This window comes from Periplaneta americana, chromosome 9 (genome assembly GCF_040183065.1).
Source record: "Periplaneta americana isolate PAMFEO1 chromosome 9, P.americana_PAMFEO1_priV1, whole genome shotgun sequence".
Taxonomy (NCBI): domain Eukaryota; kingdom Metazoa; phylum Arthropoda; class Insecta; order Blattodea; family Blattidae; genus Periplaneta; species Periplaneta americana.
The window spans coordinates 120045737-120117825 of NC_091125.1; the positions used below are offsets into that span (position 1 = coordinate 120045737).

Below are 72089 nucleotides of genomic sequence, written 5' to 3' on the forward strand. Positions count from 1 at the left end.
TTGAATGACTGATTATTTGAATGAGTAAACGTTTGGCTGTCTATCATTTGAGTGAAAGATTGGCTGACTCCCGATTTGTCTGACTGGTTCTGTGAGTGACTAAATGGTTGGCTAGCTTTCTGACCGGCCGGCTAGGCTAATTGACTGGTTGATTGGAAAGTCGAAAAATCTTTGCTGAAAGTTGGAACACCCGATATAAAGATTATGTATATATAAGCTAATATTCGATTCAATTGATGTATCCACCAAATATGATACACGCATTACAGCTTTAATATGACTCTTATGAACAGGATGTAACCTTACCTGGGATTTGCATAATTTAACAAAAGGTTCGGACATATTTCTAAGCGTTATGTTATTGCTAGTTATGTAATATCGAAAGGTCCGGTTCTGTGTTGCACAGGTCATGTCACACCACATGTGGGCGAGTTCAGTGTAATTGCTATTGACGTTTCCAAGAAAACTGAATGGACGGAATTGGTATCTAATACCTCCGGAGATAGATCGGACATCCAGGGCCACCCAGTCAAGTGTACGAAGCATGGTATGTTGCAGGCCATCCTGGAAGAAGCACTGACGCTTGTGAGATGTCACGTTGACAGTGTTAACACAATTTATATTTATCAGGTTGCAAATATTACTCCAAGAAATGTAGGCTTCTCGTTGCGTGTTAATGAACTACAGTAAAATGATTATTTTTTGAGTGAAAAGATTGTTAAATTTATTTAGTGCGTCGAAATATGAAAAAACAAGCTTCCTCCTGTGACTAGTTGATTACCGCTGTGCTGGAGTAATACGGCGCCATTGAAACGGCCACGAAAAACGTGTTTCACATTCGTATGTTGTGGGTGACCTAGCATTATCGGTTATCACTATATAGACTACTGATGTAGTAACACAGTGTTTTTAGCAGTAGAACTGAATTTTGCTGGTATTTATTGTAATGCGTGTTTTCTTTTGTATTATTATTATTATTATTATTATTACTATATGTATTATTTATTCTATGTGCGTAAGTTAAACTCTTCACTGTCATGGACGTAAAATTTACGCAGCTGACAGTTCATATCGTAATATGAATAATAGGCCTATGTAATCCAAAGAGAGTAGGTCTTACAAATTACTTACTTACTTACTTCTTCACCTGACATACTGGGTGTTCATTTCAAAGTGTGTCATGACGTCACTGTTGTTGGGTCACCGATTTGAAGCGAGTTTCAGCTTGTATGTTAGAGAAGTTGCCTATTATTTAAGGCGTTCTTCAATCTGAACTTGAGAACGTGTACGGTATAACTTGAACGTCGTAGCAACAGATGGCTGTCTGTACGGTCTGTGTGCTACCATAACCTCTTTCGAACTGTGTTTTGCGCCGGCAAGTCGTACGCAGGGTATTTGTTATCATCGGTTGCGTACGGTAACATTCCACAACACAAATCAAATGCTCCGTGTCCATGTTGACCGTCGAAGTTAATGTCAACAAATACGTAAGTAATCGTCTTAACCCTTTCCCCATATCCCGACAGTACGTATTTCCAAACAGTTCACATTCCTGCCACTACCGGCGTTACCGTACGTATCGGCACGTACTCTTCAGAATGAACGCCGTACTTGCTAGCCAACTTCTCTGCCTCTTAGATTATACACCTGAGCTGCGGAAGTGTAGGAAGATTGAATTCTCTAGGCTCATCAGCTAGCCACATGACGGCATACAGCGAGCCAAGACACATTTTTAACTGAACACCCAGTAGTTAGGAACATTAAATCCAGACGTTTGAGATGGGCAGGGCATGTAGCACGTATGGGCGAATCCAGACATGCTTATACAGTGTTAATTGAGAAGCCGGAGGGAAAAAGACCTTTGGGGAAGCTGAGACGTAGATAGGAGAGTGATATAAAATGGATTTGAGAGAGGTGGGGTATGATGGTAGAGACTGGATTAATCTTGCTCAGGAAAGTGACCAATGGCGGGCTTATGTGAGAGCGCCAATGAACCTGCGGGTTCCTTAAAAGCCATTAAAATTTTGTATAAAATCTACGTACAAATTTTGTAAGTAAGTAATAGATGTTTCACTCATCATTGGCATTTCCTTAAATCACCTGTTAATATGTATACTTCGTACATTGAGAAAATAAATTGGTGGTGGTGGTGGTGATACGGTAAATTAATTAACGTTACAAAGATAGTCAGAGAACACGAGAACCGTAAGAATATCAATCTACATGCTTGCAGACCCCTACATCTCTTACACACTTCATTTGAAGTCTCCAAGATTTGAGCCCGGGTCTAGTGAGTCGAAAGTCAACATTCTGGGCTGTCGGCTAATGCTGCTTTGTTATACAATATAACATAAATTAATTTGTTAACATATATGGTTTTTGTGTACGTTATCAACTCTTTTAAAGCTTAGTGTTTGGGAATGAGCCGCCACTGAACGTCATACTCGTACATATCTGTAGAACGCGGTGCATTTTCATTCATTACACACAACACGACTTTTATAAGATATAATTCTTTAATTTCAGTAAAGGCTCAGATAGAGTTGTCTGCTTCGCAACTGACTGACTGGGCGTCCAATGGTTGACAATTGAGAGATAACATCTGGGGAAAGAAAAGCGTTAAAATTCAAACAAGGCACACCCAAGATGTACCTAACATTTTGAACAAGGATTCAGCACCTATCTCCAACTTAATTGAAAGGAAAGCATCGCGAAGACTTGAAATTGGTTTATAAAAGTAAATGATCTGACAGAAAGCTTTCCTGAAGGAAAACACCCACGGATTACGCCCACGTTTAAAGCCTATACATCCAGTATTTTCTCCTCTCCTTTACATAAGTAATTTAGCCTAGTCTCTATATAGTTATATGGAAGATTTGGAATGAAGTCCTATTGATAACAACAACGTCCAAGCTTAATGGAATGTCTTAATACAGAAATAATTTTCGAATGAGTCTTTTTTTGGTTATAACCCAAGGTCTAAGATTTCAGTGTCTCTCCTGCCATTATATTTATAGGATGCATTAACAGGACGAATGGGATAGCTCCGACATGGTCTCAATTACACCTCGTAACAGAGAACGACATAGCCAGGTCTGAATTATCTTGCAAACTTGTTTGAGCGCGTGTTGTCTTCCTAGACCCCCCTTCCTTGTATTACAGTCGATTGTCGAGTTTTCAAGCTTGTTCTCATCTCAAAACGGGGATTTAGATGTTCTCTAGCCAGACCCCTATCTTTTTATGTACAGTTAGCAAACTTGTTTCCTAATTGAGATTTTTATGTCTTTTGTCTTGCTGATGTATTTCGTGTACGTGCGAATGTCGAACAAGAGATTTCACAGCTGATTATTTTCACTTCCAAATTGAAAGAATTTACAAGTTGAGTAGTTAACGGGAAATTGGGAATAACAAGTGTGTGCTTGTTGTACGTTGCATTTCAAGATACAGAATTACTGTATTGTAGGTGCTATAGTTTTCCCTGAATCACTGGTGGTGATGATGATGATGATGATGATGGTGGTGATGATGATTGAAACTATGATAGTGATGATAAATAATTCTCTGAATAATTCTAAGGAAATAATAATAATAATAATAATAATAATAATAATAATAATTATTATTATTATTATTATTTTTATTTATTTATTTATTTATTTATTTATTTATTTATTTAAGCTGGCAGAGCTAAGGCCAGTAGGCCTTCTCTTCCGTCCAGCCAGACTCTAATTCTAATAGAATACAATTGGTTACATAGTTATTACATTAATATCTAGACCATAAAACAACATGAAAGTAAATAATGAGAGTTGGATAAGTAATGTTAGTATGACAATAAAAAAACACTGGTAAGAAATAGTGATAATAATAATAATAATAATAATAATAATAATAATAATAATAATCATAATGAGATAATTTACATATTTATTCTGTGATATATATAACCATTAAACATTGAGAAACCTGAAAGAGCTATTATTGTTAACAAGAATTGTTAGAAAAATATTTCGTTAGTCTATTCTTAAATTGGTTTGATGTCTGATAGTCCCTGACATTACTCGGTAGGGAATTCCAAAGCCGAGGAACAGCCACAGTGAAAGAAGATGAATATGAGGATGTTCAGTGGGAGGGAATGGATAATATTGAGGAGTGTTGTGATCGTGTGTCTAGGTATGATTTTGAAAACGAGACGCAAGATAGACAGGAGTGGAGAAATGCAATATGTGAAAGAGAAGGGAAAGACAGTGGATTTTTCTACGATCTTCTAGACGGAGCCAGGACAACATTTCGAGGGATGGTGTTACGTGATCAGCCCGGCGAATATTGCAGACGAAACGGACGCACATATTATGAACACGTTGTAGTCTCTGCGCCGAAGTAACGCTTAGGTCAGTAAGCAGAATATCGCAGTAATCGAAGTGGGCATCACGAGTGTTTGCACTAACATTTTTTTCATGGAAAAGAGTAGAAAATTCTTCAATTGCCTGAGTGGGTTAATGAGAATAATTTTTTGCAGGTTTCTGCAACTTGAAGTTTCCAAAAATGAGAGTTCCCTGGAAGAAACTGATCTAACACAGGTTTATTTTCTATAACAAATTGAAATCGACTGGCCAGAATTTAAATCATAGCCTCCGGGGTGGAAAGACGACGCTCCACCTTTCGGGAGAATTCAGTGAATCAATCAATTAATCATAGTTTTCTGTCCTAGGCCAGGTCTTTTACTACAAACCCAGCATTCTCCATTCTTCCCTATTTTCCTCCTTCCTCTTAGTCTCCGCGTACGATCCATGTATCTTAATGTTGTCTTATCTATATCTCCTTCTGTCACGAACTTTTCTCCCACTCACTATTCCTTCCAGTGCATCCTTCAGTAGGCAGTTTCTTCTTAGCCAGTGACCCAGCCAATTTATTTTTTCTCTTCCTCATCAGTTTCACCATTATTTTTTCTTCGCCCACTGTTTCTAGCAGAGATTCATTTCTTGTCTGTCCATTCCACACGCTCCATTCTTCTTCATATCCACATTTCAAATACTTCTATTAGCTTGTTTTCACTTTTTTGTAATGTCAGTGTTTCTGCTCCATACAATTCAACACTTCACACAAAGCACTTCACCAGTTTCTTACTTAGGCCTAGTTGCTTTTGTAAAGTTCCGCAAAAGATGCTGCTTTTTCTATTAAAAGTTTCCTTTGCCATTGCTATCCTTCTTTCGACCTCGTGACAGCAGTTCATGTAATTGAAGCTGTTCACTTGTTCTACTGCCTCTTTTCTAATACGCTCTTTCACCTTCCTTCTTTCTCTTTTGATATCTATGATCTTTGTCTTTGTTTGCACTTATCGTCATCCATATTGCTAACAACTGTCATTTAGATCCAGTATCATATCTCTTAATATCATATCCTCTTCTACCATTTCCCGAATGTAACACTAAAATGTAAATAAAATTAAGAGAGCTTGATAAAAATTACTTACATTATTTTATATGCAATTAAAATATAAGGACGCATGCATACTGGATAATAATGAAATGATAGTAATTATAATTATTTCTTCTCTCTGTATTTGTTTTTATATATTCCTATTTGTATTCTGATGGTGTGTTAGAGAAGGTCTGATGGCCTTAACTCCACCAGATTAAATAAATAAATAAATAAATATTTTGACATGCAACTTCTGAAAACAAAATACACTCAAAGTTTGAATAATGTAGCGATCTACTTGATCGGCACATGGTTACATAAAGTTACCTATTTGTGATGAAAAGAGACTGACATAACAAACGACTTTATGAATTAAATTTACATTTTAATTTTGCAAACTCCAAAAGTGTTTTCATCACACAAACCAGTCATCAACTGATATCATTTTCATTTTATTACTAAATCACTCACCTTCCTTTTCTCTAGCATGTTCTGTATTGTTTCCTTTTGACTTTCCATGCATCTTTAACACATATTATAAATTCTTTATCTATAAATGAGTTGAAATTTCCACGTTAATATCCCTTAAAATATTTCTTTTGTAACATTTTTTCCGTCACATTGCACGTATATTCTTTATATATTTATGAACACTTGATTTTCTCATGTTAATACCCCAAACTTTTAAATTGTTTGCAATCTGTTGATTTGGTATTTCTCTTTAATGAAGCACTTGCAAAACTGATTAAACTGACTCCACACATATTTTCAGTATTTTTCTGTGTTTTGTGGCTTTGCATTCTGAATTTTGAATTATTGAAACGATTTTATAATTTGACGCTTGCTTAAAACAATTTGTAATGTTCGTAATTCTTGTCATATTACAACTGTTCAGCGAAGAAGGAAAGTTGGAGCTGATAAAACCCAAAACTATGAAGGTGAACTTGAGGTTGCGATAATTTTCTGAAAAAATCAAGGCTGGGTTGGTTCATGTCTAAGGCATTCTTTACAATTATTGTTAGAAAGTTGGGTGACGTAAGATAAGTGAAATAATAATATTTAATTACTCCATGTATCCTTCAAATGGTTTCTATCTCGTGTATCGGTACTCTGTAATATTTCTTTTTGAACAATAAACGTAAGCTTCTCGGTTATCATCCTCCATTCTACACTGTAGGATCTTTATGTACATTCACAGCCTTATTATTTTATGTATAGACTTCTATACGAATTACAAAGTTGTCATTCAGTAATAACTTCTGTTTTATTCCCCAATTCTTTTGTTTTTCATAAAGGCCTATCTATAAATTATATAAATAGTTTTTCTTTAACTTTCTAGTTACAGTATCTTCAACCTTCCAATAAGACAAATTTTGGTTTCATGGAGACTTAAAAAGTTCCTTCGTAAAAATAATACAGTAGATTTTTAGTGTGTGTGTTTTACTATGCATAAATATTCATAAATATTCTCTTCCGATTAATTTATGGCTTCGTACATGACAGAAAATTTATATGTCCCTTCCGCAAGAGGTGAAAAGGCTGCAATGAAACATTTCTGCAGTAAGAATTTATTGTCAAATGACCCGCCTCGTGATCTTACATCATTTTTGCTACTTACTGCTGAATTGGCTATATACATGTTTCCTATTATACGCAGTATATAATAAAGAGCGCCTATTATGTGTAGCGTTTAGGTTCGGTCTCGGAGAATGCTTCTGTCAGAGTATCTTTTTATCACTCTAACCAAATTCAGCGCCAGTACAAGTTCGTATTCATCATTGTAGAATGACTTCAGAACTCCACAGTGACCTTAAATTTAGGATGTATACAGGGTGAAAGGTTACTTATGGTTTGCCTCTTATGGAGTGATTCTATATGATAAATGGAACACAGAATGTTTGTTTTATTTTGTTTTTTATTAGCAGGTATTAAGAAATTTCAGGTTATTTGTTTCTGTTTCAGTACGTCTTTTATGGAATGTATCGCATATTATTTTTTCACTATTGCTTTGTGACGTAAATAGCTCTATGTCAAAATATTAAAACGCATTTTTTTATCACGAGTTTTATTTTTAATTTTCTTTTTAATTAATTTATTTTATGTCGCTTTAACTTAGGAAGTCATATCGCGACAATACATAAACAATCTTACAGTTTACATAGAGTTTACTGTATTACAATAATCATTTTAGATGCATTTGTAAATGTTGATAGCTTTCAGAAATTTAATTAAGTTTGAACTAAATGATGGGTTGTTTAGAACTGTTAATAAGTGTGTTGGTATGTGGAATTGATCTCGATGAAAGTGATATAGTGGACATTCAGAAATTAAATGGCGTACAGAGATCCTAATATGGCAATTGGTGCACGTTGGAGGAAGAGTTTTGTCTAGTAGATAAAAATGTGTAATTTTGGTGTGGTCAACTCGCAAACTGGTGATTATAACTTGATCTTGACGTTTAAAATTCTGTAGTGGATATTTCATTCTGGAATGCTGTACTATTTCGTGAAGTTTGCTGGATGATGATGACTCTGTCCATGATGTTTGCCAATGGTTGTGCAGTTTTCTGGATATGTATTTAATGGTTTCTGTGTGAGGAATAGATGGAAGTCATGTATCTTCTTTTGCTGCAGCATCTGCAATTTCATTACCAGGAATGCCCTGATGAGGAGTGATCCATATTAGAGTTATTTTTCCGTCCTTGTTTCATCAGGTCAGTGAGGAGCTGGTGTATTTCTTGAATTAGTGTGTTGGTAGAGAATATATCTAGAAGAGCTTATAAACTTGATTGAGAATCAGTGTGAAGAAGATAAGATTTATGAGTCTGTGTTTCCAAATATATTCTGAAGCTTTTTTAATGGCGTATAACTCACATGTGGAGTTTCATTATTTTCAGGTTAAGCGCGAAAAAGCCCTTCGCTTTTTGCACGTAAAATGAACGAAAAAGTATGGTGAAGCTGCTGTTATGGTGAGTGCCGCTAGGTTGAGGTTCAGTGACCAGACATGTCAACAACGAACTATTTTACCATGTATCATAAAGCAACCGTGAAATATGCGATAAATTTGATAAAATATCTATTCAAAGTTGTGAAAATATACTGAAATTTTGAAAAAATTTCTCCAAAAAGAAAAACAAAATGACACAAACTTTTCTTGTTCCTTTCATCAGTTTTAGGGAAAGTCGTAGGTTATCTTCGGTCACTAATTGGGAAATTGTCAAATATTCAGCTGAAAATTATTAGGCCTACTCGTTATTCGTACAGTAATAGTTATTTACGTAACTAGGACAAAGTGATACTTTTGTGTAAGAGTGAGGTGATTACGGACGAGGCGTTAGCCGAGTCCGGAATTTAGAAACGAGTGTGTGAAAGACACTTTCGGTCTAGTTACGTACAATATTTTTTTGGAAATTATGTGAATTAAGTTTTTAAATAAATCATAGACTATTGAGATTTTTTAGGCTAGAAGCCACGACCTACTAGTACTACATTGTTTTTATTGTAGATGTAGTTATAACATCATGATTGTTTTGTAACTATAGTGTAACAGTGGCGTGCCGTACATGAAAGGCAAAGAAAGCGTTCCTTCCCCTGTTAATAAAGCGGAAAAAAATCATACAAAATAAAATAAAACATAAAATAATAATAAGTGAAATTCTTTGTATCATCAAATTTTAAAGCTGTTAATTTGAAATTTTTAAGGCATTAAGGAAACGCTGGTTAATATAAACTGTAAATTTTATTATTCTAGTGAACATAAAAAATTAATAAAACTTTCAACAGTCACTTTACAGCTACAGTTTATGGACGCCAGAAATGGCGAAGTCACAATGACGACAATAGCTGATGGACTACGATCCGAGACCATCAGCGACAGGGATTTAGTGAAGGTAATAAGAAGTCTTTGGAAAATTAGAAGTATTCTCAATAGGTAGAAGAATGACAAAGCAGTGTATACAGGACGACCTCTATATTGAAAGCTAACAGCGAAGTAAAAGCAGCGCCGACTAATAGCAGGAGAGCATACATGTTATTACTCTGGTTAATAGTTCTTGATTGCTCTAGTTAGTAGGAAATCATTTGATATCTAGTTAGTTATTGATTATTACAACGCAAACAATGGTAAGATGTCCGTATGAAGTGCACGTTAAACTCGTATAATTTTTACAATACGTAAGAGCAAAGTCAATGTAATTATATGTCATGGGGTTCAGACAATTAGTAGCCAACATAAAGCTGGGCTTGATGGTTGCCGGTAATGTAATTACGACTATATTGTGTATCTATTACTTAAGCGCACTGCTCTTAATGTACCGGGCACAGCTGTAGCTCAGGCAGCTAATGAATTCTCACCGAAGGAAACAGCAATTCGATCCGGATAGGTCCTATTATTGTGGTATGTGTACAAACCGCCACAAAAAAACGAAAGCATTTAGAAATGTCATAAAGTTTTAATAACACTAATTTACATAAGTCATATCCAAACTATTGTACACACAACTCAATTGATTGATAAAAATATCTAGGTAAATTTAGTAAAAAACTGTTTTGAGAACAAGGGAGGGGCGATAGTATGAGGAAGAATAATAAAGTTCATAAGATTTGCTGATATAGCGTTGTTAGCAGAAGAAAAGATGATAACAAGGAATAGGCTATGATACTGGAGCTAAATGACAGCTGTGAGCAGTACGGGATGAAGATAAATGCAAAGAAAACGAAGACCATGGTTATCGAAGGAAAAATGAAGAAGGTAAACATGAGTATTCTAATGAGACAGTAGAGCAAATGGATAACTTCAGATACTTTGGATGTATTATAACCAGTAATATGAGCTGCTGCCAGGAAGTTAAAAGGAGGATAGCAATGGCAAAGAAAGCTTTTAATAAAAAAAATTAGCATCTCTTTCGGATCTCTGGAAAAAAAGAACTAAAGAAGAACTAGTGAAGTGCTTTGTGTAGAGTATGGTATTCCTTGGGCAAAAAAAAAAAAAAAAAACATGGACATTACGACGAAGTGAAGAGAAACGACTAGAAGCATTGGACAATCAGAATAAGAAAGGGAGCTGTGCTGAAAATGGTGGGCGAAGAAAGAATAATGCTGAAACTGATCAGAAAGAGAAAAATAAATTGGCTGGGTCACTGGCTGAGAAGAAACTGGCTAATGAAGGATGCACTGGAAGGAATGGTGAACGGAAGTAAAAGTTCGTGACGGAGGAAGATATCAGATGATAGACGACATTAAGATATATGGATCATAAGCTGAGGCAAGGAGGAAGGCAGAAAATAGAAAAGACTGGAGAATGCTGGGTGTGCAGTGAAAGACCTGCCATTAGCAGAAAACTATGAATGTAGGCCTAGTTATGAAAATAAACTCTGTTGAAGGCAATGTAATCTCATTCATACGAACCAAACACCATTCACGAAACCCAAGGCACCGATTTCTGAACTCGTAATTTGGAAAAGGCCGAAAATTTATATCGGGAAAGTATTACATTTATATGTTATATTTTATATTCTTGAATTTGTAAATTTCAATGTTGCCTCCAGAAATCCGTACTCGTTTCAATCTCTGCTGGAAGCTATAATTTAGTGTCACATTCTCGTCTATATACCTAATAATACACTTTAGACCGTGCTTTTGTACATGCTTTTATTTTTCTGTAAAATATATTTAGGCCTACTACAAACTAATCATATTTACGGTTAATTTCCCTTTTTCATTATTGCATAATGTGTTCACAAAATAAAAATTAATAATAATAATAATAATAATAATAATAATAATAATAATAATAATAATAATAATAATAATAAGGGTGATAATCAGACATCGGATTCTAGGGCAAATGCCTATTTTGTTTCTTTAGGAGAAAAGTAAAAATAATTATTAATATTTGTGTTTCATGGAAATTGAAAGGTATTCAAAGAGTTTTATAGTGCCCTAAAATGCCCTGAAACGGTTATTAGAGCCTAATTTGTTAATATTCGCCTAAAAATGCCTAACTCACTGTAAAGTTTCGCATTTTACTCTTACTTTTTATAATTTATACATGCATTCACTGCGAAATTTAAGGCATTTAAAAAGTGGAAAGTTTGCTTCACACCGGCCATGAAACCATTGATAAAGGAAACAAAATGTTTTGAATCTCACGACACTCGCAATAGATTTCACCGAATTTAACATGTTTGGAGGCATAAATGCCGACAAAGAACCAACCTTAGTTTTGAAGCAGGCAACAATCACAACATGTGCTGCTACCGATTCAGAGATATACTATACTATAAAAATGACTGTTTTCGGTCTGAAACCGATTAGCTGTACTGCCCTTCAGAGTGTCATAAAATCACAATTTTTGGAGAAAGAGTGTTTTTGAAATATTTATGAAAAGTCGTAAAACTGCGAATTAGTAGGGTAAACCGTTACAAAATATTTAAAAGAATGGCCCTCCTAGTGTTAACACTACCAGGAAATGCAACAATAAGTGGAACTTTGTATTTTTGTCCAATTGAATCTCAATAACAACGGTTCATTTGAATGCTCGTTAACAGTTGCTCTTTCCCTCACCTTATTTGTGTTGAGAAGTTTTGAGCGGTAGGACGTTTTCCTGTGAAGTTTAACGCGATAATGCCGAAAAATATAAGTGCAAAATCTACATTGATCCGGCAAAGGCTAACAGAATATTCAGAATTCACTTATGATGGAAAAATAATATTCTGCAAGATTTGTAGCAAACAGGTATGTAACAATAGTTGAAATATATAAATTCTATTAATTTTAATGAGTAGGCCTATAATATTTATACATTGACTGAGCTATCCTGAGGTATAATTCTTTTTAAGACCATTACACTTTAACCTTTTAAATTCCGATAGTTAAAGTATTTGCAGGTCATTAAAATTTTGATTGTTCGAACCCACTAACTTTGTGATAGAAATACGGCAATACAACAATTAGGATTTTATTTTAATTCAGTTTACTTTACATTTTTAGATTTCGCAAGAAAAGAAGTGCCACCTAAAGCAGCATGTGCAAGGAGCGGCTCATAAGGCTAAAGCTCAGCAGAAAAATCAACTGCAACAAACTTTACTAACACAGCCTACTTCATCCAATCTCAGCAGCAATTTCTATGCTGATTTAACCAGAGCGTTTGTTGCTGCTAACATTCCCTGGAATGCAATTGAAAATCCGGTTTTAAGACAGTTTTTACAAAAATACTGCAAACAAAATATCCCATCTGAGTCGACCCTAAGAAAAAATTACTTAGACAGAATATACAATGAAACTTTAGCTTCCATTCGGGAGGATATAGGTGATTCTTACATATGGGTCTCTGTGGATGAAACCTCAGATCCTATGAATAGGTATATAGCAAATATGGTAGTAGGAAAACTTAGTCCTGATGGACCTTCGATTCCACACCTCGTATGTGTTAAGGAACTTTCGAAAGTGAATAGCCAAGCCATTGCTTATTTTGTAAATAAAGGCCTACAGTCTTTATACTCAGGTAATATAGACGATTCTAAAGTTCTGTTGTTTTGTACTGATGCTGCCTCATACATGGTTGCTGCAGCTCCACTTCTTAAAACATTTTATCCTAACCTCACGCATGTAACCTGTCTAGCACATGGCCTTCACAGGGTTTCTGAAACAATCCGGAATGAATTTCCTCTTGTCAATTCGTTTATTTCTAACACAAAAAAATGTTTTTGTAAAGCCCCATCCAGGATTTCAATATTCAGAGAGAACTTTCCAGATATCCCACTCCCACCTCAGCCGGTTGTTACACGATGGGGAACCTGGATTCAGTGAGTGGTGTATTATTCTAAGTATTTTAAAGAAGTGGTCACAGTTATTGATAAATTACCTGAAACTGATAGTGCAGCGTGTGTGAAAGCAGTGAAAGATTGTCTGAATGACTCACGAGTGAAAAACGATATTGCCTGCATAAAATCAAACTTTTCTTTCATACCTGCAAGCATTGAACAATTAGAACGTGAAAAACAATCTCTTTGTAGCCAAATAGCAATAGTAAAGGAAGCTCAAGTAAACATACATTCTGCTTTGGGCGAAACTGGGAAAAAAGTAAAAAATAAGTGGGACAACGTATTAAATAAGAATGTAGGATTTTCATTGTTGGAAAAAGTATCACGAGTGATATCGCGGGAAAGTGTAAATGTTCCAGTAAGTATTGATGTTTCTATTGTACCTAATTTAAAATTTGCGCCTCTCACATCAGTTTCGGTTGAAAGAAGTTTTTCTGCTTTCAAAATGATTCTCAGTGACAAAAGGCAAAGGTTAACTGTGGAGAATTTAGAAAAAATTCTGGTGGTGTACTGTGCAGATAATTATAATAAAGTCTGAGCATGGAACTGAATTTCAATAACTTAAAATGAGTAATCTTGATATCAATAATCATTATTTCATTAGTTTCATTATATTAAATTTGTGCAGCTCTGTTTATAAATATAATATAGTATTCTTTTTTAATGTTTAAACATACTTTTTTGTGCGTATTTTAGTGTATAACTAAAAATTTCAGTGAAAGAAATAAGTATGATACCTTGATGTGCCTAAAATGCCTATTTTCATTAAAATAGAGCCTAATTTTACAAATTTTGAGCTTATTTTAGGCGCCTAAAACTGCAATTTTTAGTGCCTAAAAATCCGATGTCTAGTGATAATACAATAATACAGTAAATTACCAAACTTGTCACTCAGTTCGGGTTCGCGGGTTCAGACCCTGCTAACGACGAGAAAAATTCTTCCTCCATGTCACAAAACGTTAGCCGTGCATATTTAAAGAGAATACTGTCACAAATACATATGTCTACATAGCCTATTTCACCTACAAGCGCACCTTCCAGTACTTTAACAATATTGGAGGATGCTCTTTTAAGTAAAATTGACAATGTATGCGTTTGTGACATTCTTCTCTTTAAATATGCACGTCTGACGTTCTGTGAATGTGGAAAGATCGTTTTTACAGTATAAGTTGTTGTTCAGAGATTATCGATATGCATTTGTGATGGAGAATTTAAAGATGACATTTGTTGTTCACTGCAATTCTCGGATAACTACTAACAACTGATACTCAAGTGCGATTGGTGAGTAGCTAGTATCATTTTTTTCAATACTTGAGAATCTTTACACACTTTCTTATAACCTCTGTTTCTCCCCAGTACATTTTGAAATATGTCCCTTAGTATTTGTACTTCTGAACCTGGTAGCGAGTCTAATGTCCACGGGACGCACCTCCCTGTCTGTTTCGACAAGATGTTTGTATAGCCAGATTTGTATAGGTTTATAGACGTTTCAGAATTTTTATAGTGTCACACAAAAGACTTAGATTTGCTGATAAGAAGTCCAAATCGTTTTTAAACAACCACCTCTCAGTAAATATTGAAGGACGAAGCGACGTTTACGGCACGCAAACTAACTCTGGATGAAAGGACTCCAGGCAAATTATATCGGTCATTTCTCGTTTACGTTCGAATTTGGTGGTAGCACAATCAGCTCATTTCAGTGTCCTAGATACGTGTGGGCTTATTTCATCCTCCCACGCGTGCGATCTATCCAACAACAGTAACAATGCCAATAATAGGAAATAAGATCAGTTTAATGGAGAGTATGCTTTTGCGTCAGTCTTATTTAGAAATCGAGTTGCGCAAGCTCAGAGGCCGCTGCCCGAACCCGTTGACAGTCATTGTGTTACGACAGAACATCTCCAGTCCAGTTGACTGTATCGCACTTTTAATTGCCCAGATCTTGACCAGCTGATCGGAACTGTAGCGCCCTTATCTTGGAGATCAGAAAGTCCAGGTGACTTATGGCAGTAATGAAGGCGAGACAGCGAGCCAATAAACACAACAGACAATGCTTTTTGTTTTCCTCATTTCAATCGCATTGCAAAAGATACGAGATCAAAGGCGTGCCAATCGCTGTTGAGCAAATACTAATAAAAGCCGGTGAGAACAAATCGCTTCTTTGTTTCCGTCGTATATGTACTGTAAATTATTGACTGAAGGCGGGGATGTCATAAATTCCTTTTACTTCCTTAGAAACGCAAAAAATTGATTAAAAAAAAGAGAAAAAGTCATATTAATACATGAATTAAAATGTTGACAGGCGCGAAGCTTTACATTGCTACATCTTTTTTATGTATAACTACTTGTAGGGAGTACGAGAAATGAAACAAGAAGAACAAGGGGAATATAAGGAGAAAAAGACAAAAGCAAGGAGAACAAGAGAAATACAAGTAGAACAGGGGAATACAAGGAGAACAAGAACAACACAAGGAGAACAAGGCAAAGACAAGGAGAAGGAGGGGGAAAACAAGGAGAAATAAATTAAAACAAGATAAATAGGCCTACAAGTAGAACAAGGGGAATACAAAGAGAACAAGAACAACACAAGGAGAACAAGGCAAAGACAAGGAGAAGAAGGGGAAAACAAGGAGAAAAAAATAAAAACAAGAGAAATACAAGTAGAACAAGGGGAATACAAGGAGAACAAGAACAACACAAGGAGAACAAGGCAAAGACAAGGAGAAGAAGGGGAAAACAAGGAGAAAAAAATAAAAACAAGAGAAATACAAGTAGAACAAGGGGAATACAAGGAGAACAAGAACAACACAAGGAAAACAAGGCAAAGACAAGGAGGAGAAGGGGAAAACAAGGAGAAAAAAATAAAAACAAGAGAAATACAAGTAGAACAAGGGGAATACAAGGAGAACAAGAACAACACTAGGAGAAGAAGGGGAAAACAAGGAGAACTAGTGGAATATAAGGAAAGCAAAGGGGACACAATGAGAAGAGGAATAGACTATAAGGAGAACAAGGGACAAAAAAGGAGAAAAAGAGGAATACAAGGAGAACAAGGCAAAGACAAGGAGAACGAGAAATACAAGGATAACAAGGAGAATAGGAGAACAATGAAAATACAAGAAGAACAAGGGAAATACAAAGAAAAGAAGGAGAAACCAAAGAGAAAAAGGGAAAGAGAAGGAGAACAAGGGAAAGAGATGAAGAGAAGTACAAGTGGAATACAAGGAGAACGAGAGAATACAAGGAGAACAAGGGAAATACAAGAAGAACAAGGGAAAGAGATGAAGGGGAGTACAAGCGGAGTACGAGGAGAAGGAGGGTATACAAGGAGAACAAGAGAAATGCGAGAAGAACAAGGGAAATATAAAGAGAACAATGTAAAACAAGGGGAATAAAAGGAGAACAAGGTGAATACATGGAGAACGAAGGAATACAAGGAAAACAAGGAGAATAGAGGGAGAACAAGGGAAATACAAGGAGAACAAGGGAAATACAAAGAGAATAAGGATAAACAAAAATAAAAAGAGAAATAGAAGGAGAACAAGGGAAAGAGATGAATACAAGGAGAACGAGGGAATACAAGGAGAACAAGAGAAATACAAGAAGGACAGGAGAAATATAAAGGGAACAATGTGAAACAAGGGGAATACAAGGAGAACGAGGTAAATACATGAAGAACAAAGGAATACAAGGAGAACAAGGAGAATAGAGGGAGAACAAGGAAAATACAGAGAGAACAAGGGAATACAAAGAAAAGGAGAAACCAAAGAGAAAAAGGGAAAGAGAAGGAGAACAAGGGAAAGAGATGAAGGGGAGTACAAGCGAAATACAAGGAGACCGAGGGAATACAAGGAAAACAAGGGAAATATAAAGGGAACAATGTGAAACAAGGGGAATACAAGGAGAACAAGGTGAATACATGAAGAACAAGGTGAATACATGAAGAACAAGGTGAATAAAAGGAGAATAGTAGGGAAATTCAAGAAAAACAAGGAGTATCCAAGTTGAACACAGAAAATACAAGGAGAACTTACAGAAGGGGCGACAAGGAGAACAAAGGACACAAGGAAAAAAAAAAATAGGAATACAAAGAGAAAAGGGGAATACAACGAGACTACAGAGAATACAAGGGAAATATAAGACAAAAAGTAGAATACAAGAGGAACTAGGAGAACACAAGATAAACATTGGAATCCAAAGAGAACAAGGGGAATACAAGGACAACGATGGGAATACAAAGAGAACGAAAGAAAATGAGGACAAGGGAAAAAGGATTGCATTTCTACGTGACGGTCCACTCGTAAGTTATCTCTATACGTCCTACCTAGTGAGGAGAAAGGCGTAGTTCCGCGTCAAAGGTACTAGAAATAAAATTAATTCTACACATAAAACAGTCTTCTGCTCTGCGATAAATGACAGTTTCTGATTACAAATCCAATGGTTTCGGGTTCTATTTCGACAGGGAAGTGGAGATTTGTAATCTTGCCGTATAGAATGAATCTGGTCCTATGTTGTCTTGTTCTTGTTCTTCTTCCTTTTCTTCTCTGTACTTGACAAAATTGGTATACTGTATTGTCGGTTTTTGACTTCACAGTGAATGTTTCAATATTATAAATTCAACAGTTAAATAACTGAGAAAAATAGTGTATTATGTAAAAGTAATGAAAGAGGATGGGAAGGACGGAGATTTGTAAAGGTGAGGCAACTTAGAAAGCGGACATGAACCTGGGCAGCGGCAAGGTTACTCCTTGCTTTAGATTTGACTTAAGATGTCATAAATAAAAATGGCTCGCGTTTCGGATATGACCCTCGCTTATGAGCTGCCCACCTCCGTGTGGGAGGGCCCCTTGTTCTAGCCCCAGCAGTAGTAACCAGTCAGATCAAATTTCAATCCGATAAAATACACGGTGCATGATGATAATGCATCATGGGCTCGTTGCCTGGCATAACAAGCGTTACAGTACTATATTGTGTCGGCCGCACCCTCCCGGCCAGCGACCAATTTCAAGCGGGCTCCCACGCAAGTCCAGTTCCAGATGAAACGGTCCGGATCTGGACTCATCGCGGACTGCTTTCTAAATATCCGTCACTTCAGGAATGTCTCTTAAGTCAGTGGATATGTGTGTATTACCTGTGTTTGTAATTCTTTATTGTATGCCCGCATTAAACTGAGGTTATGCAGTTGCTGATTGCTTAGGGAGGAGGATCAGTGGATTTAGATCCCTAAAAAATTCTGGGCCATTTCAGGAGAACGGAAACTGAACATTTGTATTTATGTTTTATGCAAATAGTTTAACCTCTCCCTTTTATGTTCATTTACACGACCCACGCCACACGGGTCTTACAGGGCCGCGACCTGTCGGGAGAGGAGTTAAGTTATTGGATCACATACAAACTTTTTTGACCACACAAGACATGGAGGGCCTCCCCGGACAAGGGATCAGCTCAATGCCAGGGCCACCTCCGATACAACACAAACATTTAAGACATTACACAGCATTCACTCACACATATGAAAGGATTAAGGGAAGGATCGCCACCCATGGCCGGACTTTCAAGAGGTGCAATCCCGGCATTTGCCTGGAAATAACTGAGGAAACCATGAAAAACCTCAGTTAGGATTGCCGGCCACTGGGATCGAACCCCGGACCTCCCGAATGCAAGGCCAGCCCTCTACCACTCCGCTCGGTAATAATAACCACTATTAATAAAAAATACAATTAATAATAATAATAATAACAGGGAGCATCCTAAATTAAATGAAGCATGATCACTTAAAATAATATTTAAAGTAAATCTAATTTGTATCTTAACCCTAAGTTCAAACTAAAACCCACGAGTATGATATGTTCATACCTGCACAAGTACCTTTCAGCACCTCACTCATTTTGCTGACAACTCATTCGCTGCACTGGAACTACGACACATTTCACTGATTCTATCCTGATTTCACTAACACTTCAAAAACATTTCACTGATCAAGTGCTTTACACTGCCACTATAAACTACAAAACTTCACTGACAGAAACACACTTCACTTACACAACACACTTCACGCTTCACTGACACAACACACTTCTTCACTGATACAACACTTAAAGTAACAAAATATCAATTACACCCTTTAAATAGTGTGTATAATATACTACCGTCTATTAGTAAAGTTCTTAAGTCTATTTTTAAATACATTTTTGGTTATTGGTAAAGCCTTTAAAAAAGTCTACACGTAAACCATTCCAGTTCCAGTTCCAGACCAGTTCGAGTTAAAAATAACAACAAAAAAGAGAGACAGAAATTATAGTAATTGTGTAGTAAGTATTGGTCAAGCCATCTTCCTGCAATAGATACCCACAGAATATATATTAGACTACTAATTAATCCAGTCGATTTATTACAGAAACCTATTGATTATCCTACCGAAAAATTGTTTCTAGAATTTAAAGTCTTGAAAAAATATCAAATTTATTTATACCAATGTATTATTAAATTTTATACATAAAAATCACATATAGGCCTATTTGAGATCATATAGGCCTACTAACAAACACACAACCAAAGACATGAATACAATACGTTTGTTTGAACCCAAGTGTTTATCGAGCACAGCTTTCAATAATACTAGTAATATCGGCCCTAGAATTCATAACAAATTAATAAATGATTACCCTCATCTATTTGCCTCTAACAGTTTCAAATTTAAAAATGTATGTAAGCAATTTGCTATGAGTAATTATTCATTTTTAGATGGTAATTTATGTAATTTATTATGTATCGAATCCTCCCCTTATCACGAGATCAATCTCTTTCAAGGGAGTGCTAGAATTTTGCATATTTACAATATTTATTTGTAGTATATGTTTCTGACAAAACATTATCATTATTGTCATCATCATCATCATTATTATTATTATTATTATTATTATTATTATTATTATTATTAAAATAATTTTCAAACTGGAACCGTCACTTTCATAGAGGAACATAGGTTAAGGGTGTTTGAGAATAAGGTGCTTAAAATATTTGGGGCTAAGAGTGATGAAGTTACATGAAAATGGAGAAAATTACAAAACGTAATACTGCACGCATTGTATTCTTCACCTAACATAATTAGGAACATTAAATTCAGACGTATGGGCGAATCCATAAATGCATATAGAGTGTTAATTGGGAGGCCGGAAGGAAAAAGACCTTTGGGGAGGCCGAGGCGTAAATGGCAGTGTAATATTAAAATGCATGTGGGGGAGGTGGGGTAAGATGGTAGAGACTGGATTAATGTTGCTCAGGATAGGCACCGATGGCAGGCTAATGTGAGAGCGGCATTAAACCTCCGGGTTCCTTAAAAGCCTTAAGAAAGTAAGTAAATTTTCAATGTTTTGTTGTCGGCTTCTTCACACTCCAAAGGGGAAGTATGTGCCCTGGACATCTACTGTGAGAAGATGGCGGCCTGGCGGATGTATACTACATAATTACCGGAATTATAAACTGTCTGGGTAACGTTGACACTTACCAAAGTCTTAGTAGCTTCTGCGACATTGTATTAGATCGTCGCTAGGTAACGTGACCGATATTTCGGTGGAAAAAAATGAAGAAACCCTCGGTTTCTAAATTACCGTAGAATAACGTTAAAAGCTTGTCTACATATTTGGAGAATATCGTATCTGTGCACGAATCTAATGTAGTTGATCCACATTTAGTACCGATATTTGATATTAAATTCAATCTAAAATTATCTTGAATGTTGATTTGATTCTGACAGGTCTGCATTTTTTTCTGAAGCAGATTTTACTATGCTCCTTAATCTACTCGTACTTAGGCCTAAGAACTTAACTTCCTCTCTGCGGAAAACCATGTTAAGTATTTTCATCTCTCTTAAAATCCCGTCTCTTTCTACCGAATTTGAACTAGTGAATCTCGGATCTAGTGGCAAGCATTACACACCATAAAGTGGGGCTATTCCGAAAGATTTTTTATTTACCTTTTTGTTGTTGTAAAACTAGTTTTGGTCAGAGTATTTGTTTTGAAGTAGGTTGATTTTAGGATGTTATCCATAAAAATATTTAGTATTTTTTTTAGCCTTCATAGTTTTTGAAAAAAGAAATAAAGGCACCTTCCAGAAAAGTTCCGTGGTTGGGGTTACTTTTTAATAAAAAATTCGCCCTAAATAAGGGTTCGAATAGATCGGCCTACTAATCAATTCATAAAGAATAATCATGAAAACCAATTGTGTGACAATTTGAAAGGGAAAAGAAAACATTAAGATAAATGATATGAAAACATAGGAAATCATTTACAATAAAAGTTTGTTGGGTACAAATGATTACTAATTATAGCTAAGGATGATATATATTGTTTTTAAAAACAATATGCTTGTAGATGCAACCAGGGCTATTCTGAAAGTGTTTTCTCATAGGGTATTTTATTCTGATTAATTTGATATACAACAAGTCAGTATTTTCTGTTTGCAGTCAGCATAATAACGACATCAAAGGAAAGGTCATTTCTACAAAAGGTTTTCTTACAATCTTTTATTTACAAATATTAAGACAAAACTTGGAGTTAAATAAATGTGTTGGTACATAAAACAAAATTATAGATAAACATAATAGTTTTTAATTTTGCTTAATAATTCTTGTTTACGCCACTGCAAATCAGGCATTTCAATGTCACAAGCAAATTAAATTTAGAATAACTCTTCTCGGGTTCTCAGCCAGGTGAGTTGGAGATTTGCTTGTTATAGGCTACTGCTTGTTGAAATAAGAAATGCAAGGCTCATAGATGATTCTCTTTTCATCATCAGTAAGTTTTGGCTGTTGTGCATTTCCTTCAAACCTGATAGTCGGGTCTAGTATTGTTCCTGTGTTCTTTTTTTCTATTAATGACAACAATATCTGCTCGTTTTGTTGAATCATTTTCCGAGATACAATGCATTTCTTCATGGAGTTGCAATCCCTGTTGTCTTAGGATGTCAGCAAACATTGTCCTTACTCCTTACCCTGTGATGGCGGTTGTTCCGCAGTAATTCAGTCTTTCGGCAGAGACCTCGCCTAGTGAAAAATGAGGTCAATAGTAATAATAATAATAATAATAATAATAATAATAATAATAATAATAATAATGCATTTATTATATCCATAAACTTATTCTTAAGCATATCAATAATAGCCGAACTTTCCTGGTTTTCATATTTATCATGCTCTACGCTATGGTATGAAGAGCAATAACTTTTAAGATTAAATTTTGGTGAATTTATGTATTGCTTTTAGAGAAACTAAAATAGTTAGCCATATCATCACATTTAAAATAGTACATTATGCAACGAGCCTATAATGGCAGTAATTAAGACGCAAGTATGATTGTTTATGAAACGAGCGCAAGCGAGTTTCATAATTTTCATACGAGCGTCTTAATTACCATTATAGGCAAGTTTCATACGACTTTTTATGCTCGACCATATTTCTAACTTGAAAGTATTGACAATTAGGTCTTTTTATGGTTATGTGCGAACTGACCTGAATTGTGAGATGTGCGCAGACGCGAAAGTATTGACTTTTTCCGAGGCCGAATGTCATTGACCTTGGCACAGAATAAGAATGAACATTATTCTGATATAACCTGGAAAATGATTTAGAATTGAAAAACGATATGACAAATTGAATTTATTTGAATATTATTTACAATCAACGCTAATTATTATAGTAACAGAACATAACCTTCTGCGACAGTATTGGATTTCCAGCCTCCATGACTTTTCGCTAATTGTCTGTCGATTGCATATCCGAGAATAATCGATATAACGGTACAAAGCTGACTTATGATTGGCTGAAGACCTGTACTTTAATGAGTAGGTGTACTTTAATGACATGCATTAAAGGACTGCTACCAGGTGTATAATTACTACATTTCGGTATGGTCGAGTATAAAATAAATAATTGTTTCCATTGAACATGGAAGTACACTGTAGGCGATGATGAATATTTTAATGAACACGCTGTTTTTGACATTTTGTGTAGCCTATATCTATTTGTATGTTCAGACTAGACAAGTTTACACTGTTGTTAGATTACATAACCGTATAGATCTGTAGGCCGTGCGTAGTTAGACACTTCAATTCCAGCGTCTATGTCAGTTTCTACTTACAGACCACACTGAAAGTAGCAACTTACATTTTGCCCTGAATTTCACTTGCTGGGCACGGCTGACATAATACATGGAGATATTAGCTCACATATTGAAGATAATCTGGATTCTCAACGTTCCCGGAGATTTTATGTTTCAAACTCTCCTTTAACTGCATTGCAATTACGAGATTAACATTTGACGTCTTAGAAATTCGGTTGTTGGGGTCACGCTGGCTTTCACATTTTAAATGTGACGTCTGTTTAGCGTAGTAAATATACGTGTAACGTCATAAAACACGAAGTCAGACCTAACTGGAGACATGAGATATGTTTATAAGAACAAGACTGGGCACTATAAAATTCCTCAGAAGACGTTCCCATTCTACGCCCATGATTTAATCAAGTGAGATTACAGATCTGAAATAAATTTTCTAGGAGACTAAGACGAATTTAATGGTACGAAAACTGGGATTAAACCTTCCACTTATAAACGTATGGACAAAAAACTAACGAATCTGTCGTGGAGAGGAAGTATTATCTCTGTATCCTAACGTGCATACATTAAGGCTCGTGATCTTGCGTCATGGTGTTATTTCTACAAGGTCTTTCCATAAAGACGGCAGTTATTTAATAAGATACAAGCAGGCGCCAGATAACATATTCCTCCGTATTTCAGAAAAAAATAATCTTACTTGCATGAGGTAAATATGACATCTCAACGCACATAAAAACTGAATAATGTAATCTGATAAAGTGCCGGCTGCAACCTAATTGTTATGTCGAAATGTTTAGACTAAAAACTACGTAATGTTATAGACCACAACTTTAAGCCAAGTTTGGTTCTGGCGTCAAATTCAGGAGCCACATTGTCTACTTCTTTCTCGTCACTTCCATTAGGCTTCAACATATTCATTGTTCAACGAGAGAGGTTAAAGAGCAGAATACACAAATTAGAAATTCTTAAGCGTCCTTTTCCAATAGAGTCCTGTTTTAATCCCAAAGGAGTTTTAAAATCAGTGAACTTCAAGTTCAAAAAGGAAAGAAATCCTTAAATAAGAACTCTGTGTCTCACACTGATATTTCTTACACCGCAACGGACTGTGATATCTTATCCATGTGAACTCCATCATTATAGTATTCTATCGGGCTTCAATATTTTTCCACGGGGTGAATTTTCCAACACATTAAGAGCAGAAGCTGAATAGCTTTCGACGCTGGATCTGGACTGATTTCGCTGACATTATTACCTTCATTTCACTCAGACGTTAGATAACCATCGCACTTGAGAAAGTGTTGTAAAATAAACCATTTAAAATATCTTCTACAAATTATAAGCGTTCTGCTTCCTCATATTTTTTATATTCAATTACATGATGTCGTTATAATTGTATTTCTTCATCTATTACGCATTTTATTACAAATTAAGCATTTTGCAATTCCATTCCTTTACGTAATCATAACAAACAATAGAAAACTGTAGGTTTCGGTGATCTTTGTTTGAAACATCCTGCAGTCATTTCTGTCATAGTTGTATTAACTAGTGGTTCCTATTATTTCTATAACACGTAACCTACCCTTCTTTGCCCGCTCACTTCTGCCCACGGAGGGGAAACGTACCCGCTGCCCAGAATCGTGCTATCTGGTCTAGTGGCTAGAGCGCTGAATTTATAATCCTGCAGACCCGGGTCCGATCCTCGGCGTGCCTCAGATTTATAACTTTTGTTGGACAAATCCGGGTAACACAGGGGTTTTCTCCAGGAGCTCCGATTCCCCTGTGACATCCCAACAAATCTCCATCATGTCATCTCATTCATGTGTAGAGTAAACCAATCTTCTCTAGCGCACCCTGGGCAACGACTCTGTCGGTAATTTGATCTACATAGCTGTCTTCATATGGGTGAATGAAGAAGAGTCAAGTACCCGCCATTAGTAAAAAAAAAGAAAAGTTTTCCTACGAACTTCGTTTCTGTTATGTAATTGAATTTATAGTGTAAATTAAAATGTTGTATCCTCTAGAATACTTAGTCAATTTTAGGGTTAAGCGCCACTTACATTGATATCTGAGTAAAATATGATATATTTCACTACAACAGACAAAGAGTAGTAAATTGTGATTGTGTAGCACAGTGGACGACAAAGATTGTCATATAAAATGCAGCCCGCACTACACAGTAAAGGCGGGACAGTAGGAGGGAGAGGATATCCAAACCGTGAGAAAGATGGCATTTTGATTGGAAATTTTATAATATAATCATGATGTTCATGTTCATGGCAGTGACTTACCTCTTTCATTTTCGCAAAACATACAAATTTTATTACCTTTTTTGCTAGGAGAACAACGCGGATATCTGAAATTTAATTTATTTAAAAACAACTGAACATTTTAGGTTATAGCAACATAATGAACCGTCATTAATCAGTAGCAGAATGCATGTTTTCTCTACCGTAATTGAATGAATCAGAGATGGTAGGAATAAAACAAATGAATTATAGGAGGAAACTAAACATTTGAGATTATACACGTCATATGCATGAGTGTAGATTTTAACATTAAACTTATGGTTATAGGCTTAATAAATAGTATTAAATCTTGTTCCATATACTCTTATTATGAGTATAGGCTTACCATCGAAGCAGAGATGATGGTAAAAAAATGTACATAAGAGAAAAAAAAGTTATCGGGTATTAATTTTAGAGCACCATACTATGTACTATCAACAGTAATCTCACTAGAGGTTTTGATTTATCTAGAGAAAATCAAAACTCGAGTGGGATTTAATTGACTATTACACGATTACAAGAAAGTATATAAAGATTAGAAGTAACAAAGTACTGCAATACAATAAAATATTAATTGGCTTACGAAAATACAACTGTCTTCCAATGTATTATTGTACCATCTCAACATTACGCTAGATGGCAGTAGTGTTTTATGATTGTTTTCTTGTTACCGGTATCAGTTGTGCCAACTATGGAATCATCATTGAACTCTGTGGACTGTTACTAGTCAAGAAGGCTTTGTTGATTCAGTTTCATTTTTATTAAAACATTTGCATTCCACTTCAATCATCCGGATCCCAGTAATCAACGTCACTTGATAGATGATTTTCAATACATCTTAGTATTAAACAATCTCTAATACGTGACTATCCATAATATCATATAGCAGAAGCTATAACAAACATAACCTAAATAATATAAACAAGTGTTAGAAAAGTTTTAATTAGGGATGATGAAATAAACAAGAAACGTTTTAATTAACGATGATGAAATAAAAAATAAACATGAATAATTTTAAAAGAAACAATTATTGAAAGTACAATTTTCTGATTCGAATGTTTTAGTGGTTGGTGGTTCAGTTGATGTTATATTGGACGTGTGCGTAAAAGAAGTGAACTCGTTGATGTACATGATGTATCCCTCAACTTATTCAGGATTTCCGAATGATGCTCTTCATATATGACCAATGATCTTTATTAATTCTTGTTCTTGAATGCCAATGCGAGTCATATTTGAAAGTGCTGTGCAGCGACTGGAGTGGTTTGTAATTTTCTGTTTTTTGACGTCCAGACCAGTGCAGTTTGAAATGTTGGCAAACAAAGAACAAATGCTAGGGTAGTGATAAAAATAAACAAATGCTAGGGAAGCGGTAAAATTAAACAAATGCTAGGGACGCGATAAAATTGTGAGATAAGCAGCCATGATTGGTTGAAAGACGTCCTTTCGTACCGTTTTATTGGTCGAAAGTAGTGTGACGTAGTAAAAGTGTAATAGTCAGTCTAATCAGATTTATACAGGTCAATCGAGTGTCAATGAGTTGGTTGATTGGCTGTATGGCGCTCGCTTGGAATTATCATATAAACATAAACTGAAACATTACCCATATACCCATAAATGTTATCATTTTTAGAGACACGGTGTATATGTAACACCTTATGACTGTGTGTACTGAATTTTGAATCAGCTTGTATATTGTAATGCTCAATCTTCGTACAAGGAAGACGAGACGATAATGACTTCTCGCCTGAATAGTAACACGATTTGGAGAGTTTATTCTGCACTTAATTTCCTCCAGCATATCATTTATATTTGTTAGCGTCGCTCCAAGTATTTGAACTTTGCCACACCATCAATAAGCCGTGAAAACAAGACCGATGGAGGCGTTCCTCTCGCCCTGTTTGGTAGAAGACTCGGAATATGGGGCACAGGAGCCGCTTTCGACGTGTACCAAGTCACATCTCATGATTTCCCAAACCATTTATCACCGACATCATTAGCGTTACTGCCAAATACCAATGTCGTTAAGTTACAGATAAGTTGGACGATCAATCTTATATTTATCACAATTACATATTTATAGAGATACATCATTGTTGATAGCGTGGCAACAGGTTTGACCGGCCGGTACTTTCTTCGTCAACCTGCCCTCCCCTCTGCCTCTACCCCCTCGCTAGTCGAAATTGAATTTATCCGCATTCCGATACACTTGTCAAGCTGGAAGAATCAAATCATATGATTCTGCACATGTGAAAGAAGACGTGGGATTGCGATTGTATTATGGCAACGACTTGTTTATGTTATTTCGCTTCGGATGGACACATGGCGGATGATGGATACTGGAATGGTTATGCCTATGCATAGAGAAGAAGGTGGTCGTGACATACTTTCAAAGCTCTCTGACATAGCATTAGCATGACAAAGGTTTTGCTCAATACTGAAGAAATTGCTCTCGCAACTTTGTTATTTATTTATTTATTTTTTTTTGCATTCTCGCTACACTACGTATAGAGGAAGTACAATTTCGCTATGAAGAATTTTTTTGAAAAGAACAAATAAACACGAAGCTTAAATATATGGGAAACAACGGAGCACATTTTCCAAGTTATCATCTAGAACAGTGGTCATTAACCTTTTATAAACTAAGCGATAAGTGAAAAAAAAAAAAAAAAGATGAAAGATGCAAAGGAGTTTTACGAGTTTTTTTTACACTTGCACAGTATTTTACTGAAGAAATTTAAAATTAATTAGTTTACATTCTGTAAATCTGAAATTACATATTGTAAATCTATATAAAGGTACAAATAAATACTGAAATACAGAATATAATAGTAACAATAGAAATATAATAAAATAATACATAAATATAAAAAGGATACATTAATATTATAAATTTGAGGACCGAATGAGCAGCGCTCGCGTTCGGTCACACTTCAGATATATTATTAATGTAAGAGGAATATAGGCCCTATAAATAAAATAAAATGAAATAGGAACTAAAAGTAAAGCTGCAGCTACAATGAAATTACATAATATAATATTAACATAGAGAAGAATATTATCGTACGTCAATCAAGTAGAACAATTTATGAACAAAAAGGAAATAAATAAGAAAAAAAAAAAATATATATATATATACAGTACGTATAGGTTTATACAATACATAATATATTTTGAAATTAGAGAATACATACATAATAGGCTATAGGCTAATTGATTCATACACAGGCTAAGCATATACTTAATCAAATTGAAGAAATTAACACGTTTTTAATTTTCTTGTTATATTTTAGTGAGCTACATGTTAGAAGTTCTGGTGTAACATAGCTACAGAATTATACAACCGAGCAAGAAAAGGTCGTCGCTTTTTGCCTGTAGACTTTTTCTTCCTTCAATTTATGAGAAGGGACTCACAGGTTTACTTCTCTCCGAAAGAAACCGTTCTAATAATAATTTTATAGCCGTTTAAATTTCACCGTCCTGGTTGCATTCTAACTCAAACACAATGAATAAAAAAATGAATACTGAAATATTTATATAGCCTAATGCACTCCTTTCTGATAGCACGATAGACTTGTCGATGGAGTATGAAAGCCATGTTTTGACGAATATTTATACAGTACTATGAACTGTTGAATTAGTTACAAAGATTTCACGATTACATACAAGGAAGTTTATTGATGAAAAAATATACTGACAAGCCATGAGCACTATTTGTAGTTTTTTGAATATGGTCCTACACGATTTCCTAGGTTTGGGACCTACTATTAACTTATTCTAGCTACTCCATTTTACAGTAGAAATATACTGTTACTGTCTGTAGAATTTCCCCAGAATATTATTCTAAAAGTCAATATCGAATTAAAGTATGCAAAGTACATAGTTTTTAAGATATTGCTATTTACTATTCCTTGCATAGATCTAATAGCAAAATATGTTGAGTTTAGTTTGGGGGTAATTTCTTTAATAGGCTATAATTTTTCCAATTTAATATATTATTGAATTGTAAGCCAAGAAATTTCGTTGTTGTTGTTCCTACTAGGAACCTATTAATTATTGCGCTTGAAATTTGCGAGGTAGAATTTGGACAGGATTTAAATTGAATTATGTTAGTTTTGTTACAATTTAATATTAATTTATTGGCTAAGAACCAATCGCATATTAGAATGTGGAGTTATTGGCTGTAATTACTATATTTGTGTCATCTGCAAATAATTGCATACGTGGAAACGCAGCCAGCATTTTGGGAACCTTTCCAGACGCCACTTCTCAAGATTAAATTTTTTTTTTATTTGAATATCTGATGTGATTGCAGTTTTCTTTTCCTAATTTTTATGTTCTTTAAATAATGATATAGTTTTGTAGACAGTGTCACTAATATAATGAAATTATTTGAACATGCGTATGATAGTAGGTAGTTCAAAGTGTGACTGGAAAGTTTTCTTTTCTCAATCGTACTATCAGGGACTGGAATGCTTTACCTGGAGACTTACTAAAGGCTTTACCAATAACCGGAAATGTGTTTAAAAATAGGCTTAAGGACTTTACTAATAGACGGTAGTATATTATGCACAATATTTAAAGGGTGTAATTGATGTTTTGTTATTTGAAGTGTTCTGTCAGTGAAGAAATGTGTTGTGTCAGTGAAGTGTGTTTGTGTCAGTGAGGTTTTGTAGTTTCTAGTGGTAAAGCAAAGTATTTGAACAGTGAAATGTTTTTGAAATATTAGTGAAATCAGGATAGTATCAGTGAAATGTGTCGTAGTACCAGTGCCGTGAGTGAGTTGACAGCGAAATGAATGTAGTGCTGAAAGGCACTTGTGCATGTATGAACATATCATACTCATTGGTTTTAGTTCGAACTTAGAGTTAAGATACAAATTAGATTTACTTTAAATGTTATTTTAAGTGATCGTGCTTCATTTAATGCAGGATGATCCTTATTAATTTGATTATACAATTGTTATTATTTAACATTATTATTATTATTGTTTATTATTATTAGCATTAATTGTTATTAGTATTATTATTATTAATTGTATTTATTATGAACTGTCATTATTGAGTGTAATTAGTTACCACTGCCACCAGGTATTTACCCATTTGCAGTGTGAATAAATACATACATACATACATACATACATACATACATACATACATACATACATACATACATACATACATACATACATTACATACATACATGATTTTATAATTTGTAACTGGGTTGCAAGGAGTAGTGAAGTGCATTCCATAACCTCTCCTACTTAAATCCCATCCTCACCTTCCCGTGGTGCAACCTGTTTTTAACAAACGAGGCTCTGGGGACCGAATCGCAGCGATGCAACTGTTTCATCCAAAGAATGGAGGGAATGAAATTTGAACGTGCTGACCTGCCATGGCATGCATAAGCGTCCCCTAAGTGGTGAAGAGGGGATATGGCCGGTGGAGATGTGTGACAACTCTCGCTGCTAGGTTATGTGGACCCACTAACCAACAGCAGGTATGTTCCTTCAAACAGTTGATTTAACAGCCATAGCATAAAAATATGGTACCTACATTAAAACGGTTATACCACAGTCTAATATATACAGTCACGAAGCTTGAGTTGTGAGGGTGCTAGGAACAATTGACTGTGCCGGTACTATTTCGCATTGTCTGTAATGAGGCGATATTAGCGATCCTAGTGGTTAGCAACTATCTGTTTACTACGTATTGAATGCTAGGTAACTATCGGTGCTGGACCCCGGACTCATTTCACCGGCATTATCACCTTCATATCATTCAGACGCTAGATAACCTAGATGTTGATACATCGTCGTAAAATAATCCAATAAAATAAAAAAAACTACGTATTGAGCTTCGTGACTGTATATACTAGACTGTGATTATACTTTTTGCTACTATCTCCTACATTGGAGAGAAAGAGAGTTAATGGCTTTATTACCAAGAACTCGACATTGGTTAACAACAATGTAATTTATACCTTTTTCATTCTTTGCTAATATTTTCCTTCATTACTTTGGTTTAGTCTTCAGAAATCTTTATGTTGTACATTTGTAAGAGTTCGCAATGAAAGAAAGGGCAATGATAGAAGAAATAATTAAAATATATGTGATCTCGCGTCCTTGTGAGGGAATTTACGATTCTGCGGAACAATATCTATCGAGCTTCAAGCCTGTTGGCCACTTGTCTCACACCGTTTTTCACTATTCAGTTGAAGGTACTAAAAATTTTGAAGGGGAAAAGCCGAAATGGTAACGTAATAGCTACTACATGAGGGGATGAACGTTGTAAGCACGATTCGCAATGTCTGAACAGCAGGAGGGCAGCGTTGCCGAAGATACTTAAAATCTGGGCCGAACGTGTGAGAGAGAGGACGTCGCTATCTTCGATAGACAAGGGAATCCAGCCTTACGCTAGGCGCGTGACAATCGAGTAAGCTCGCCAAAAAGTACACAAAGTGACATGAGAAGAAAAACATTCCATTTGTGAAGAATATAATTTGAAAAAGATGTTAGGGTGGTTCATTATTATTGTGTATTTTGTAATTATTGTGTATTAATTGTATTGTGATTATTTTTATTGTGTGTAATTAAGTTACCACTGCCACCGGGTGTTTCTCCACTTGCAGAGTAAATACCAATACACATTTTACTTGCCATAAATCTACGACACGCGATTCACAGATTTTCTTCCCTCCCGGAGGAAACCTAGATAAGAACTGTACCTCTTAAAACCATCGTCCTCGGTCGGGTTTTTACACGGAAAATCACAATCATTGGCTATCAAAGTAACCGCTAGATCACCGGCGACGATTCCACTTAGTGCTAGAACACGATCTCTGCTTTTGTCACTCCTTAATGCTACTGCCTGTGAGGACGGTTGTGAATGTCTATCGACTCGTATCATGAGTTATTTTACAAGACGGAGAAGGTAGCTGCAATTTCACCAGGTTGGTTTGTAGAAAACATTTATATTTAAATACCAGGCTAGGGTGACCAGAGTCACATCGATAAAAAGAGAACACAAAGCTTCAAAAAGGAGCGCATTGTTCCAAAAAAGAGGACAGAAAATATGTACAGCTGTCAAAAGAAAAAGTGGCCGCTCTCCTGTATCAAAGATCCTTTCGGGTATCTTCGCTACAATTCGGAGACAGGCGATGTTACATGTTGTTGGACCACGTTGCCTGATATCTACAGTTATAATTGAAGTATACTGTGTGTTATTCGATAGCATAATGGTAGCATTCAGGCGTCTTATTCATGAGGTCCTGCGTTCGACTACAACCTCGTGCTTTTTATGTCCTTTTTTGTTCTGTTTTTGAGAGAGACAAACTAGACATAATGGCTCCTTTTTCTTTTATGATTATTTTAGTAATTAACATCAGGTTCATTAATATATTATGCCATGACTTTATCATTATCATTATGATATTGTGGCTGCAAATGGAAAGAAAAAAGATTTTATTCTCAATAAAATATCTTTCGTGGCATAAACAAAACAAATTTACTGGCGTCGGCCTTAAAATATTCAAACAATTAAGCGTTCAAAAAACAAAACAAAAAGCCACAATTCAATATTTAGTCTATCTTCCTCTTATCTCGATCATCTTGCAGTCGAGTGGGCATGGAATTGACTAGTCTTTGCAAATAGCGACTGTTCTTAGACACGATATTCCAGGCATTCTGAACATACACACATAAATGTTCTGTCCATGGGCAGGTCTTTAACTGCAAACCCAGCAATCTCCAATCTTTCCTATTTTCTGCCTTCCTCTTAGTCTCCGCATATGATCCACATATCCTAATGTCGTCTATTATTCTTTTCAACCAGAGACCCAACCAATTCCTTTTTCTCTTTCTAATCAGTTTCAGCATCATTCTTTCTTCACTCGCTTTTTCAAACACAATTTTATTTCTTATTCTGCCTGTCCACTTTACACGCACCGTTCTTCTCCACATCCACATTTCAAATGCTTCAATTCGTTTCTCTTCATTTCGTCGTAATGTCCATGTTCCTTCCCCATACAATGCCACACTCCACATAAAGCACTTCACTAGTCTCTTCTCCTTAGTTCTTTTTCCAGAGGTCCGCAGAAGATCCTTCTTCTTCTATTAAAAGCTTCCTTTGTTCAAGTTTGCAGTTTTCTTAGGAAGGATAGGCCTAAATGCGGTAACATCCCGTTGCTTTCCGCACACCACAATCTCTTTCGCAATTTATTAAATTCCAAGGGGCCCAAGCGTGGAGATGAGGAGAGTGGATTTGACTAATTGGGCCCTCCGGACTTCACCGAAAGTCACGGCAAGGGTTAAATATTAATTCTATCAGGATGTTTGACCCGGTCAGAGACCGGGAAATCTCAATTAGCCTTTGCCCCCCGCATCCTGGACTAGCTTCTACGAATCATCAGAAGATCTTAGAGTGTGATTGGGCCAATTTTTCCAAAAATGTTTCCACACTTTTGCTCTCGTAGGTCAGCGGACGAACGTCGGAATTTAGATGTCAACGTCTCAGGTTCAATTCCTCGTTACTCCTTTTCATTTTATTGTGGTTCAAGATAGTATAATGTAATAATACAAAAAGAAAAACTAATACCAGTATTATGCAACTGGATTTTTCCAAACCTAATATTAAATTTATGTTATTTATATCGCTAAAGAACGATTACAATATAAATAACTTTAATATTATTTATACAGTCTCACTAAAGAACGATAACAGAATATAAATGATAAATATCGGTTTGTTTAATTAATATTTTGCGAAAGAACAATAACAATATAAATAACTTGAATATTGTTTTATAATGCTAATGAAGGAAAGCAGAGTATAAATGATAACTTGAATATTATTTATATCGCTAAAGAACGATAACAATATAAAAAACCTGAATATCATTCATATCGGAATTTCACAGATTTATTACAGATGTATTTAAGGAATTGTAGAAGAATAGTAATTAGTAACAGTGTCCTATTTATTCTTCTTGGAGCCAAATTTGTAACTTTTAAAAGTGTGGTTACTATGTTGAAGTGTATGTGTTGTAACGGATGCTTGATTTGTTATGTATGTGAGTCAGTTATGTGATGCTTGATGTCGTCGCAATGTCGTAATTATGGTTTGATTGTGTTTGTGTGACTATTGTGTATTAATTTATGATGTATGGTACGGAAAGCTGCATATTTGTGTTATAGAAGTGTTACGTATGTGTGTTGTTAATGTTTTTGTATGTTACAAATTGATACCTGATATTTGTTTTGCAATCGCAATGCCTAATTTACGGATTGTTTATGTTTTGTTTACATCGCGTAAGCTAATTTAATTTTCTTTTCCATTTCTCTTTATGCTTATCTTTTTTGTGTATAAAACTATAGCTCTAACATACATATGTAAAATACGGCTAACCCCCATTGGAAATACAATAATAATTATTATTCATATCGTTATAATACGATAACAGAATACAAATGATGACCTGAATTTTGTTCATATCTCTAAAGAACGATAACAAAATATAAATAACGTGATATCCATAAAGAACGATAACTGGATATAAATGATAATTTGAATATCATTTACATCGCTAAAGAAAGATTAAAAAATAAAATGAAAACTTGAAGAAGGCCCGAACCCACGACCTTTGAATCATTAAACAAACATTCTACCACTGGTCCACGAGGCGTAGATATGGAACACTTTCATAGTTCCGGAACTGCTTGTACAAGCACATGCATCGTGTAACATCGCCGCGACCCGAAGTGGACTTTGAAAATATTCGCTGTTCACGAGTGCGGCCACTTTTTTTTTTGACAGCTGTACATAGATTTGGGCTTGGTCCTAGGCCTATATTATACCTTAAATTACATCAATATTTATTTTATTACAAAATATTTACAATACAGATTTAGGCTTATATCATGCTTAAATCAGGATAGAATCAGTGAAAATCAGGATAGAATCAGTGAAATGTGACGTAGTTCCAATGCAGTGAGAGAGTTGACAGCGAAATTAGTGTAGTGTTGAAAGGTACTTGTGCAGATATGAACATATCATACTCGTGGGTTTTACTCGTAGTTCGAACTTAGGTTTAAGATACAAATTAGATTTATTTTAAATGTTATTTTAAGTGATCGTGATTCATTTAATTTAGGATGTTCCCTGTTATTATTATTATTATTATTATTATTATTATTATTAATTATTGTTGGTATTAATTATTAGTATTATTATTAATTGTATTTTTAATTAATAAGTTTATTATTGTCATTATTGAGTGTAATTAGTTACCACTGCCACCGGGTATATACCCATTGCCGTGTGAATAAATATATACATGCTTATAAGTAAGTTAATATCAATTTTATTAGAAAATAATTACGAAAAAACTTAATAATAATGATTTACAGTCAAGGCAACTATAATTATTAATTATTAAAGAGAACAGAAAATATCTATTTAGATTTATATTCGCACCTCTATCTCTCGATTTACTAGCTACCTGTGAGCAACGACCTTAACAAGGAGGATCAAAGGGAGTTATGATAGTTGGCAAACAGTATATTTCGTCGATGCTGCTGCCACCTACAGGCAAATTGCTTGAAAAAGGCGTCAAATCAGATAATTTCGAAATATCAGGCTATTTCTTGAGTTTTAAGAAATCCGTCCGGACCCCGGACGAAGGCCTAAAAAAGGATGACATGTCCGGACAAAAGAGGACGTCTGGCCACCCTATACTAGGCCAATATTAAAAATTAATTCAACAAATATAATTTACATTCAGATTTAACAATGATTAAATCACAAGATCATCTTTTATCACCCCTTCACACATATAAAATATTCATTTACTAACACCAACAGGTTCAGAAAGATATAACTTAGAATTATTCATATTTGGTAAATATGGTTTCCGATGTGAATTTATAACATAAGTAATATCAGCTACCACGGCAGAGATCTTAAATTTACTGGTTGTAAATTTTGATAAATACACAAAATGATTAACTCCAAACTTGCCGTTGCCAAAATTACGAACTCTCAGAAATACCTCTTATCTTACATTGATTCCCGTCGTTTTCATGTGTTAAAAAGGAGACCGAGATTAGCCCATTACTGAAAAAAACATGCAGTCCCGCGCTGGAGATAGTGAGAGCGACCAGCTCAACCTTCTACCACAGTGCTAGTGCCGTACATGCGAGCAGAATCGAAAATAATAAAACCATTACATCGGAAATCTGACCTCTCGACTTTGTCGAATTACAATAAAACACTCATACCGTTACATCATATACTAGGTAGAGGTGCTATTTTTGGTAACAGCAATAACCGTGATATTTCTTATAATAACTTGTTTGATATGCTTCTCTGAGTGTAACTTGCAAATCTATAGATAATTTTTAACAGATTTGTAATCGCGAAATGTTGCGAAACGATCCTATTGGCGCGAAACGAGAATAATGACCTTGTGCAATATTTGAAACAATTTAGTGATTCCGACATTGCATTTTCGTATTTTCGTGGTACAATGTGAAGAAAGCCATTTTATTTGAGGCAGCCTTTGTAAAGGAACAATGTATCAAGATTGCCTCTGCAATCATCTTTCTTGAAGAAAGTGTGTACCGTACTGCTCACAAACTTGTCCTTAAAGTTAATTCCTAGATGTAGTGCATGGGTTAATTATAGTTGAGACGACCAGTGCTGTACTTGAGACACTTCAAGGCGAGAGGAGAGAGAGGGAAGAAAATAAAATTAAGAGTCTTACAGAAAAGAGTATGAGAAAGATGAAAAAAAAAATAGTAGAAAACTCAGCAGGAGTTGTTTTCCAAGCCATTTCTAAACAATTCTATCTCCAATGTACAGGTTGTTTAAAAAATACGGGGCATAATTTCAGGTATGTATTTCCCACATGTAGACAATCAAAATAGTTCATTACAACATGTGTCCGAAAATGCTTTATTTCCGAGTTATGGCCTTCACAACATTGAAATTCACCGGAACGTTTTCTTACCGCAGGTCGTTGCCGTCAAAGGAGACATTAAGAGGGCACTCCGACAGTTCATTCCGAGGCGAAGGTTACATTCAGTGTTGTGTAGGCGTTAGACTGTGCGACATGTATTCAAATCAAGAGCTGGCAGAGATACACTTCATGTACGGTAAGGCGGACGGCAATGCTGCGCTGGCTCGTCGTTTGTACCAGGAGAGGTACCCACAGCGACAATGTCCAGATCGGAAGACATTTGTACGTCTCCATTACCGTCTGTGCGAGTATGGAAAATTTAACTCTCCTGGTTTGGGAAGGGGACGACCAAAATATACAACTCCAGAAGTATAGGAGGAGATTCTGGAGGCTGTGAACATGACTCCTTCTATCAGCACACGAAGGGTAGCGTTGCAAGTCAGTGTTCCTCATACGACTGTCTGGAGACTGTTGAAAGAGTGTATCCTTATCATTTGCAACGTGTACAGGCCCTGTCACCAGCAGATTACCCTGCACGAGTTAGGTTCTGTCAGTGGTTCTTGCAGCAGTGTGGTGTAAATCCGAACTTTCCTGCCTTAGTATTATTTACAGATGAAGCACAGTTCACACGAGATGGCATAACAAATTTCCACAATCAGCATGTATGGGCGTATGAAAACCCACGTGCAACAGTTCCATCTTATCACCAGGTGCGGTTCTCCATCAACATGTGGGCCGGTATCATTGGTGATCGATTAGTTGGACCCCATGTACTTGTAAACAGACTTACGGGGCATGCGTACACAAACTTCCTGGAAAACACCATACCTCATGTTTTAGAAGACACTCCACTGATCAATCGTCAACACATTCACTTCTTGCATGATGGCGCTCCTGCACACTTCAGTCGTACGGCTCGCCGGTACTTGGATCGAAGGTTTCCTGATCGATGGATAGGTAGAGGTGGCCCAATTGCTTGGCCTCCACGCTCACCTGATTTCTACTTGTGGAGCTATTTAAAATCATTGGTTTATTCGTCTCCGGTGCCTGATTTGGAATCCCTTCGGAATCGAATTGTGGCATGTTCTGAGGACATACGCAATACTCGTGGAGTTTGGGATCGTGTTCGCAGGTCAATGATACATCGATGTGAGGTCTGTATTCAAGCAGGAGGTGGACATTTTGAACATCTTCTGTAATGACAACGACCTGCGGAAAGAAAAACGTTCCGGTGAATTTCAATGTTGTGAAGGCCATAACTGGGAAATGAAGCATTTCCGGACACATGTTGTAATGAACTATTTTGATTGTCTACATGTGGGAAATACATACCTGAAATTATGCCCCGTATTTTTGAAACACTCTGTATAATGTCTTGCTCAATAAATGAAAACTTATATATATATATATATATATATATATATATATATATATATATATATATATATATATATATATATAATTTTCTGCATATATATATATATATATGCAGAAAATTCCTATGCTGAATAGTATAGGCTTATTGATAAACAGAATTTCTTTCGTGGGATTCTTACGCTTCAGACCCAAGTAAAGAAAGCTACAGGACGTGTTAGAAAGACAAAGGAAATTGAATCTTATGAGTAACGCAAACTCAGTTTCCAACTTCAGTTAAGCAGTGCGTCTCTACTATACGTTACATGAAAATGTTTTTGGAAAAAACGTTTCATCTATATAGTCGTATTTTGCAGTTTAGTAAAGCAATTAAAACTAAAATTTACACACGGTGATAATTTGTTTATTATTTAGATTTGTGCTTTATTAATGTTTAATTCACTTCGAATTAAATATATTTTAATGTGCTCTAAGACAAAATTTATAAATGCTGAATAATGACTGTTCTGAAGTCTTTAATTAATTTTTTTTTTTTTATTTTATAAACTTTCTTTACTAAAAGGCTGCCAAGACTGACAAATGTCCTAGCTACTTATAATCGTGTACTTACTTACCTACTTACTTACTGGCTTTTAAGAAACCCGGAGGTTCATTGCCGCCCTCACATAAGCCCGCCATTGATCCCTATCCTGTGCAAGATTAATCCAGTCTCTACCATCATATCCCACCTCCCTCAAATCCATTTTAATATTATCTTCCCATCTACGTCTCGGCCTCCCTAAAGGTATTTTTCCCTCCGGCCTCCCAACTAACACTCTGTATGCATTTCTGGATTCGCCCATACATGCTACATGCCCTGCCCATCTCAAACGTCTGGATTTAATGTTCCTAATTATGTCAGGTGAAGAATAAAATGCGTGCAGCTCTGCGTTGTGTAACTTTCTCCATTCTCCTGTAACTTCATCCCTCTTAGCCCCAAATATTTTCCTAAGCACCTTATTCTCAAACACCATTAATGTATGTTCCTCTCTCAAAGTGAGAGTCCAAGTTTCACAACCGTACAGAACAACCGGTAATATAACTGTTTTATAAATTCCGACTTTCAGATTTTTTGACAGCAGACTACATGATAAAAGCTTCTCAACCGAATAATAACACGCATTTCCCATATTTATTCTGCATTTAATTTCCTCCCGAGTGTCATTTATATTTGTTACTGTTGCTCCAAGATATTTGAATTTTTCCACCTCTTCGAAGGATAAATCTCCAATTTTTATAGTTCCAATATTCTGGTCACGAGACATAATCATATACTTAGTCTTTTCGGGATTTACTTCCAACCCTATCGCTTTACTTGCTTCAAGTAGAATTTCCGTGTTTTCCCTAATAGTTTGTGGATTTTCTCCTAACATATTCACGTCATCCGCATAGACAAGAAGGTGATGTAACCCGTTCAATTCCAAACCCTCTGTGTTATCCTCAATTTTCCTAATTGCATATTCTAGAGCGAAGTTAAAAATTTCGAATGAATCCCTTTAAGGCACAAATGACTATTTTTCTAATAACAGTATTGTTGAGGCCTAATTTTTTGCAGGTTTTGGCAAAGGAGGTGGTTATGATTCTCCTTGCTCCCACCATTAAACTGACAACCTCGATTTCTGAAAGGTGGTAGGCCTATTTTTCTCTTTTAATGTTATGTCGGTTTGTATATTATGTTTACTTTTGTTCAGTATCCACCTCGGCCAATTGTTCGCCATGTGTTTCGAATCTGTTTGTAGGTTCAAGAATGAAAGTCCAGTTGTTTTTGATGGCAATAACGTTGATACGTCGAACACTGACGTGTGTGGCTAATCCTTGTGTACCTTCTAGTATACAGTGAACTCAACCTCCTGCAATTCCTCAGCAAGAATGGAGCGGATTGTGTGGTGACGTATTTTGCTGAGGGTCTCGCCGTAGGGGCAGAAACCGAGGATATGAGGAAGAGTTCCACCTTGTTTAGTGCGTCAATCCATTTTATTATTTAGTCAGTTTAGTACTACTAAATACCAATTTATTTCATCATGACATAGGATCGGTACATACAGAGTGGGAATAACATAACTTCAGATTTTAACAGCTTAAACCTTGGGTAGAGCACAAGAAAAAATTCTAATGCCATATTAGTTTCAAATGAATACTTTTCTCAGAACAAAGAATTTTGTCCTAAATATTGTGAATTTTATTAGTAACAACAATGAGATTTATTCGTCACAACAGTAATTCCTTTCTACAATTCACCTTAAACGCTCTCGTCAACAATTGGATCCTCACTCAACACAGTATTCGTTATAGCACTCCACCGACGACAATGATAATTTACTTGGACTATTACGCACAACAATGAACTGTTAATCTTAACTAATATTTACAAAGCACTATTTACAAATCAGAACTATCAGTTCTCAGTTCACAGTTCTTCTAGCTCAGCCACTCGAGTTCACAGTATCTCGAACCACAGACCTCCAGAGACAGTTCACTGAACTCGAACTCAGGTCCCCTCCAACTGCGGTCCACTGCACTCGAACTCAGGTCCCTCCAACTGCGGTCCACTGCACTCGAACTCAGGCCTTCGGATGCTGACGCAGATGCGGACGCACACTCGAGTCGAACTCCGGCACACAAGTCTGGCTTGCTTGCTCTGGCTTTCTCACTGACTGGCTGACTAATCAACTGAAAACTCTGAAAACTGCTGTCGTTCCTTCGCGACCGTAATTTATAACCACAGTGACGTAACCTCGAAGGTTCCACCCGTCTCTAGAGATGGCATTCCAGAGAAATCCAGAGCCCTCTCCTCTCTACCAGCACCAGATGCGCGCGCAAACTCGTCGCGTGACGTAATACACCCTCTCTCTTCTCTCCACCGCGCGACGTCACTCAATGTTCCGTGCAGCCTGTGCGATCTGCTTTCATGCGGGACGCTGGTCGTGAGTTCGAATCTCACGTCGCTGTCACAATATCAACACTGTTTTACTCGATAAGTATTATCCGAACGATTCTGTTTTTTTACTCTGATCATTAGAGAAACCGATAAGGGAACGTGAATGCCAATGCAAACATTCTAAATCTTCACGGCCAGCACCTCCAATCCATCTCCGTCGTGTATTCAGTTCGTTTCTGACATCTAAGTGGTAATAGGGGGGTGCATCTCCTCACAGAAAGACTGTCGCTTGGCTTTGTCGTTGGTTTCAGAGCCTACAACAAATGCAGACGGTATGGATGGAACTTCAAACTTTTCCGTAAAATCTTCCACACAGTTTGTTGGGGGGATGTTTAATTCTCTACTGACTCTTACGGTGTATTTCTGTTGACTTCGTATGAAACTCTCTCTCACACGCTTCACATTTGCCTCACTTACTGATGGAGACCGGTTGACTTCCACTTACAGATGCATCCCCTCGTTTTGAAGTCAGTGTACCACTTACGGATACTGGACGCACTGGGTGGATCAACACCAAATTTTCTTCTAAAATTGCGTTGTACAGTGACAACAGACTGGGATATGTGGAAATCTAGCACACAAAATGCCCCCCTGTCTTCGTTTGCAGCCATTTTTATGTTATATCGTGTCCTAGCAACGAAATTAATAAATATGCGGCAAGTTCACCAAAAAAATATTTGAGTTTCCATTGATACCAATATCATGTTTCTAAGTGTCTCCTAACGATAGTTATTCAAGTTTGTAATCAGAAAGATTATTGAATAATTTCAAGGAAAAATTGTTCCGGGGCCGGGTATCGATCCCGGGACCCTTCGCTTATCGCGCGAACGCTCTACCGACTGAGCTACCTCAGGAACTATACACGACACCGTCACAATTTTTCCTTCCCCCCCCCCCCAAACCTGCTTTACAGGGAGCTACTACCTGAAAGCCAGATCTGTATAATACATTCGCTACTGGAGGTACGTTAACAGAAAGCCACAATTTAAAGTCACACAGTAATTGTGTGCACTCACAGTTGAGTTCTGGCGTCTTGTCAGCTCATGTGAGTTGTGTGGATATAAAAAAAGGAAAAATTGTGACGGTGTCGTGTACAGTTCCTGGGGTAGCTCAGTCGGTAGAGCGTTCGCGCGCTAAGCGAAGGGTCCCGGGATCGATACCCGGCCCCGGAACAATTTTTCCTTGAAATTATTCAAACCTGCTTTACAGGGAGCTACTATCTGAAAGCCAGATTTGTAGAAAGATTATTAATAGTAACACTGTATTATTAGACAAGCATACAGCGAACTTCATAGTGTGCTTAGCAAGACGCCGGACCTCCATTTCATGCAACGCAAGACGTCACACTGAAATAAATATTCATGTCCTAGCTATATTCGATCCCAAGAACAGTCAGCTTCCACTCAATGTTGTAACTGTGCCTTAGCATGGGAGGTACCATGAACACTAGATACCCTCAATATGAAGACGTAGGAGAAAGTTTCTTGCTGAAATTTCAAACGGCAAAAAAGCAGGATTACATCATATTTTCTCCCTTCCCATTATAATTTTGTAGTTGGCATTAAAGTATGAATCAACATCCTCTTTTCATTTGAAATGTGTTCGTGGGCCGGGACGTCGGGAGGAGCAGCATCTGTGTAACCCTGCTCACGGCTTCAGCTGGAAAAATAAATAGTCTGTCAACCGATGTGTGTCTGTGGCTTGTATTATTTTATCATCTCCAACACGTCCGTCTGATGATGACCTAAATGTTTCGTTCTGAGATGTGTCTGTTCTTCTCGATCACCAATAAATCACTCCTTAGCTGCCATCGTCACTTACGGAAGTTCATGCGTGATTAATCTAAAGTTTCTTATCGAACATGGTTATTTTATTTGGACCTAATATAGTTATGAACTCTCTTCACAATCGAAGTCCAGCAGAGCCGATGCTTACAATACTGATGGCTTCACACAGAATAGATCCCGTTAACAACTGCCTAAATCAGTTGCTGTGCTACGTGCTTTCTCCAAGTGCGTTCATTCTAGGATTGTCGTTTTCAGGGCTTATTGTTTGTTGCCATTCGGAATATATGTAAAGGGGAAAGAGACTAAGACTCTGTCACATGTGTGGTATAATTTTGTATGTATAGCTTCGATAAGAGAATATCTATCCGTTTGACAATATTATAAAAGTGTTTTGTTTTACATTTACAAGAAAACAATCTGCGATTATGTTATCGTACTTAATAAGATGCGGCGGTAGGTTTTATCAGCAATTGAATTCCAGTACCGCTATTAATTGATGACACTCCATTCTCTAGTACAGGGACGGGGAATTCATATTGCAAACAGAGCAGTCAGCATGAGTCCCTGCATACAATAGCAACTGAGGTAGCGTGAGAAGCTAAGCTTTCTGAGAGAGGTTGTTCCCCGTCGCTGCTCTAGTATAATATACAACAGCGGTCGTCAGCACAGAGCACCAGGGAGCTATCGTCTGTTACCAGCAGAGAACACAGTGTACCGTGGTGCATTCGTAGCTGCTAGCGGGTATGCTCTCTACCTCTTCCTGCTGTACGACGGGACACACAGGATGGCTCCGCTTACTCTTTGCACATTTCAGCGAGTGCTGACGACCACTAATATACACTTACTTAGGGCTTTTAAGGAACCCGGAGTCTCATTGCCACTCTAACATAAGCCCGCCATCAGTCCCTACCCTGAGCAAGATTAATCCAATCTCTATCATCATATCCCACCTCCCTCAAATCCATTTTAATATTATCCCCCCACCTATTCTCTTCCTCCCCAAAGGTATTTTTCCCTCTGGCCTCCCAACTAACACTCTATATGCATTTCTGGATTCGCCCATACGTATTACATGCCCTGTCCATCTCAAACGTCTGGATTTAATGTTCCTCATTATGTCAGGTGAAGAATAAAATGCGTGCAGTTTGCGTTGTGTAACTTTCTCAATTTTCCCGTAACTTCATCCTTCTTGGCCCCAAATATTTTCCTAAGCACCTTGTTCTCAAACACCTTAACCTCTGCTCCTCTCTCAAAGTAAGAGTCCAAGTTTCACAACCATACAGAACAACCGGTAATATAACTGTTTTATAAATTCTAACTTTCACATTTTTTGACAGCAGACTAGTTGATAAAAGCTTCTCAACCGAATAATAACAGGCATTTCCCATATTTATTCTGCGTTTAATTTCCTCCCGAGTGTCATTTATATTTGTTACTGTTCTCCAAGATATTTGAAATTTTCCACCTCTTCGAAGGATAAATCTCCAATTTTTATGTCTTCATTTCGTGCAATATTCTGATCATGAGACATAATGATATATTTTGTCGTTTCGGAATTTACTTCCAAACCTATTTCTTTACTTTCTTCAAGTAAAATTCCCGTGTTTTCCCTAATAGTTTGTGGATTTTCTCCTAACATATTCACGTCATCCGCATAGACAAGCAGCTGATGTAACCTGTTCAATTCCAAACCCTCCCTGTTACTCAGAACTTTCCTAATGGTATACTCTAGAGCAAAGTTAAAAAGTAAAGGTGATAGTGCATCTCCTTGCTTTAGCCCGCAGTGAATTTGTAAGAACATTCAATAAAAAATCTCACGGAATCTGTAAATAAATCGAACATTTGACACTTTGCTAAGAAAAGCATTGTTCTCAAATTGTATTTCTATTATCTTCTGACGTCATCTGGCCTATAATCTCTGCCTACCTGCCTGCTCTTTCGTCAACGCTCTAATGGAAGTGTAAATTATGGCGTAACTAAAACTCAGAATAATTTATTGCTGAACTAACAGAACTCTTCTCGCATTAGCTCTGCATCACGAGAGTGTGACGCGTTACCATGGCAACATACATGGCCACTGACTATGAAGATGGGCGACGCCCAACGTCTAGAATACTACCAGGGATACGGATAAGAACACGTTCTCTGCAGTGTGGTCAATTATCAATGTATATGCGGGGCTTTTTCAAGCACAGGAAACAATGTACGCAATTTATCTTAATGTGCCAAGCTTAATTCAGAAGTAAGTGAAAATGCAGAAGACGCCCAACACGTGGGACTTGTCATTAAGATGCGCTCCCTGGTGGGAACTTATTGGATGAAGGCTGCGTGGGGAATCCTTCAGACATGTTGTTATTAACACATGATGAGTTACCGTTTATTTTTATATTCTCGTTATACAAAATATGCCGGTTGTGTCACACATTCCTATATTGTGACAGAAACATCTATTTTCAGCTACTCTAAATAAAAAAATGGCAATACCAATTACACTGGTCTGTGAAGTAAAACCGTTATTTTAAATTAGAAAATGATTTAAGTTAATTTAATTATGTTGAGTCCAAATAAAGATTAATTTAATCCTGCTGAATTCAAAGAAAAAATAGTTTTTCCTTTTGAGTCAGAATTTTTCACAGTTCACAAAATTATTTTTCATTAAAAACTCCCCCAACATATACACTATAGAGTACAGAAAAAGTACACATATTTTAGCTCATTTACTTCGGTAACTAGAAGTGTTATCAAAAGCAACAGTATTCAAATTATGAACTAAGAAAGAGTTCGGTTTAAATTGACATTTATGTAGCTACAAACCTGTTTTATGAATAATTATTGTAGTCTCCATGAAATGGCTTTAACAATAGGCCTAGTAACATGTTCCTTACGTGAATATAGACTTTTAAAACTACTGATTTACCAAAAAATATGTGTAAAATCTTTAAATATGACGTTCAATTTCGGAGTGTGCTCATTTTCCATTTTTTTCATGTCCTGATGAAACTTCTCATCCTCATCTACACAGAACTCCTAAATTTTCGGGGAAGTATTAGAGATGAAAATATAAGAAATGAAGTTTTTCATTCAAGTTGCATCCAAGTAGTCTCAGTTTTTGCAACATGTTTCCTATAGTTTCTTTACAACGAGTGTCCTTCGTATTTCCTAGGAACTTGATAACTACATCCTTGAATGCATTCCACGGCTCTAACTTCAAGTTATTCATCTGTCAGCAAATGTGACATCTCTGATAAGTTTCTTAATTTATATTCTATCAAATACACCCTATTTCGTTAGCTTTTGATAGAGCTGGAAACTGATTACTGTGATAGTTGGAAGTATGAACCATTGTGGTCCAACGCTTTGACATTTTGTTTCATGATATCGACCTCAATGTGCAATGGGAACAATTTTTCAGTGGATTAACCAAATTTTCATATTTAACATTTTTTTCTTTCTGGTACTAAACTAGTGACTTCCAAAGATTCCTCTGTGAGAATTTGCTGAGCGATATTTTAGACAAAATACTGTTTACGAAATTGTGAAATTGTATTACATATGAAAAACTTGATGTGACCTGATCAATTACTTCATTAGAACCTAGCAAAAGTACTTGGTTTATACAATAATTAGAGATACGTTGTTTTCGCAAAACACGGATTCGCGAAATATGGCTTTTCAGGTGATAGCCTATAATTAAGTGAACACTTTATGTTTTAAGCCATTCCAGGTCAAAATATTGTAAGTTTAAACTTGCGAAATAACGCGAAATTTTGTGTATGCATGAATTCTTTGTTGTTAGCACAAATTTATTTGAAATCATTGTTTTTCAAGAGAAATTACGACTTTTTTACGAAATTTTAATTGTAAGAGCTCAAAAGATATAGGTATTGATCAGAAGTTGCCTAAATAAGAAATTAATGCAATAATCTTTGGGTCATCTAAGTTCATTGCGCTCTGTATTGTTAGCAGGGGTTGACAATGATTGCATTTAGCTGTATTTACGGTTTTTTAAAATCAGGTAGTGGGATTTTATTAAAAATTGTGATTGAAATATAATTTGTTTTGCATTTGATATTCATGTGCAACATTTTTAATTTAATATTTATTCAATCTCTATTGCAATATAAAATTTTGATGTAATACTCAAACCATATTTCGTGTGACTTCTACTTAAAATATAAAGTAGAAATAGCATAAATAATTGGTCACAAATCTCTCTATACAACATGTAAGTACCAGAACAAAACTGCAAGCTTTGCTGAAATGTAAAAAAATCCTTACCATTCCCTTGGTGATACTGACCTCTAGTATGTGGTGTTATATGAGTACAAAGGTTATATTTTTAACACGAAGTAAGACCTAATTTATGTTTTTATGCGAAATAACACTGAAATTGACTAAACTTTTATATAGAAATTTAAGATTTTTATTCACCGTAAATTAGGATCCCTAATAATAATAATAATAATAATAATAATAATAATAATATAAAAAATTAATCTTCTGAATACTAAACATACTGCATCTTCCCAAATTTAATTTATTAAATTACAGCTCGCAAATTTGCAGTTTAAAATTTGATGGAAAAATACAATTTTTATCTTATAAGTTGCTATAATTGACCGTTATTTCAGATGTTTATGACAAGTGTTCATATTATAATAACACATAATGGCCATTTAGCTGCGTATAATATACAAAGTTTCATCTTTCTTAGTAATTAGTGTAATTATTTTCATTGTTACATTATAATATTAGTAAGTTAGCCATAATGAAATTGTTTCAAGCCTTAACATGATGTAAAAATTACTTTGTTGCTAAGTTACCAATTGGATATAAATGAAATGTTTGTTTATATAATCAACGAATTACTTCACATGATGAAATAATGATATCTAAGATACCATTATTTCAAATGTAAAGTAATGAGTTATTTTTGACTGTTAACAGTTTGATAACAGGGCACTAAGACACTAGAATGAAATAAAATAATTTTCCGTATACTCGTATTGTAACTGTTGATAGTCCTATCGACTGTTCAAGAGAAGAAGAAATATGTGGGCGTTATTAAAAGGAACTACGAGACGCATCAAGTTTGCAAAGTTTGAGTTAAGAACCCGCTGTCTCTGTAAAAGTTATTGCATTCAAATTGAATATACGAAATGAATACAAATAATGCTAAGACACATTAATCAATAAATGAATTAAACGCAAATAATGATAGCATTCGCGGAATTCCTTTACACTTTTTAATAATCATATATATTTTTAAGTAATGAAAATTTTATTCAATTACGAAACCTGGAGAAACTGTTTTACATTAACTCTGGGGCCAAGTTTTGGGCCGGCCCCGGACGAATCACCATAAACAAAATATTTATTAAAGCAATCACGAAGGTGGGTAGTGTCTGATAATAACTAATTTCAGGCGCACTGTTTGTGTTGGTGCGCGTATGGTTTCATCGTACACATGTGATGCCGTATTATTATTCCACCCAGACTGAAGTTTATGTGTGCTGAGTGAGAGGAGTATGTAAATCGCTGGGATTTGAGGTGATCAACCTTTATTTTTCACCCACTACACAAGTACTGTGTTGTCTGTAATAAACATGGCTGCAACACAGTGTCACTGAAGTGCTATCATATACGCCTATAAGTTACGTTGGATTTAATACCTCCTTTCTTCGGTACTCACTTGAGAATAGGGTATTTCGTAACGGCTATCAGCATAATCTTTACCACATCCATGTAGTCAAAGGATGATTCTCATCACTAAGTACAGAATATTATGGATTTATTTACTAACACAATTTTTTCCACTACAGCTTACAAGCTTGCTTTGGTTATGCTGTTGTTCTGTAGATTGATGATGATGATGGTGATTATTATTATTATTATTATTATTATTATTATTATTATTATTATTATGACGACGACGATATGATGTTGAGCGTTTGTGATGGTGGTTGTAAAGGTGGATGATTTGATTGTATTACTCGATAATTGGCATTATATGTTGGTTTATTCTCCAGAGAGGTGTGAATAAATAAACTGAAGGTCCAGTTCTTACACATAGAGGAGTTTTTAAAACCTTAATAATTTTTTCACTGATCAATTTTATACAAAAGATTTACTCAAAATTTAAAGTAAATATAAAGTAATGTTACTAATACTAGGCGAAATATATTTAGATAAAAATAAAGAACTGTAAATATGCAGTATTTGTGGACCTGGAGAAGGCTTTTGACAGAGTGGATTGGAATAAACATGGAGATCCTGAAGAAAATTTTCATGGATTGGAAAGAGAGAAGGTTATGCAGTAATTTTTAAGCGAAACGAGTCAAAGTCAGGATAGGAAAATAAATGCCAGTGGGAAGTGAAATAGGGAAAGGAATACGAAAAGGATGGCCAATTATAACCATCCTGTTCAACATCCAGTTGGAGAATTTAGTGAAGAGCTGTTTTCGGAACATGGAAGAGGTGACAGTAGGAGGAAGAAGAATAAAGTGCATAATATTTACTGATGATATGCTCCTACAGGTAAATGATAGGTATGAGCTGTATGAGATGGAAATAAATCTAAATAAGTAGAAATACATTGTTTTAGGAGGAATAATAAAAGAGGTAAATGTGCGAATTCGAAATGAGGCAGTAGAACAAGTGGACAGCTTCAAATAGTTGGAATGTACTGTAAGTAGTAATATGAGCTGCTGCGAGGAAGTCAAAAAGAAGATAGCAATGCCAAAGGAAGGTTTCAATAGAAAAAGAAGTGTCTTCTGTGGTCCTCTGGAAAAATAACTCAGGAAGAGACTAGCGAAGTGCTTTGCATTGAGTGTGGCAGAAATATGGACATTACAGCAAATTGAAGAGAAACTTCTAGAAGCATTTGAAATGTGGATATGAAGAAGAATGGAGTGTGTGAAATGGACAGGCAGAATAAGAAATGAAGCTGTGCTGGAAAGAGTGGGTGAAGAAAGAATAAAGATGAAAATGATCAGGAAGAGAAAAAGAAATTGGCTGGGTCAGTGTTTAAGAAGGTTTTGCCTACTGAAGGATGCACTAGAAAGACGGGAGAAAAGTTTGGGAGAGAAAGATATATTAGATGGTAGACAACATTGATATATAAACTGTATGCTGGGTTTGCAGTGAAATATCTGTCCTTGAGCAGAAAACTACCAATGAATGAACAGTATTTAACTCTACCTCATACCACTCAATGTCATGAACACTATGTTCTGAAGGTGATCTCCATTCTTCAAGTCTAGATTCTGTGCTTCTCATTACGTGATGCAACATGTCCACAGAAACTTCATTACGAATTCACATTCTTTGAGTTCTTCGATTTTTCATGGGGATCAGTCATTGAACACCTTACTCTACAAATACTTTACAAAATGAATTCTTGTGCTATCATAACTAGCGATCTTGTGAGCTATGGAATGTCACCATACCTGAAGATAATATGGTCAGAAAACGGACCCTAGACTGCCTTAATTAATTGTCTATCCGTGTAACTCATTGTCCCATCCTGTTGAAACCACTTGTCTGGATTTATTTTATGTTTCTCCACAATTTGAGAAGACAAAAATTATTCAATCCTTCGGACATATCGCCTGATGTGATGGTAACAGAATTCCCATTATCGTCCTCAAAGAAATAAGGACGATGATTAGGCCTACACACCATTTGGTGACTCTGGCACTGTGCAACGTTCCAAATATATTTTATGCTATTCATCACCGAAAGTTTTGTTTATTGACGTACCAGATGGAAACTTGTTTCATCGCTCATTAGCATATTGTGAATAGCGTCTTCATTAACGTTTGTGAGGTTCAGGAGTTTGCAACAAAAAATCGTACGATTGGCTTGATCAGCTTTCTTTAATTGAATTTTATATGAATGCATGTGTAAATTCTTATAAAGCATCTTTCGAAGATTGGTGTTCGACAAGCCAAGTGAAACTGCTTGACGACGCAGAACCTTAGAGCTATGCAGTTTAACAGCTCTTATGCAGTTAATTTTTTCTGAAGTACGTACAGTTTTTTGTTGGAGGCTTTTTTTCAGCGCAAAACCAGATGCTCCAAAATTCTGCATGCGGATTTTAATGGCATGGATTGATGATGTCATATCACTGCTACTATAGGTATTGTAGTGATGTCGAAATAGCCATTGCAACCACAAAGCTACCCCCATTTTTTTTTTTGTAACACAAGTTGTTCACTTGTAGAATGAAGGTTCAGTTCTTATTGATAACAAAATTAAAATATCAGAATGTGACCGGAAACAGCCGATGTTTACAATTACACATTTCATTAGCTCATCTTGTAATATGATTTTTTGCACGATAATGTGTTTTTTCGTCGTTACAGCAAACGGCCGCCACGATTGAAAGTTGATTTTACTGATTTCAGACTTACCAATCTAGATAAGTATGTTGCATTATTACAAATAACTGCTCTAGGGTTGTAATGAAAACTACTGCCTTCTATTTATGCTACAATGCATGTAAAATTCATACACAAAAGACAGTGTTAATTGAAGCGGGTGAGATCAATAACCCTTCAAGTCTATTTACACAAATTTCGAGAAAAATGCAAAAAAAGAAACATTTTTTTTATTTCTTACGTAATTATTAACGTTTGCATGTAATATTTCTGGTGGTTTTAGAGATCAAGACAAAGTAGTATACCAACTTTTAAAGTCGTAACACTTTTGGAAATTTCCAAAATTTAATTTCAAAATTGCAAAAAATGAATGAACAGAAGTGGACTTGAATGGTTATTGATCTCACCGTTTCAATTAAAATACATTATACGAAAGAAATCACTGCATTTGAAATGTACTGAACTTTATTTAAACAATTCAAACTTCACTTAACAAAAGAAATAAAAATCATTCCAATTGAAAATGAAATATTACAAGTACCTGAATCATTTTTATTCCTTCACATTGAAGTTGATGGTGAAGTTTGTACGTTAGCCAGATTGCTAACATCAGTCAGCTGTTAATAGTGTAACGTCCGTACAGTGTATTAAACAATTCAAACTTCACTTAACAAAAAGAAATAAGAATTATTTCAATTAAATACGAAATATTACAAGTGCCTGAATCATTTTTACTACTTCAGATTGAAGTTGATGGTGCAGTTTGTACGTTGGCCAGACTGCTAACATCAGTCAACTGTTCATAATGTAACGTACTCGCTCTTTTCGTTCTTCAAACGGTGATGGTGGTGATGGAAGCTATTCTAAATCTTTTCAATAACATTTTCGGAAAAACGTTCTTTCAATTTCATAAAAATTTTCAACTTCCGGAAAATTACATTTGGGGGTCTATATTGAAAAAAATATCAGGTCCATTTTTTTTTGTTAAATTTCGACCGGCCAGAGGCCGTTTTCCAAAGTTATCTATTTTTGTTTTCTGTTTGTTTACCTTTGTTTCCTTTGTTTTTACTTATACTAATACAATCACAACACCCATGCCCGAGGCGGGACTCGAACCCACAACCCTTCGGACCAAGCGATAGGGACATGCCGTGCCCCTACCGCTTGAGCCATCCGGGCCGGCAAAACATTTCGGAAAGAGTGAAGTGAATCTACAGTGGTAGTGATGGCGGCATGAGGGTAGTGGGAAAAATGAATATGTTGTACAGGTCAGTTAAGCCGTTTATTTCGTGAAGGCTGTGAGATGCGAAATACTCAGAATTAACACTATGCGTTAACACAATAGCACCCAATTTGCTCTGCAAACAGCAGTTCTACATTGCCAGTGAATGCAATTGTTTCATCAATTCATTTCTCTGAATAGCGAATGACTGAAGAGAAAACGTGAGGTAAATTGATTCCACGACGTTGCGTCGCGCAGCACCTGTTTAAATTAAGTTTCATTTCGTTTTGAAGTATCGGGTTTCCCCCAGCCGTGGCAAGTAAATGGTTTATCTAATGCAGCGTGCCATCAATTGTGAGGGGCGCGCGGGCCCCAGCGGGGCACCGCTTAATGGGCAGACGAGCGTGTATCAATACTCGTGGGTGTTGTTTCAGTTCTGCCCGTCATGGGGGCTCATTATTCCAAGTTGATGACGCGTGTTTCCCCGGTGATTCAGCAGATTCGAGAGCATCAACCGCAGCGTCGTCGTGAAGACGGCGGGCATAGTGCAAAACGCTTGACGACTTCCTCTGGCGGGGGAGCACGCCAACTGAAAATGTGATAGTTTAATAAAATCCGTACGAATTTATAAGACTTCTTCTGTTGTGCAAGGTTTGAGCTTTACCAGCTCCGAGGTAAAAAATCTTACTATATTATCCACATTGACAATTTTGGCTTCATTGTCTTGCTAGTTTACAATGCAGCACTTGTTTCGTGTAATTAATACTGTATTTTGTACAACTGATTGTTGTTTTTTTTTTGTATATCAGCATGCTCCATTACATTGGAGTAATACTACATGCTTTACATAAAATATTACAATAATTAGTTACATAATTTATGAGAACAAGATATTTACAATTTTGATTGCGATCTTGAAATTCTTATAGATACAAGTGTTGCCTAATTGTACTTCTTATATTTTAGGTTACCATCATTGTTAATATTATTTCTAATTTCAATTCTGTTACATTTTGCCAAATTCTATGGATTTTATAAATTTTCTGAAGCTTTTGAGGTATGCTGTTGTGAACTGATCAAAAGGTGGAGGCCAGGTTTGACCTATGCGTATTATACTAGCTCGTAGGATTTTTCTTTCTTTTATCAGTGTGGCACATCTTAATATTACATGGTTGACTGTCTGCTCTTCTTTTAGTCTGCAAGGGCACGTTGGAGTAGGAATAATCTTGAATCTGTGAAGGTACGATCTTGTGAAGCCGTGACCTGTCACAATAGAACAGGTCACGGCTTCACAAGATCGTACCTTCACAGATTGTTTAGTCAGCTGTCCGAAGACAGGTCTGAACCTCACAAGTGGTACCAATAAGACAAAACTTACGAGGCAACTAAGCAGGAGAAATTTTTTTTCTGAAATGTTTGTGTTGCAAAGTTCCACTGTGTTTCGATCATTTAAACAACGATTTCCACTACTGTGATTGTGATTAGTACAGTGAATAATTTCAGGTATGCTTACATTCCCTTATCATTTCTTCATAGACTATTCTAAAGTCAATGTCATGAATATTATGTATGTGTTATGTAATTTTCGTAAGTTATATTATTTAAGGAGATTTTGACAGTTCGGTTTGCAGTTAGATGAGATTTATTGCCTGCTATGTATCTGTGCATTAGCTGTTACAGCTCTGGATTGAAGATTTTGAAAAAATCATATCTCAAAAACTAGGCTCTTTTCGGGTGTAGAAATTTATAGGACGGTTTCTTATTTCAAATGGAACGTATGGGGGAAAAAATCGTTGTGAAAATCCAGTATCACCTAGTGAGCTTTCCTTGTTAGAAGATGTATTCATATTTCAAGGTTATATCACACAGCCACGAAGCTCAATACGTAGTAAATATGCATCCCTAGATAGTTGTTAATCACTAGGATCGCTATTATCACCTCATTACAGACAATGCTAAATAGTACCTGCACAGTCTATTGTTCCTAGCACCCTCATAAACTCAAGCTTCGTGACTGTGTATACTAGACTGTGGTTATATCCTGTCGATCGCAGATCAGACCATAGTCCTCTGTTTTGAGAAACTGTCAGCCAACTAAGCGAAGACTGATAGTATTGGTGCAATTATTGAATTATAAGTATATATGAAGGTAAAAGTAAAGGTATCACTTATAAACACTATGAAGGCGCATGGATGACATGAAAGTAGAGCTTCATACTTTCATAACTTCGGCACTGGAATTATATAAGTGTTGTGAGCGGCACTACAATCTGATCTCCTTTTATCCCCAGAAAAGACTCGAAGCTAAATTTGATAGAGGCTGAGTATGTAGTGGTGCCTTTCTGGAAGTTTGGCAAAGAGAAAAATCCCACCTCCACCTGAGTTGAACTCGAAACTTCCAGTTCATAGACATTTGGTAATTCTAAGCTCTCAGTTGCTTTGTTTGTAACAAATCTCATGAAATTTACGGAAATCGAATCTCGGTCCCTTTTCAATGAGTAGACTTATCAGTAAGTTGACTGTGTTATTGAAGGATCCTGCTTGTGTGTACACTATAGTAAGGGATTTAGGCAGCCAACCAGACACTAAATGCTGGTTTGTAACTGTATCGCACGGGATTTAAATACAAAGCAAAGTGCAATCAAAAACCTCTTTGGGTGTGGGTACGAAGGAATCCATGAATAAGTGTGTATTTAATAGTAAGGCCGAATTACACTACAGCTAAACTATGGACAGGTTAAATTTATGAATAAGGTCTTGTTCCCCGTTTAATAATAATAATAATAATAATAATAATAATAATAATGATTTATTTTAGCTGGCAGAGTTAAGGCCGTAAGGCCTTCTCTTCCACACAACCAGCAAAAAGTGTATATACATATGCATGAACTTACAAAGAATTCAACAATTTGATTTAGATGAGAGTTACATGTATACAAGAGTTATTTACGAATTAAACAACAAAATACTATGAACTATTAATTAAACACTGAAATAAACTGGGTAGCAGAATTAAACTAAAATACATAGAATGTTAATATATTTCAAATTATATTAGATAATAGAAAGAGATTATTATGAGACAATTTTGAAAATGCAGCACAATCAGGATGATGTCTAAAGAAAAAAAACAACAGTGTAGTCAGTAATATTTTAAATCAGTATGATTGGAGTGAAATGCTAATAAGGTTATCTTTTAAGCTGTTCTTAAAGGTGTTTGTTGTCTTGCAGCCCCTAATACTTTGTGACAAGGAATTCCATTGACGCGTGGTGGATATTGTAAAAGATGAGGAATAACAAGATGTTCTATGAAGAGGTATATTTAGCGTGCCACAGATAAGTGATCTGGTATTTACGTCGTGGTTAGAGTATAGATAAGAGAAACGAGACGAAAGGTAATTTGGTGTTGAGGTGTGCAGAATTCGAAAGAGTAAAGACAAAGAGTGTAAAGTTCTGCGTTTACGGAGACGAATGGGCCTAGCTTAGCAGTCAGCTGAAATTTTCTCATCAGAGATGACTGTTTTGATTCGAACAATCTGTAAAACATTTGATAAACAAGTCTGCTTTGGAAACAGATTTCTTCTATCATTGTGGTTTCATCGATCCCATCGTGACACGAACGTATGAAGGTCTATCGCCATCCGGCTCCTGATCTCACGTCAACATATCTAAGCAAATGTGAACGATCATCCAGACAGAACTGAGGTATAGTGTGGTCAGTATGATGATGCCCCAGCTACATATTATAGTAGGTTTTCGAAACCGGAATCCTCCAAATTCATTAGATGCTGGATGGGCATCGGTCTCACACACTAGCCGAAATTTCATGAGAGAATTCCCCATGAGGACTCTAACCAGCACGCATTCCGTAACGCCAGTCCTAGGCATGATACCTTAGGACGCTACGGTGCGGGACTTTCATTTTACCATTGCTCCATAATTACTAACCAGTGAATTGACGGATTCTCACCACATGGTTGTTGTTTAGTCAACTGTCCGAAGACAGGTCTGAACCTCATAAAGGGTTAGGTACAGCTTACAGCTCAGCAACATTTTGGAAATATCCAACATTTTTTCTTCCATTACTGTATCTTGTACAATAATGAAAATTAGTATGTGTAAAACACTGTCCTTCTGCTATATGAAAAAAAATATTTTTGAGATTTAAAAAAATTATTTACTTTTTTTTTTTAATTCTGTTCACTGTGCAGTGAAGAAGCTTTTCCCACATAACTAAAAAACTATCAAGCATTCTGTGATGAAATTTATTGTGTATATTAATGCATGTCATATCTACAGTATGATGCAAGATCACTTCTCTATCTTTGATAGATTGTCTGATAAAAAATAAAACCATTTTACAAAATGTCAAATATCAGTATTTTCTTCTAACACAAAAAAAAATATTTATTAAGGAATGTAGTTGAAAGAGCATGATATTGTTAACATGAGTTTCAGCAATAAAATAAAAGAGAGAGAATATGAAAAAGTTAACAAGTTTATGAGTTACGAGGGAAACTCTTCATCACTGCACAGTGAACTGCATGTTTTGAATTTTGAAAAAAAAAAAATATATATATATATAATTCTTTTTTAATCGTAAAAATATTTTTTTCATATAGCCGAAGGACAGTGTTTTACCCATACCAATTTTCATTATTGTACAAGATGCAATAATGGAGGGAAAAAATGTTGAATATTTCCAAAAATTTTACTGCTGTAAACTGTACCTAACCCTATAAGTGACACCAGTAAGACATTACTCATGAGGCAACTAGGCCAGGAGATAAGGGGTAGTATACCCAGTTCCTTTCCCATTCCATTGCATAAATCGCTGACTAGTTAGTTACATATGACACTAATCAGACTTAAAAGATGTAGGTATACAAAAATTATTGTTCTTCCTGCGACACATCGTCAAGTGAGATATACTGTCTGATAATAGTACATACAAGCCAGAACCTCAATCAGAAGTAACATGGTGGTTATTCGATTAAGAATAGGGTGTGAAGATGTAAATGAAAACAGGTACTTAGGGGTGGTGGCAAAAAACAAAAAACAAATCCACCATTAAACTTTAGTTCTTTTCATTTTGCAGTTTGCACTTTCATTGCACTTTCTGTTGCACACTACCACTTTTCAAAACTGGTTCTCAAAGCGAAAAGTGGAAAGGAAAAGTAGAGGAAATTTTTAAAATAAGTATATTATTATTGCTTTTGTTCCATCATTAGGATCATTCTAAAAAGTGACACTGAAATGGGAATGGGATTTTTACAAATAACCAAGTCTCTTTGTAACTGAGATTACATTCATTGTATTCGGTAGGCCTATATCTTTGCTTCGGATTCTAAATAATTTAGAGAACAAATGGAAGAAGAGGAACTTTACTATTATCTAAATGATTCATTGACGAAGAACCCCCCTCCAAAAAAAGTAGGCTATATAAAAACAGGAGTGTGTCTCAATTCTGTGAATGTTTTAAAATACGCCAACTCGAGCAGATTATGTTCTTGAAAGAATTGGACCTATTCTAGAACCATAAACAAGAAGTTTATCTCTTCCACTAAAGAACAATAAATGTCTCATATTATTATATCTTCATTGGCTAGGAAATGCAGTTCAACAAGTTGTAGTTGCAATGACTACTGATATGCAAATACTTTGCGGAGTGAAATAAAACGTGCAAACCAGTCTCTAATTCGTGGAGAAACAGAAAGACTTCTTACTTTTCCAAAGTCTAAAAGTGGAAAGTGAAATAGTTCAAAGTTGCAAAGTTTATTGGTGGAATAGGCCCCTGAGAGGTCGCCTACTCTATGAGTCTCGCTGTGCCTCGTGATTGGAAACAACTGACGAGCAAACATTCTCATGAGGATAGATAAAAAAGTTATTTTTTTTTCTTCCATCATGTTAAAATTGTCAAAACTAGTGCTTGTACAAATTTTGGCTACTCGAGCGCAATTACGAAGACCGTAAAAAATAAGTTTCCCTGGGATCGTTTAAAGAAGGAAGACACAATTTTATTGGAAAAATTTATTGGAACAGATACAGCTGTGGATCTATGCCTACTATGTTTTTCAACATATTCCTCACTAGAATTGAGACATTTGTAATACCATGAGATCGACAGAGAGGTACAGACGGTTGTCACACACTGTTTCCGATGTCAGGCGGCAGATTTCTAAGATACAGTATGACAAATGTTTGAATTCGGGTGAGGAATATCTTGAGAATAGCTCAACAATTGTTGTATCTGTTCCAATAAATATTTCGAATGTAATTGTGTTTTCTTTCTGTAAATGGCCCCAGCGATACTAATTTTACGGCCCTCGTAATTACACTCGAGTGGATAAAATTTATATAAACATTTGTTTTGATACTGTTAACATGATGGAAGAAAAAAAAACTTTTTTATCTGTTCCCATGAGAATGTTTGCTTGTGAGCGATGTTAGCCTTACCAAATCTAAGTCAAATCTTTCAATTAGAGAACTCTTCAGGTGGCGTTAGCATCAGTGGATACTGTGATAACTGTACATTAGTACGTACAGATCTGTTAATTGTTAAAGAGCAATAAATACATTCTTAGAATACAGCATTGGTTTCTCGCATTTCTTTATTTTGCGTAAAAGTTGGTAAAACTGCCTTTTATGAGATCTGCCTCCTGTTACTTTTGATCGCGAATTTACTTCGCTCTGAGCTTGAGAGCACCATAGCTTAAATCAGCCTCTGTGCACCTTATCATGGGAGGGTATTCAGAATAAGAGAACCGGTGGGAACCTATAAGACTAACTCGGTGTAAAATCAGCTCCTCCTAATGTAAACATAAGATAACGGGAGAAGGAGAGAGGGAGCAGAAAATAGCCAACGGCTGGAGGAAATACGTACACCCCGAGTAAAAACCTGTATGATAATGAAGTAGGACAAGCGGCCCTGCACGCAAGCCTTCTCTATCAATCCCTATCACAAACAATTTATGGAGTCCGAGTTAAGAGTATCGAAAAGGACAGGTTACAAGATAGCGCCCCGGGCCCTTTGAACACATATTCCTGGCGCTGTAGACTCTTATTTAATTATCGTGTAATATTTCATACGTGATGTGCTCAGCGCAAGAACTGGTCGGCTTCATTTCCCCCTTACAAATCTTCCCAAATAATTAGGGAATGCGATGATAGTTTGCGAGTTCCCATTCTAAGATCAAATGAAAGCGTGTAGCATGAGAATAGAAAAGACTAAAAACGACTTGAGGCCTACACCGTTAACCGCGAGGATAGCTTACAGTATTTACACCTAGAGATACGGATTCACATCCTGGTGAATACAGGATGAAATTTGCGGTCTTGCTTTTAATCTACATACAGTAAGTTATTGAGAATCGTTGAGATGGTGTAATCATGATTACAAGGTTGACGGAGTGAGAATTACCAAAATTGGCATATTGTATATTCGGATTAACGTGCCCAACAACCTTCAGTACATCGGAAATCATATGTTATCGAAGATTAAAACACAAACCATTTGGATAGATAATGTTTACTTTCTTTTCTAGCCTATTCACTGTGCACATTTCGATGGATGATTTGAGGTAATTCATAAAGAGAGTTTATGCAGAAATGAGAAAGTTCAGAAATTGCTATTTGTAAATACAGAGTTTTCCGTAAGCTGCTATAGACCAAATCTTCATTCCATACAAGGTGACTCCGCATATCAACAAACATAACGTAAAAGCCTTCCGCGTCCGACCGCTGATTGGTTCCTACTCGTTCTGAATGTTCCCATCTTTGGGTTATGTTGTGTGTGGGATTCAGCTGTATACAATCTTAATAAGTTTGAAAAAGTTATGCCATTTCGGTTTTTACAGGTTTGGGTACGGTATTTCAGAAATTGAGGTGGTATAAATTTGAAGAAATTCAGAAGTTGATATTTGTGCACATTTTATAGAATTCATAAATTCGGATTTGTAAAAATCGAGAAATTGATTGTGGTGAAATTTTTAAATGTTCAGAACTTGATATTTGTCCATTTTTATACACATCTGCACTTACTATGATTATCGGCATAATGTTCATTTATGCTGTTCTTGTTCTGAATACTCATGCATAATTATATAGTATAAATCAGTAAGTAAAAGATTCGTATTTTCGTAAAATATGAGTAATTTTCTTGAACCAAAGCTGCAGTAAAAACGGAGTCAAAATTAGTTTTTTTTTACCGTGGGCCAATAAGTTTTGCCTGTTGAGTTCCACAACGTGGCATAAATGAATAAGCCGATTGTACTACTGTTCCGAAATATGAAGTTAATTTTTGTATACGATTTAGGAAGTCCAGAAGCTGATGTTTGTACAAAGTTAAGTGAACTCAAAGATTAATAGGCCTACGACGATTTAAGGTAGGCCTAGTTCAGAACTTCTCATTCTTACAGGTTTCAGAGAATTGAGAGTGAATATCTGTGGAGATTTAAATAAATTCAGAGTATGATGTTTGTGCAGATTTCATGAATTCCTACAGTTAATATTTATACAGAGTTCAAAAAATTGTAATGTTATGTTTGTACAGATTTGAGCAAGTTGAGAAATTGAAAATGTACAGACGTGTGGAATAGACATTACAACATTCTTAAATTGACATTTTTTTCGGATTAATTCTGCGAGAATAAAAGATAATTATTAAAAATTATGGGTCTCAAATTTAAATACTTGCAGCAGTATTAAGATATGAATTTAATGAAATTTCCATTTTGAGGCAATTAACAAGAACCTAATTATTATTTTAGTTCTTTTATATAAACAAAGTTGGTGAATTCAGAAAAGAACTTCCCGTTAAACTTCCAGTTACGAAAGTCTAAAATTGTATTACTAACGTTGAGCAATGATACCGAATAGAATGCCGACATATATTTCAACCTGCTGTTCCAAGCTCTTCCGTGTTTACTAATAAAGACAGTGTGAGAATCATTACAAGTGATCTCGCATTCCCATGCCTTAAACAGAGCAGATAATCTCCCGGCAAGTCATTTATCTACAGCTTAATGTACCACCACACCTACGGAATAGCAACAGCTTCGTCATTCAGTAGCAATGTTAGTTATTTCGCCTACACAACTAATTAGACCATCATCGGCCAAACCTCTTCTCGGACAACAGCTTGTACACAGGCTCGACATGCTTGAGAGCTCAGCGGTGAAGAAGAAAGCTACTTGGGCGCGAATCTCAGAATAAATATCAGAAACATCTGATCAGTGATACCAGAGACATTGGAATGTTGTCAGCAGATCGCGCAACTCCGCTAATTTGCATGCGATCTGAATGAGGAAGGATTTTCTAGAAGGTGGAGATCGTTATTTCAATTAACAGTTGACTCATGGCTTGTTCAATCACCCTGATTAACCCGATATCGTTGTTTCAATCTATAAATTATCGAAGTGAAATTAACAAGTTCTACTTACACACTTGTGATACAGTAATAGCTTCTTATTGAGAGCATCTTACTGAGCAGATACTTCTTCATTATGAGATTTAAAGCTTTCGCGGTTGCTGGGTTTTGATATAGATTTTGGTTGTTCTAACGTGTGTTGGAAGTACAGTGTTATCTACTTGATAATCAGGCTTTCGCATTTTTGTCACACTGAATTTATCGAGGAATATAGCATTGTACGGTAGAAGTTCAAATGTCTGGCGCTCACTGCATAAGTGGCGGTACAGTAGGCCTACGGTGAATGTAAGTAATAGAGCATAGGCCTATCATGACAACACTGCAACTTAATTTTAATGGTTTGCACAATCGAAACGTTTTGAACAAATATGTTTGCCTTTCCATTTTCTACAAGCATTTCAAAATTAATAATCTGATAACAAATATACAAAAGAAGTTTTTATACCTACAGGGTGATTCAAAATCTCTGCGACTAACTCTGAGGTGTGATAGATCTAACAATATGTCTTTTGACGCATCGTTTCGAAGTTACCGTTGAAATGTTTTTGCGCGGGGGTACGTCAATGTATGCGAATGTGTACATCCTCATTTCTTTGTTGAGATGTTTGTAAGAGACGAGAATGGTTGTTATTGTTTATTTACGTTTAATGTTCAATACCTTTTCCTTTCAGTTCAGTCTAATCATCAATTGAGAATGGATGTCTACACTTTTCCCGAGTTAGCCGACATGGTAATGTGTTATGGGGAGGCTCGCGGAAACGGAAGAAGAGCTCTTCACATGTACCAACAACAGTTTCGAAACAGAAATCACCCTCACCACACAGTGTTTGCTCGACTTTATCAGCGCATTCGAGACGATGGGTCTCTTCGTCCCCGGCGCATTGATAATTACACTGAACTGAAAGGAAAATGTATTGGTCATTAAACGTAAACAAACAACAACAACCCTTCTCGTCTCTTACAAACATCTCAACAAACAAACAGGGGTGCACACATTCGCATACATTGACGTACGCTCTTGCAAAAACACTTTCAACGGTAACTTCGAAACGACGCGTCAAAAGACATAGGTTGTTTAACAAAAAGGGTTCCTTATTGTTAGATCTATCACCCCTGGGAGTTTGTCGCAGTGTTTTTGAAACATTCTTTATACACAAACGATAATTTACACCTATTTATTGAAATAACTACTATTGCCATGACAAAAATATTCATTCTGAGATTATGTAACTGTACATACATACATAGGCCTACATACATACATACACACACTGCACATAATGTTTTATTCCACTAAACCACTCTCACAAGTAATCAAGTGTAAGATGTCTTCGCATCCTTTGAACTACACTGTTGTTAGTTTATTTGGTTACGAGATATTAAAGCTCAACTAATGTTACGAAACAAAACTTGTGTACACATTATAACGTAGATAATTATTTTATGGTTGCCTTTTGATGACAAAGTTGCAAAGAAGTGTACATGGCGTGAATATGAAAAAAAGAATCTTCTGTAGACCTGCTAATCACAGTTAGGATAACGTGGATGAGTTAAAATTGTAGCCGGGTCACTCAAAGACCTTACTCAATTTATTCCGTCGAAAATAAGCGTTCAATTCATGTAACTATGCAACGTGATTTGGAGAAGATACGTTGTAAGTACAACACTGCAGCATACCTTTCATAATTAGATCAGGGTTGTCCAATTTGGACAGTGGAAAAGCATCATTACCATACGAGTATACTGAACAGTTTGGTTTTACTGGACTGTTCCAAAGTATTGTTGTAATATATGTTAATAATTGCAGCGCATTCATTCGCATGCTTCAGGGAGTCGTCTTACATTTCCTGCAGGGATTATTTTTCATCTCCCACAGAGCGTCATTGCTTGCGGCTGAGTATTTTTGGTTCAAAATCATTAAGCGAGTCAGGAAGGATTGGGTTATGGGACACAACTCTTCATGCGATAATGGCATTGGTAATGATGATCATAATCATGATAAAGAAGTGAAAAATTGAATGATTTTTTATCAGTAGGTTTTATCATCGATGAAATAATATGGTGACAAAATTTCCGTTATTTTTGGCAAGAGATTATAATTTTTTACGTGTTAGGTAGGTGGAATTAAAATGTAGGAGATCATATGGAGTTTTATTTGTGAATGTTTATTATTCAAATAACATTAAGCAGGTTGTATGTTACCGGTACCTTTCTTCTATGAATTTATAATGAACACTATCCTCCATCATATGTGACGAATGCTCGAGAGAGGACAGATCAAGCCCAATCTTCTAATTACTTCGGGGTACAGACCGACATAAGCAACAACTGACTATTATTCTATACTGATACTAAATATGATAAAAGAAACGAGAATATTCCGAGATAACCTGTACCGTATCGTATTCCTTTACCATAAATTAATTTCGCATTTTCAGTACTTTAAACTTGAGTCGATACCGTAAGCGTCGAGATAATTTAACAGCGTCGCTTGCAAATCATCATGCCTAAAGTCTTGGTTCTTCTGTACCGACGCATGCCATTTGCGAGGTGCGAGGCCCGCCTCACACAAATCCGGACTACACGAGAGATAGTGAGTGGTTTCTATAACTGCGAGATGCGAGGTCCGCTCACTTCGCAACCATAGAAACCACTCACTATCTCTCGTGCAGTCCGGATTTGTGTGAGGCCCACGTCGCATGCGTCTGTTCAGAAAGTCCAAGGTTTAAGACTCTCTTATGGAATGTGCGCTGGTTCGAGTCCTCATGGGGAAGGAATTTTCTCATGAAATTTCGGCCAGTGTACGGGACCGGTGCCCACCCAGCATCGTTATGAATTTGAGGAGCTACGATAGGTAACGATATTCTATTACGAAAACCAGCTACAACGGCTGAGATAATCAACGTACTAATCAAACGATACCCCCGTTCAGTTTGAATTATTATCGTTCATTTTCGGTGTGAGATGTGGACGTGAGGCCAGCAGTCAACTGATCGGTCTTAACCCTTCATGGGCTGTCGCGCCATGGATTTAATTTTAATTTTAACATAAAATAACTCCTGTTGTCGGTGATATATTAATTACTACTGTTGCCACTGGACGTCAGGTTTATGAGTTCAATCTCTCCGGAAGGCAGTACACTTATTAAGGGCTATAAAAATTCTTAATATGGTTTTCCTAGGAACTGAAGTAACCATGAAAGATCCGTGTCGTACATTAAGGGGTTAGGTACAGCTTACAGCACTAAAATCTTTGGAAATATTCAACATTTTTTCCTTCATTACTGTATCTTGTACAATGGTGTAAAACAGTGTCCTTCTGCTATACGAAAAAAAAAATATTTTTTTTTTTTCGAAATTGAAAATGATATCAGTTTAATGTGCAGTGATGGAGCGTTTCCCTTATAACTCATAAGCTTGTTAACTTTTTCATGTTCTATCTTTTTTATTTTTTTGCTGAAACTCATGCTTACAATATCATGCTCATTCGACTACATTCCTTGACAAATAATATTTTTTTTTATTTTGTGTTAGAACAAAATACTGATATCTGACCATTTTTGAAAATGAATTTATTTTTATCAGACAATCTATCAAAGGTAGAGAATTGATCTTTCATAATATTGTAGATATGACATGCATTAATAAACATAAAAAATTTCATCACAGAATGTTGGATAGTTTGTGGGAAACGCTTCATCACTGCACAGTAAACTGAAAAATGTAAATAATTTTTTTATATAACAGAAGGATAGTGTTTTACACATACTAATTTTCATTATTGTACAAGATACAGTTATAGAGGTAAAAAATGTTGAATATTTCCAAAATTTTACTGCTGTAAGCTGTACCTAACCTCTCAAGGTGCAAAAATAACACTACACCTGAATCAGAGGTACTCCAGGTAACATTGCTGGTCACTTATCGCCAAAGCAAGATATTCAAAATTGAGAGTAGCACAATGTGTTCACTTGAGTGACCTATGTAATTACGCCCGGGTTCGTCCCAACAATCCATTTAGTGCATTAACATCTCTTCCATTACCGATTCTCAGGAATAGTATATCAGTAATAGACAGGTTTCCTCCGAATAATTTCTCTTATCATTTCTATATTATCAACAGTAATCTCACTAGAGGTTTTGATTTTATCGATAAATCAAAACTCGAGTGGGATTTAATTGACTATTACGCGATTAGAAGAATGTAGGCTATATAAAGATTAGAAGTAACAAAGTGTACAATAAAATATTAATTGGCTTACGAAAATACAACTGTCTTCAAATGTATTATTGTACCATCTCAACATTACGCTAGATGGCAGTAGTGTTTTATGATGATGTTTTCTTGTTACCGGTATCAGTTGTGCCAACTATGGAATCATCATTGAACTCTGTGGACTGTTACTAGTCAAGAAGGCTTTGTTGATTCAGTTTCATTTTTATTAAAACATTTGCATACCATTTCAATCATCCGGATCCCAGTAATCAACGTCACTTGACAGATGATTTTCAATAAATCTTAGTATTAAACAATCTCTGATACGCGACTATCCATAATATCATATAGCAGAAGCTATAACAAACATAACCTAAATAATATAAACAAGTGTTAGAAAAGTTTTAATTAGGGATGATGAAATAAACAAGAAACGTTTTAATTAACGATGATGAAATAAAAAATAAACACGAATAATTTTAAAAGAAACAATTATTGAAAGTACAATTTTCAAATTTGAATGTTTTAGTGGTTGGTGGTTCAGTTGATGTTATATTGGAAGTGTGCGTAAAAGAAGTGAACTCGTTGGTGCACATAGTGTATCCCTCAACTCATTCAGGATTTCCGAATGGTGCTCTTCATATATGACCAGTGATCTTTATTAATTCTTGTTCTTGAATGCCAAAATGCGAGTCATATTAGAAAGTGATGTGCATCGACTGGAGTGGTTTGTAATTTTCTGTTTTTTGACGTCCGGACCAATGCAGTTTGAAATGTTGGCAAACAAAGAAACAAATGCTAGGGTAGTGATAAAAATAAACAAATGCTAGGGACGCGATAAAATTAAACAAATGCTAGGGACGCGATAAAATTGTGCGATAAGCAGCCATGATTGGTTGAAAGACGTCCTTTCGTGCCGTTTTATTGGTCGAAAGTAGTGTGACGCAGTAAAAGTGTAATAGTCACCATAATACAGTATCATCTCACGGTGTCTTAACAATCCCGTTGTTAAAATGTGCTTGAATTTACCTATAATGTAAGTGCAATTTATGTCCATTTTCAGATATATTTATGATATAATGTAATAATTATGGGCAACCCTGAATTATACTGCTAGATCACACTGCTGCTCGCCCTTGTTATTCAATGTGTTGTTTCAGTTTTTATGCGAGAACTAGTTTCAGGTCATTACGTAGTGTTTCCAATTAAATAATCGGCAACTTCCGTACACTTTAGCAGGTCCGCTAGTCACGCTGAAGGAGGAGGTTCACACCGCACTCAGACGATAATTTAGATGCATAATTTTACAAAAATTACTTGTAAGTCAGTTTACAGGCTGATACTTACATACCCCTCGAAAACTAAAGTAATAAACATGTAGATTAATTTAATTTTATTCTTTTGCTATATGCGAAATTATTTCGTTTTTGCGCCGTGTCATACATCTTAGATACGTACCAGCTTCAACAGGAGAGACAAAGAAGGGGGAATGAATCTGTTGGCTGCGTTGCCACGCGTAATTCTTCAGAACTGGACGAGAAGTGGGATGTAGGATTGGTATTTACGGAATATCAGAAAATAGGATTACAAACTTTAGATAACAAGTAACATTCAGTAAATAAGGAAAACGCTTCTAATAACCTGGATAAAAAATATATAGCTTTATAGGTTTACTATGTTGTATATTTTTACGTAGAGCTACTTGTGGTTTCAGTCATACCTATGCCGACAGGTGCATAGGTTTACTATGCTTTACATAAAACTACCTGTGGTTGCAATCATCTGTCGACAGGTGCATGTATTGTTTGTCGTTTAGTCAACTGTCCGAAGACATTTCTGAACCTCACAAGTGATACCAAAAAGGGACCAATTATGAAGCAACTACGCCAGGAGATTATGGAGTAGGGTGGCCAGTTCCTTCCCCCCCCCCCATTGCATACATCGCCGAATACCTTCCTTTACACTAGTCAGACTTCAGATGCATACAAACAATTGTACTTCCTCTGACACATATCGTTAAGTGAGATGTATTGCCTAATATAATAGATGTACATATCAGCCAGAACCTCAATCAGAGGATATGCATGTAATATGCTGCATAGTTTACGTCATGGTGAATTAGATGCATTCAAGTTTTCAATCTACCATCACCACCAATTAAGAAATAATATGATAATCACTTCAGACTTCTGTGATTCTCAATCGGAAGGCCGCGGACTCCAGATTAGTTAATGAATGAGAGGCTACGAAAAAGTATTAATATTGTAGTAATACTAATAATAATAATAGCAATAATAATATTAGTAATAACAATATTAGTAATAACAATATTAGTAATAATAATAATAATAATAATAATAATAATAATAATAATAATAATAATATGTAGCTAATAATAATCTTTAACAGTTGTTCTATGAAAATTTAAACATACGACTGTTTTGCATGAAATGAAAAGCAATTTAATTGTTAAATTGATACCAAATTTGACATTAGTCTACTCTGTTTTGCATTCTACTCCAGTGTTTCTCAGGCTTTTTATCGCATTGCTTTAGTACGGCACCTTGGCCTAAGGTGTAGAATGTAGAACACAGTAATCTGAAATTTTTGTTGAAAGATTGGAGAAAGCTGGGTTTGCAGTTAAAGACCTGCTGTTGAGCAGAACACTAAATTAATGAATGAATTATGTAAGTAATTGAACAATATTATATTAAATTGAAAAATTATTATTATTATTATTATTATTATTATTATTATTATTATTATTATTATTATGTTCGCGGCCTCCCATTAACGGATTTTGGCCCCTTCACAGTGTCGCGGCCCTCCGTTTGAGAATCATTGTTCTACTCTACATCTTAGGCCAGGGATCTGTACTGAAGCAATGTAACGAAAAAGAGGTCTCATCGACAAAAAGGTTAAGAAACGCTGATCTGGCTTACATGAATCGAAAATAAATGATTACGCTCACTGTCTTCTCTCTATTACGAACCCCCTATTTCCATATCAAGTGGATTCCCTGTGGTTAAATCTCTCAAACCTTGCTCGATAATACTATTCTCACTATAGTCCGACCATCGGATCTGTGCCCCCGTAAGATATGCTAACTGAACCTTAATTCCTTTTCAGCCTCGGCAATTCATTTCTCTCCCTGTATTCCTATTTCTCTCTTTTCTATCCCTCTCTCTTTCTCTCCCCCACTACTCACAATATTGAGCCTTCTTGCGGGACAGGTTATTTGCACTTGCAGTCCAGTGTTGTCAACTCAACATGATTACTGTAGCACGGAGTGGTGACAGAAATATTATTAAGCAAGTACAGTAATAGCATTTTGCATAAGTCAATCAGCGTCATTAGGCCTACTTAAATTAAATTATGAATAAGTAATAATTAACCTTTCAGTATTATAAGCAACATTCAAGAGACATGATACTGTTTGACGGAAGTTTGGCAACATCCCTATTCAGCAAGGTTCGTGGCCTGGTGTTTGACGTAGTGGGAGAGAAACAGGTGGAATGGGTTGAGTAGAGGCGTTAACTTTTCCAAGAACGACGACAGCGCTTAAGGGGCATAGATCCGATGGTCCGACAATACAAGCCGTACACTACATCAATATTAGGCATCTTCGAACAGTCCCGCTAATACCAAAGAATGCTTAATAATGCGACTTTTTGGTAAATATATATAAGATTAATAATTATACTATGCGGAGGCTAACAGGAAGGCAGAAAATAGGAGACTGGAATTTTACGTATAAGTTAACGCATTTCAATATTCAGGATAATATACTCTAAGTAGCTTTATGAAGAATAGAGTTCACCGCTGTGGAGTAATGGTTAGCACGCCTGAACATGAAACGAGCTGGTTCGAGTTCAAATCCTGGTTGGGACAAGTTACCTGGTTGAGGTTTTTCCGAGGTTTCCCTCAATCCAATAAGAGCAAATTCTGGGTAACATTCGGCGCTGGACCTTGCACACATTTCGCTGGCATTATCACCTTCATCTCATTCAGATGCTCATACCTAGGGCTATAAATTACCTAAAAAGACCTTTAAAAAGAACTAAAGATATCTTAAAATGGACCTAAAGACTGGAAAAGGGGATGTAAAAAGGTAATCCAAATTAATTAATAATTTCAGTTTTAATTACATATTTAATGAATATAATGTTTAAAAAATACAAAATTTTGGTGGTATGCAACATACAGTGCGAAGTAAACTATAGGCTATGAATGAAATACTTCTTCTTACAAACATTATTATACATTTTTTTAGAATAACATAATTTGAAAAAGGAAATCCGGTTTGTTAAAAAAAGTACTTGGAGAATTTAGAATGAACAATTTTTGCCACCTAGCATGAATTCAGCATACCCACAATGGACATCCTGGAGAAAGAAATTGAAATTAGCATAACTAGAATCATATTTGGCTTAACCACACTAGGGTTACAGAAATTGGACTTCGGAAACCTTACCTCAGCATTGCAGTATATCACAATAGTCATCTCCAGGTTCTTAAGTGTAAAGGATCGTCGGTTTTCTGACAGCACGTTGCGAAACGTCGAGAAACTTCTCTCCACATCAAAGGATATCTTTGGTGCATACTTGAAGCAAGTGAGATCTCGTGATGGATTCTTGATTTGTAAAAATGACAGTAAATATATAGTCGAAAGAAGCTGAACTTACAAAAAAAAAAGGCCATGAAGACCTAAAAAAAAAGGCTAAGAAAGGACTAGTAAGCCAAAAAACGCCGAAAAAGGCAAAAAGGACAAATAAATCCCACCATTTTCTAGTCTACAGTGACCCAAAATAAACATATATTATGTTGGGCTCATCTTCGGACACTCAAAAAAAAAAAAAAACATTTTTCCTCAACTTCCGAGCCCTACTCATAGCAGTTGAAAAAGCGTCGTAAAATAACCAATTAAAAATGAAGGGTAGAGCATAGGCATATTTAATACCTTTAATCACATATCCGTCAAAGCTTTAATCGTCTCTTTCCTCCGTAGCAAAGGAATACAAATCCCTTTCCATGTGTCCACAATGCGTGCCTGCTAAGTATTGGTCCACAGATCCTATACCCTCCCGCACTCGCATTGGATTGTAAGTAA

At 35.9% G+C, this 72089-nt stretch overlaps 2 non-coding genes across 2 annotated transcripts; one reads left to right on the plus strand and one right to left on the minus strand.

The window, feature by feature from the left end:
- Positions 1-42728: 42728 nt before the first annotated feature.
- TRNAI-GAU (transfer RNA isoleucine (anticodon GAU)) lies at positions 42729-42802 on the minus strand. Its single transcript has one exon. It is a non-coding gene; the product is annotated as a tRNA-Ile (tRNA).
- Positions 42803-43045: 243 nt separating this feature from the next.
- Positions 43046-43119, plus strand: TRNAS-GCU (transfer RNA serine (anticodon GCU)). The gene has a single exon. It is a non-coding gene; the product is annotated as a tRNA-Ser (tRNA).
- Positions 43120-72089: the final 28970 nt, after the last annotated feature.